General features: G+C 39.9%; 4 protein-coding genes across 7 annotated transcripts; 1 reads left to right on the top strand and 3 right to left on the bottom strand.

Annotated features, from left to right (window-relative positions):
• Window positions 1-26111: 26111 nt before the first annotated feature.
• LOC121975284 (CRIB domain-containing protein RIC4-like) lies at window positions 26112-26916 on the bottom strand. The gene has a single exon (XM_042526851.1). It carries the CDS (start codon window positions 26661-26663, stop codon window positions 26340-26342), a length of 324 nt encoding a protein of 107 aa, XP_042382785.1. The 5' UTR covers window positions 26664-26916; the 3' UTR covers window positions 26112-26339.
• Window positions 26917-28765: 1849 nt separating this feature from the next.
• Window positions 28766-33640, bottom strand: LOC121975287 (ethylene-responsive transcription factor-like protein At4g13040). 4 transcript variants are annotated; one of them, XM_042526858.1, is made up of 7 exons: window positions 33254-33640; window positions 32573-32621; window positions 31387-31517; window positions 30322-30406; window positions 29527-29707; window positions 29325-29446; window positions 28766-29237 (listed from the first exon to the last, which is right to left on the bottom strand). In XM_042526858.1, exons 2-7 carry the CDS (start codon window positions 32613-32615, stop codon window positions 29086-29088), a joined length of 714 nt encoding a protein of 237 aa, XP_042382792.1. In that variant the 5' UTR covers window positions 32616-32621; window positions 33254-33640; the 3' UTR covers window positions 28766-29085. The 4 variants fall into 4 exon arrangements, with proteins under 4 accessions (XP_042382792.1, XP_042382791.1, XP_042382790.1 ...); XM_042526857.1 differs by having other exon boundaries at window positions 32573-32624; XM_042526856.1 differs by lacking the exon at window positions 33254-33640 and adding an exon at window positions 32812-33230.
• Window positions 33641-34187: 547 nt separating this feature from the next.
• Window positions 34188-36989, bottom strand: LOC121975286 (serine hydroxymethyltransferase 4). The gene is made up of 4 exons (XM_042526854.1): window positions 36204-36989; window positions 35169-35559; window positions 34980-35081; window positions 34188-34619 (listed from the first exon to the last, which is right to left on the bottom strand). The coding sequence occupies exons 1-4, from the start codon at window positions 36891-36893 to the stop codon at window positions 34375-34377; spliced, it is 1428 nt and encodes a 475-aa protein (XP_042382788.1). The 5' UTR covers window positions 36894-36989; the 3' UTR covers window positions 34188-34374.
• Window positions 36990-38141: 1152 nt separating this feature from the next.
• Window positions 38142-40648, top strand: LOC121975285 (adenosylhomocysteinase-like). Its single transcript, XM_042526853.1, has 3 exons — window positions 38142-38913; window positions 39588-40124; window positions 40213-40648. Exons 1-3 carry the CDS (start codon window positions 38203-38205, stop codon window positions 40420-40422), a joined length of 1458 nt encoding a protein of 485 aa, XP_042382787.1. The 5' UTR covers window positions 38142-38202; the 3' UTR covers window positions 40423-40648.
• The last annotated feature ends 31186 nt before the right edge of the window (window positions 40649-71834 follow it).

Here is a 71834-nt window from a genome sequence, read left to right on the forward strand (position 1 = left end):
GTATAACTAGTAAATTTTATTTCCGCATCATGCTAGTTATTTATGGAAATAATACCAAATACAAGAGGTTTACGTTCTAGAATTTCGAATATGTTTTTTCGAAGTTGTGTTCTTTTGTTTCTTTCTTTTCCTTGTGATTTGATTGTTCTCTTTGGTTAACCTAAAGTTATTTTAGGAAATTAAATATTAGCTTTCTATTAAAGGTTTTGTCTAGTCGGTGGTGGTTGCTCCCATATCCAAGAAGGCCATGTGCCTCGCCACGTCAGTACTGGGAACCTTTTATGGAAATTAATATTTAATGGAATTAATAACTTAAGGAGACTTGGGTCGAACGTGTTAAGTTCCGCAGGAGATCCAAGTCAAAACCTAAAAGAACAAATAGATTAAGTTTTGGATCAAACGTGTTAAGTTCCGCAGGCGATCTAAAATTTAATTTAAAAGAACACATGGTAGCTAGGAAAAGGTTCAGACCTTTGTACAAAATTTTTGTACAGTGAAACCTATAGGTTTTCCGAGTAGCAACCAACAAAAAGATCTGGGAATTACCCGTTTGTTGTAGCTTTGCCTCATCCTCTTTCGGTACGCCATCAACCGGACGACAACCTTGGCTCGCATCTCATCCACCAGGTCCAGCTCCAAATGCCTCCGCTCAGCATTGTTCTCGTTGTAGACTTGGATCTGGTCGGATTCTACCCCGACTTCTACCGGGACAATGGCTTCTCCCCCGTACACCAAGTGAAAGGGGGTCGCTCCTGTTCCCTCCTTGGGCGTCGTTCAGAGCGCCCATAATACCCCGGGCAGCTCGTCCACCCAATTGCCACCTTCATGGTTGAGCCGAGCCCAAAGAACTCGTAAGATCTCCCGATTGGTGACTTCAGCTTGCCCGTTACTTTGGGGATATGCTACGGAGGTGAAGGCTTGCTGGATGCCGTACCCCTCGCACCATTCCCTGAGTTGCTGACTCGAGAACTACCTCCCATTATCGGAGATGAGCCGTCGCGGGATGCTGAACCGACAGATGATATGCTGCCATATAAATTTTTTGACCATCTCCTCGGTTATTTTAGCTAGCGGCTCGGCTTCAATTCATTTGGATAAATAGTCCACTGCTACTAGCAAGAACTTTCACTGTCCGGTCGCCATTTGAAATGGTCCCATAATGTCCATGCTGCCCCATTGATCGAATGGGCAGGACACCATGGAAGTCTTTAATTCTTCCACGGACGATGTGAGAAATTGTGGTACCTTTGGCAGGATAAGCACGTGGCGACTGCCTGGGCGGCGCCCTCCTATAAAGTTGGCCAAAAGTAGCTGGTCAAAAGAATCTTCCTCGCCAACGAGCGGCAGCCCGGATGCCCGCCGCATGAGCCTTGGTGTACCTTTTGCAGAATATAGTCCACATCCTCTGGGCCAACGCATTTAAGCAGAGGCCTGGAGAACGCTTTCTTGTAGAGCTGGTCGCCAATGAGGACGAACCGACCAGCTCTCCTTATGAGCAGATGCGCCTCCGAACGATCGGACGACGTTGCTCCTAACTTCAGAAACTCTGTTATAGCCGTCCGCCAGTCATTTGGAAATGTGAGTCCCTCCATCCGGTCAATGTGGGCGACCAGAGACACCTGCTCGACTGGCTTCTCGATGATGATCGGTGATATCAAACTTGCTAGCTTAGCCAGCTCATCTGCAGCCTGATTCTCCGCTTGAGGGATCTTCTGTATCACCACCTCTTGGAAACTGGCTTTCAGTTTGGCGAAGGCTTCCGCATAAAGCTTGAGCCTGACGTTGCTTATCTCAAATGCTCTCGAAAGTTGCTGAGCAGCCAACTGTGAATCTGAATGAATCAAAACATTGCTAGCTCCCACATGCCGAGCGGCCTGCAACCCTGCTATCAGCGCCTCATACTCTGCTTCATTGTTGGTTGCTCGATAGTCCAGCCGTACGGACAGGTGCATCTGTTCTTCGTGGGTGGAAACCAGCAGCACGACAACCCCACTTCCCTGCCGAGTGGACGATCCATCTACATACACCTTCCAGGTGGCTTCGGGCTCAGGATTTTGCACCTCAGTGACGAAGTCTGCCAATGACTGCGCCTTAATTGTCGTTCGAGGTTGGTACTATATATCGAATTCACTGAGCTCGGTTGTCCATTTGATAAGCCGTTCAGATGCCTTTGGGTTGAGGAGGACTCTCCCTAGAGGACTGTTCGTCATAACGATTATTGTGTGTGCCAAGAAGTAAGGCCGGAGCCTCCGAGCAGCGAGGACTAATGAGAAAGCAAGCTTCTTGAGACTAGTGTAGTGGGATTCAGCATCCTTCAGAATGTGACTTAGAAAATACATCGGTTGTTCTTCGCCGTCCGGTCGTACCAATGCCGAGCCAACAACATGCTCGGTCGATGATAAATAGACGTGGAGTGGCTCGCCGGTAATTGGCTTGGCTAATACAGGCAGAGAGTTCAGATCGACCTTCAAAGCTTCGAACGCCCGATCACATTCTTCATCCCACTGGAATTTAGTAGCTCGGCGAAGAATCTTGAAGAAGGGCAAAGCTTAGTCGGTCGTCCGGGAGATGAATCACGATAATGTTGTTATCAGACCGATAAGACGCTGAACTTCCTTAAGATTTCTGGGTGGTGGCATATCTTGCAATGCCTTCACCTTGCTAGGGTTCGCCTAGATGCCACGCTCGATGACGATGTATCTCAGGAAGCGTCCACTTTTGGCTCCGAACAGACACTTTTGGGGGTTCAGCTTGACTTCGTACGTTCTCAGCGTCTGGAAGGTTTCTTCTATATCTGCACACAGATCGACCGCTCGAAGTGATTTAATGAGTATGTCATCTACGTATACCTCCAAGTCCCGCCCGATCTGCTTTCGGAACACCTTGTTCATGAGCCGTTGGTACGTAGCTCCAATATTCTTTAGTCCAAATGGCATCACGTTGTAGCAGTAGGTGTCGTCCGCCGTAATGAAGCTGACTTTCTCTTGGTCTTCCCGGGCGAGCGGCACTTGGTGATAACCCTGATAAGCATCCAGCATGCATATCAGTTCGCACCCGGCAGTTGAGTCCACCATTTGGTCGATCCAGGGCAGTGGGTAAAAATCCTTCAGACACGCCTTGTTCAGGTCACGGAAGTTGATGCAGACTCTCCATTTGTTGCCGGGCTTGGAGACTAGCACCACATTTGTGAGCCAGCTTGGGAACTGTACCTCGTGTATGTGGCCGACCTCCAGGAGTTTCTTGACTTCCGTCCGTATGATTACGTTCTGCTCGGCACTATAGTCCTGCTTCCTTTGCTTGACGGGGTGAGCGTCCGGCCGGACGTGTAGCTCGTGCTGCGCGATGCTTGGCGAGATTCCTGGCAGCTCGTGCGTTGACCACGCGAAGACGTCGTGGTTTTGTTGGAGACATCTGGTCAGCTCCTCCTTCTAGCTTGCCTCTAGATCGAAGGCTATGAACGTCATGGCCTCCGATCGGGTCGGGTGGATCTCTACCTCCTCCTTTTCTTTATAAACGAAAGTAGGCGGTTTTTCGGTTATAGCGTTTACCTCAAGGCGTGGTGCTTTCCGAGTGGATTTTGCTTCGGCTTGGACCATCTCCACATAGCATCGCCGGGCCGCCAGCTGATCTCCCCGAACTTCTCCCACTTGATCTTCCATGGGGAATTTGATTTTTTGGCAAAAGGTTGAGACGACTGCCCGGAACTCATTGAGGGTCGGTCATCCTAATATTACATTATAGGCAGAGGGGGCATCGACCACGATGAAGTTAGTGGTCCGCGTCCTCTGCAACGGCTCTTCTCCTAGCGAGATAGCCAACCTGGTCTTCCCAATCGGGAGGACTTCATTGCCAGTGAACCCATATAACAGGGTCGTCATTGGCAATAGCTCGGCTCGGTCAATTTGAAGCTGGTCAAACGCCTTCTTGAAGATAATGTTGACTGAGCTGCCTGTATCAATAAATATGCGGTGAATAGTGTAGTTGGCTATTACCGCTCGGATGATGAGGGCGTCATCGTGGGGTATTTCAACTCCATCAAGGTCCCCAGGACCAAAGCTGATCTCAGGTCCGGCTGCCCGTTCTTGGCTGCAGCCAACCGCGTGGATCCTGCGTTGTCGGGTGTGTGACTTTCTGGCTCGATTTGAGTCACCGCCCGTCGGTCCCCCGGTGATGATGTTGATCTCACCCCGAGCGGCATTACTTCTATTTTCCTCCTTCCGAGCGAATGGTCTCACTCGCTCCAGTGAGGCTCGGGGGTTGGCCCTCGGCTGGTGATGATGCTGCTGCTGATGGTGATGCTGCTCGGGTGAACGCCTGGCCATTCGCCGTTCGGTGTTCTGATGATGAGCTCGCCTGTCTAGCGAAGGTGATCGGCGGCGATAGTTCCTTGGCTCAGGTTGGCTGACCAGGGGGAGACTCTGGCAGTCTCAAGTGTTATGAGTGGCTGATTGATGGATTCTGCAAAACATGGGCGTCCATACCTTGCCTTTTTGTCTCGGACGCTCGGCCACAATGTGCTGAACGGCGGGCGACCTAGAATCTTGATGTGGCCTCATCCCCTCGGCACGTGGTCCCCTCGACGGTTGCTGGTTGGTGTGTGCTCTCCGTTCGGTCTGGGCCGAGGGCTCGCCTGACGCTTCTTTCTTTCGGGCCGCTTGCGCTTCCTCCACGTTAATATACTCACTTGATTTTTTCAGCATGTGGTCGTAGTCGCGAGGCGGCTTCCTGATGAGCGACCGAAAGAAGTCCCCGTCGACTAAGCCTTGTGTAAAAGCATGCATCATTGTCTCAGATGAGACCGCGGGGATGTCCATAGCTGCTTGGTTGAAGCGTTGGATGTAGGCTCGGAGAGTTTCTCTTGGCCCTTACATCATGGAAAAGAGGCTGACGCTGGTCTTCTGGTAGCGTCGACTACTGGCAAAGTGATGAAGGAATGTCATTCGGAAGTCTCTGAAGCTCTGAATTGATCCGTCCGGCAACCTCCGGAACCAGCGTTGTGCCGATCCGAACAATGTAGTGAGGAAGACTCTGCATTTGACTCCGTCGATGTATTGATGAAGAGTAGCAGCAATATTGAACTTACCGAGATGGTCGTCCGGATCGGTTGTACCGCTATACTCTCCTATCGATATGGGAGCGTAATGCTTTGGGAGAGGGTCTTGTAAGATCGCCTCGGAGAACTGGCGATTGACCCGCTCAGGAGATGACTTAGCGTCGGTGCCTTCCCCTTTCTGGCGTCCCACATGGGCGCTTCATCGGACGATCCTTGGTTGGCTAGGGCCAGCTCCGACGGAGTCTGGAACAGTGCCCGATGGAACAGAATAGGGGCGGGCGGCGCGTCTCCTGGCGTGCCGATCTTCCCTTGTTCTGTGCCTAGGTAGAGTATTGTTCCGGTCGGTCCTCCATCGCCGCTCGGCCACCAGAAACTGAGGCGGCCTGCTGCGCTATCCGCTCGACTTGGGCCTTCTGTTGTTGCTTGACCATCTTCGCAGCTCGCGCTTGGATGAGTGCGTCGAGCTCCTCGTGAGAGAGCGTCACCATGAGTTGGCACCCAGCTTCTTCCATCTTCTCTGCTCGAATTCAGGTGCGTTCCCACAGACGGCGCCAATTTGATCCTGTCCGTGCGCTGAGTCGATGAAAACTGGGGGCATGGCGCTCTCTGCTGCCTTCGGGTGATCTCCGCGCTGACGTGGACCTCCGATGAACTTGCAACAAAGCCGGGCCAGGAAGGAGTTCCCGGCGACGACCCTCCGACGCTCAAGTCAGGCAATGGCGAGATGAAACGGAGGCAAAATAGTGAGACTGTGGCTACAGTAGATGAGAAAAGCATACCTTCGTTGAAGTCCGGAGGTCTTTATATAGGACCTCGGAGAGGCGCGTGACGCTTGCCGAGGTGTGCACGCTCCTCAAAGCATACCTCAGAATGGTTGTGTCAGAAAAGCATGCCTGACGCCATATCGTAATTCTCCGAGCATATCTCTGCCACGACAGTGGAAACTTCCACCGTATGATCCTCGATATGGCCCGGTTGCCGACCATGTTGTTTGTCGGCGGCAGGTGTCTCGAGAATGATATCACTAGCTGCCCCTTTTGTCCTCTTCTAAGTCTTTTGTCTCTTACTGGGCTGGATGGGTTGGACGCTTGGCCTCGAGGGCGCTCGGGTGCGTATGTGCATCGGACCGGGCGAGAAGGCCGCTCGGTCAAATACTCGGACGGGAGTATGAGCTGGTTGATCCGCGGTTTGGCCGAGTGGATTGGCCGCTCGGAATGGCGGTTCCTCTATAAGGGAGCTCGAGAGCGTCGGAAGCTTGACCCGAGGTCGAGCTATCTTAGCGTCAACCCGGGATTTACTCCGGTCGGTCGACCAGGTGACCTCCCCCCGCTCAGCCGGGACCTTGACTCCCCTGTGTCGTTGACTCCTTCCTATGTGGGCCCCCGATTCTTACCGCCGGATCAATTTTATTTTATTTTTAATTTTAGAATTTAGTTTTGCATATTTATTTTGGTTTGAATTTAATGTTTTAGTTGGATTTGGTTGTATGTAGTGGATCTCATTTTTAGGTACATAATATTGGTTGATTCCTACTTGCATGGTTAGGCATGTTTTTGGAACCCAAGCTTTAGTTTGAGTCTTATTTTAATTAACTAATGATATAAAGGATTGTACAGTAGGCATTGTCTGATGCTGATGTTGCAGCACATTTGATATAAAAGTCAAATGTAACTCCGCGTCATCTCATCTCCCTTGACCCATTTCCTATGATACTCAATCTCTTCTTCACTAGAATCACTATTAGGCACATTAGGGCAGACCTCTAATAGTACAAACTTATAGCCTTCAGCAGTTAGGACAATGCCCAGGTTTCTTTTCCAATCTATGTAGTTGGGACCAATAAGTTTGTTCTCTTTCAGAATAATAGCCAGTGGGTTGAAAGTCATCCTAAGAATCACAAAATAAACTTTGGTCAAGACTCTAAATTTAGAATAATATTGATTCCTCAAACAATACTATTTAAATTTACCAACACCTCAAAACACCGTGAATTTTGCATGCCACGTTAGTGCGGACGTATACAAATTCAAACATTTGTAAGAGGAGGTTTTACCGATTAATTTTATTTCTGTCATCCTTACTTTAAGACAAATAAAATTAATAGTTGATATGATCATTTGATCACACAAATAATAGCAGTGACTCTGTTAGGGAGGATACTATTAAATGTGCCTAAGTGTATACCATTACTTGATACTTAGTCCATTAAATAGGATTGTGCCCCTTCAGTTGGAGAAGATCACATGTTCCTAAATAATTTCCTATAACCATCTATAAAGGAAGTTTGATCTAGTGATCTGCAAACAAACTCATCCGTTGTGGAGGGAGGCACTCAGAGCCAACACACAAGTTTGTTGCATCACTTACAATTCAGTAATGGAGACCGTGGAATTTATTTACTAATCCCTCTCCCACTTAGTTATTTAAGGTGAAGAATTTTAACCATGCACACACACATCACAGAAAATAAAACAATAAATATGGAAAAATAATTTTCCAACTATTATGGCCTTTTCCATCACTGTCCTCCATGTGCTTCCAACCCTAGCTGCTGCCATCTTTAGCCACCGTAATCGGGTCTAGTCGTCACATCTATCTTGCTTCTTTTTTCGCTGTACCTCTAGTGCACAAATAGTACCACACCTCATAAGGATATGATCCACGACAAAAATAGGATTTTACATATATCGATCCTATATTCTACAAAAGAATATACATGCAATCTAGATCGAAACAAAAATGTAAAATCCTAAAACTAATACAGCTCCTGCTGTATTTAATACATACAATCATGCACACACATAAAATGCCCTCGACATGTCCGAGGGTCCAATCACACACAATCACATTAGGACCATAATAGTTGGATCTAGGATGCCTGCAACCACAGAGTTAAATCTATTTGCACATCCTACTATTATCCTACCTAAAATATGTATGACATGTGCATAATTAAACTGAAAACCAAACACACAGAGGCAAACACTAGCTTTGATACCAATTATTGGTTGCTACTCAGAATATCGTACTGGTTCCCCTATACAAAAATTTTGTATAAGTCTCGAACTATTCCTAACAACCTATTGTGTTATTTAGAAATTAAATTTGGAATCGTAAACAAAACTTAACATTATTGATTCCAAATTCAACTTATCTGTTCTTAGAGGTTTAGACTTGGATCGCAAACGATGCTTAGCATTATTAATCCAAATCCACCCATGTTACAAATTCGATTAAATATTTATTTCAGAGATTAGCTTCCAGGTTAAATATGACGAGGCATTAGGCCTTCTTGGGTATGAGATCATCCACCACTTCCTAGACAAAGGCTTTCAACGAAATTCAATATTTAATCTCCTTATAGTAACCCTAGGTTTAACCATTAAGAACAATTGAATCACAAGATCGAAAAACATAAGAAACACAAAATTGAATCATAAATTCAAAACCTAGAATCGTTAGCCTCTTGTGTTTGGTATTTCAAAATCCGTACAAAGAAAACTAGTATGATGCGGAACAAGACAACTAGTTATACCTTTCTTTGTAGCTAATAAACCTCACGATCTTCTATCGTATTCCTCTTCTTATCTCGGACGTCATGTGGGCGATGATCTACCAAGATGAGAATCCACCAAAGCCTCCTTCTCCTTGCAAGTTTCGGCCACCAACAATCTCCTAGAGATGAAGAATTTCGGCCACCAACCAAGCTCCAAGGGACGCTAAGAAACAATGCCTCCTATCTCTCCTTCTTCCTCTAACAAAATCCGGCCACCTTGAACTCCTTGGGATGAGATGCTGCCGGCCACCAAGGAAGAAGAATAGGAAGAAGAAGAGGGATGAGGGCCGACCACCACCAAGGAAGAAAAGAGAGGAATAATAGATGTGTTGTTGTGAGGTGAGGCACCTCTACCCTCTCTTTTATATTCCTTGGTCTTGGCAAATAATGAAAGTTTTAAACATAATTAAAACTTTCCTATTTTCCTTGCCAATAGCTAATAAGGAAAATTTAATTAAAATTTCCTCATAAACCTTTAATGTGGTCGGCCCCTACAAGTCCTCCAAACATGGAAAGTTTTAAACACAAATTAAAACTTCATAATTTGTTTCCGAAAATTTTTAAAATAAAAATTTCTCTTTTAAAAATTCCCTTCATGGTTGGTTATAAAAGGAAATTTTTATAAATTGAAATCTCTCTATTAAAACATGTGGATGATTAAAATAAGGAAAGTTTTCTCCAAAATTAAAATCTTTTTTTCAATCTATAAATAAGAAAAGATATCAAACATTTCTCTTAATCCTTTATGGAAACTATAAAAGGTAAAATTTAATTTTAAAACTCTCTTTTAAAATCATGTCTTCCACATTAGAAAAGATTTTAAAATAAAATCCTTTTTATTTTTATTGTAGTCGACCACCTAAGCTTGGGCTCCAAGCTAGGGCCGACCACCACTTGATCCATCCAAGGCTTATCTTGGTCGGCCCTTGCTTGGGCTCCAAGCTTGGCTTGGCCGACCACCTATGGATGGGTAAGAATGTGGGTTTAAGTGGATATAAGACTTTATAAATAAGAGGCTACGACAGGGACCGAGAGGAGGAATTGGTTTTGGTCTTCCGATGAACTTGAGCTTCCCCGTGTTCGCCCCGAACACCCAACTCGAGTTCATTAATAATAACTCATACCACTAAAGAGTTATTATTGAACTACCACACTAATCCCATATTACTATATGGGCTCCTTCTTATCATGAGTGTGTTAATCTCCCTGTGTTTAAGATATCGAATGCCCACTAATTAAATGAGTTACTGACAACTCACTTAATTAATATCTAGCTCCAAGAGTAGTACCACTCAACCTTATCGTCATGTTGGACTAAGTCCACCTGCAGGGTTTACATGACAATCCTTATGAGCTCCTCTTAGGGACATCATCAACCTAGATTCCTAGGACACAATTTCATTCTATAATCAACAACACACCATATAAATAATATCATTTCCCAACTTATCAGGCCTATTGATTTATCGAACTAAATCACACCCTTTGATAAATTAAAGAAATAAATATTAAGTATACGTGTGTGTTATTATATCATGATTAAGAGTACGCACTTCCATAATAACAGAGGAATTGTTCTTTTATATAGTTAGTATAAAAAAATACTACCTCAAATGGTCCTGCTCAATACACTCAGAGTGTACTAGTGTAACTTTGTAGTTAAGATAAACTAATACCAAATTACACTACGACTATTCCAATGATTTGTTTCTTTCCATCTTAGTCATGAGCTACTTTTTATAACTTATAAGGAATTGATAACATGATCTTCTGTGTGTGACACCACACACAATGTTATCTATAATATAAATTAACTGAACAACTACACTTAGCATATAAATGTAGACATTTGACCAATGTGATTCTTTATTTCAAAATAAATGTTTACAAAAAGCTAGGCTTTTAGTATACACTCTAACAATCATGTGGTTTTCAAAAAATCATTTTGTTTATTTTTAAAATTACGAGTACGTAGCGGAAAAAGAAATAAGAAAATAAAAATAAAGAACACAAGAAAACACGAGCGATTTTACTTGGTTCGGAGCCTTCGACGACTCCTACTCCAAGACTTAGGTCCTGCGGACCTATCGATGGGTAATCCGCTAAAAACCTCTTCCGATACCTTTGGAAGAGGAAATCGAGTACAGAGAAAGATCGAAAAAGTGTAATAGACTACACTTTCCGTTTACAGAATTTAAGTACAATAATAAAATTTGTTACCGACACGTAAGGATCGAAATGACTTGTTTGTGTGTTGATGTCGGTTTGCCGGTCGTGATCTAAGGTCCTCGTAATTGTTGTCAGATGCAACAGCTTCGCAGTAGAGTCGTAGCAGGAGCTTGGAGCAGTCGAAAAGCCGTTTGGATGCGTAGAAGCTCGTATCTTCGTGTTGTTCCAATGCCTTCTCGAGACAGCCTTATAAAAGGCATGGAAGGCGCCTCCAATGAGGCAAATTCGATCCTGAACATTTCGACACTTATCCACAACTTCGATCAAAATTTATCCTACGAAAGGCGCCTTCTATGAACTATACTGAGGCGCCTTCACTGCTTGAGGGCACCTTCGGCACTGTTCATTCGAAGGTAATTTTTCTCCTTTTTTCCTATAAATAATGTTAGTCCAAATAACTTACAACACAAGTATTAGGACAAACAACAATTAATAATAAAGGCTAGTAATTAGTTCCCGTCCTCCCAGGACAAGGAATTAGTCAAGGTGTCAGCTTAGGAATCTCAAATGGACCTAAACTGGACCGACGCCTACCGTCCCTTCAATCGGGATGCGTCCTCACTTGGTCTATCTCCTCCAGTGATTTACCTTAACTTACCAGTTTGCCAGACATCTGATGAGCCCGTTGACCTATCTAGACTTCATGCCAGCTATCCGGTTGACACATTAACCTAGTTGGACTTCTTGCCAGATATCCGGTCAGTCCGTTGACCTATCTGGACTTCGTATCAGCTATCCGGTCGGTCCGTTGACCTAGCTAAATTTCTTACCAGATACCCAGTCAGCTCGTCGACCTATCTAGACTTCGTACCAGCTATCTAGTTGGCCTATTGACCTAGCTGGATTTCCTGCCAGATATCTGGTCGGCTCATCGACCTATCTGGACTTCTCCTGCACACTTAATCAAGTGGTTAGATCACACCAACACCTAACTTAACTTGCTTATCATTCATCAAAACCTGAGTTAGACCGTTAGTGCAAACTACACCAACACTATCCAAGACTGAAGAAGAAGGACAACAAAAAAGGACCTAAGCACAACAAAGTTCAACACTATGAAGGTGACTTGGGATGAGTCATCATCAGAATCTGATTTGGATGAGTACATTGGACTTGCACTAATGGTAAGTCACCAGGAGAAGAGTATGCATAGATGAAGGGGGAGGCTCCTCAGAAGAAACCTGCAGCGAGGAGGAAGAAACAAACTTCAGAGCAAATCTGGTAAGTAAGGTATGCCTACTACCTCCTTACGCATTATATTCAGGTATTAAATTTATGACTAGATTATTATATAAACTTAAGTCTAAAAATACTAATTTGAAAAAGGAATTTTTATAATTGAAAATAATCTTAGCGAATACATGTCCTTTAGAAATGTATAATAAACTAAAGAATGAAAATGAAAATTTGAAGAACCAAATTAAAAAATTCTGTATGTATTAATCCTAATACTTCAAGAAATTATAGAAGTTTAAATTGGTATCTTAAATATCATAAGAGACAAATTAGAAAAGAGTCGTAAAAATATGTAACCAAGAAATTTCTTATTAACCCAGTAGGTAAAAATTTATTTTGGATCATCAAATTTTGCTTAGTATAAATAAATAATTATGCATGTTTTAAATTTAGGAATGTTAATTTTATTTGCAAAATTAAGCTGAATACATACTGTTCATATTTATTGTTAAAACTTTTTTCCTTATGCTAGAATGAATAAACTCTTAATATAATTTTTTTTTGAAAATTTTCATCGATTAAATAATTTGTTATGGATTTTTCATTTTTGATTGAAAAATTATAATTTAAAATTTTTTCAGAGATGCATTTTAAAAATCTTAATTTTTTAGAGAATTACTGTTATATTTTGAACACTTAAAAAAATTAGTCTGATTTTTTAAGTTAGTAAAACTATTTTTAAAATATTCATTTTTGAAAATAATACTATCCGTTTAAAATGTTTCTTTTTATTTTTTTGTTTTAAATTATTATCAAAATTCTTTTATAGTGATAACACCGTTGAATTTTTGTTTAGAAATATTTTTTTAATTTTTTTGATAAATAATGAAATATTTATGGATTATTTATTGAAAAACTTATTCTTAAAATTAAAAAGTCTCAAAAACTTATTTTAAAAAAAATTTAATTTTTCATTAGTTATGGATTCTTTCCTCAATATTTATAAAAATTTGGAAGATTTGCTTGGATAAAAATCTATTTTTAAATTTTATCTTGCAAAAATTATGTTTCTATATAAAATAATTTATTTATACTAAAATACTTTTTAAAAATCTATGAAGATTTTTTGCATATTCATATACTACTATTGAACATTAAGGAAAATTTTCAAAATGTTTCGAAGTGTTAAATATATTTTCAAATTAAATTTAACAAGTGTGATTATTAAATCTTGAAAATTCAGATTTTTTTTTTGAAAAAATATTTTGTAAATTTTTTTTACTTTGCCTTCAGTTTCGTTAACCCTTAGAAAAAGTTTCAAATTTTTATCTACTTGTAATTTTTTTCCGGACCTTATTTTGATATGATCAAAGGGAGAGAATGAGAGATGAGAGCTTAAGTCTATGGAGAGGTTATATTTGTAATTTTATAGTTTGCAAAATTTTAATTTTAATTGTTATTTTATTAATTCTATGTTTATACTCTAACTCTAACTTAGGTTGATGCATATAAAAAATGGAGAGATTGTAAGTACCCTAAGGTAGTTTTGATGTGGTCAACTGAGTTAAGTTAGGTTCTGTTATGTTTAATCTTTGTGTCTAAATGTGCAGGAACTTAGGAGTATACGAAGTCGAGTGAAAGAAGCAGCTAGCGAGAAGGATGACACGAGAAAGAGTCGACAGGCTCGGTGCGCCCGAGGGACAAGGTGTTGTGGAATAGTACACTAGCGGATGAAAAGGAATCATGCGACATTTCCGAGGGACGAGAAGTTGGAACGAAAGATTGCTCAAAGATGAAGATCAGTTCCTGATCTACTGCAGGGAAGGCGCCTTCAATAACTTGGAAGGTGTCTTCCATGAACAGTACCAAAGGCGTCATCTAGCCTGTTGAAGGTACCTTCTAGCCTGTTCAATGCGCCTTCTAACTTGTTGAAGGTGCCTTCCAATGACCGTTAGCCGAAGATAAAGTTTTATTTTTGGCCATAAAGCTTCGCTGATGGAAGGCGCCTTGAATCCTATTGAAGGTGCCTTCCAGCTTCGGATAGAATTTTCCAGGAGCTATAAAATGGAGCTAGGGAAATAGAACACAACTTCTACATTCAATTCCTAGCAACTTTCTGAGTTATCAAAGAGTGTAAGAGGCTTCTCCTCCTTCAACAAAGGAGATTTTTAGTGGAGCTTTGCAACTGCCTTTGATTAACAACCACCTATGTTGTAACCAAGTAAAAATCCTAATCTCTTATTTATTTCCATTTTAAGTTGTCATTTTAATGTTATATTTGGTTTAAATAAATTGTGTCCTTGCTAAAACTAGTTTGAGATTATTCTAACTTATTTTCAGATCAATTCACCCCCTCTTGTCGGCCTATCTATTTCAACACGGCGAGTCATTACTACGAGGATGGAGATGAAGTCCACATCATTAACACTCCAGGCGCCCAAATAGGTCTAGGTGCTTGGGTGGGGATAAAATTTTATCTTGAAACCATTGAAGAGTCATTGCGAGAAAGATAGAATGCACTGCTAGGGGTGCCTGGATCCACTCTAGGTGCCCGGAGTTGCCATGTCAGCTAACGAACATATTTGACCAGTAAACTATAAATAGAACCCTGATCCTCTTCATTAGGGATGCCACTCATCCTTTAACTTCGATATTTTATATTTCTTTTTGTCTGTGCTTAAACATTATAAGAGTTTTCTCCGCCTTTAACGAAGGAGAATTTTAATGAACTTCTACTACTTTGGATTAACAATCTCCCCGATTGCTAACCAAGTAAAATATTCTTGTCTCTTACTTTCTATTTATGTTTGTTTTAATTAACTAATGTGTGTTTGTTTTTACTAAGAACGATAGTTAAAGAAAGTTTGAATTTAACTTGCAGGCAATTTACCTCCTCTTGCCAGCCGCACTAGGACCAATAATTGGTATCAGAGCAAGACTCGCTTTAGAAGGACTAATCGCTAGCTAAAGTAAAAGAAAGATGATTGGATCTAGCATCTATCCACCAACGTTCGAGAGGAGTTCACATTTTGGAAGAAAAGTATGGAGGTATTTTTCAAAACCGACTTCAATATTTTTTTAACAATTAAATTTGGTTTTGAAGTGCTCAAAAGTAAAAATGGAAAAGAACCTGAGGAACATTATTGGACTAACAAGCAACGGGAAGAATTTATGGCAAATGGTAAGGCCGTGATATTTACTCAAGAACTCAAAAAAAATTGGCACCTACAAATGTGCAAAAGAACTTTGAAAAAAGTTCTTGGAACTCCATGAAGAATCAAGAAAAGAAGAATCCAACTCTTCGATGGACATCGCTTCATCATCCGACTCTTCGATGGACATCACTTCGTCATCAGAGGAATCCGAGACCAAGGAGATCACCGACACAACACTAATAGCTGAATACCTACCCAAAGATGAAGCCACTTCTGAGGGGGGGGGGGCGTCTACCGATGAGTGAGTAAGTAAGGTAAGTAAGCTTCCTCTAGATCAACTGTACGAGTGTATTAAAATGCTAAGTAGATCTTTATGTAAAATTAGATCTAAATATCTAAAATCAAAGAAAGATTATACATCTCAGCTAGAAAGTTTTGAAAAATTGAAAATGAAAAATTCAATGTTAAAAGAACAAATATAATTACCGAAAAAAATGATACATATTTGAATTTTTGGCCAATCTCAAATTTTAGAAATAATGGGAGGTTTAATTGATATTTTATATATCACAAAGGTTAGATTAGAAAAGTTACATGAAAAATTATTCCAAAAAATTATCTTGTAAATCTAGTTGGTAGGAAATATTTTGGATTTCAAAATCATGTTTAGTTTAAATAATTTTTTATGTATGCTTTAATTTTAATTTACTTTAATTTTGTTTACAAAATTAATTAGTTTGTATACCTGCTGTTCATATTTTTTTATTAAAATTTTTTCTTCTGTTGCACAAATGAATATTCTATTAGTATAAAAAGTTTTGGGATTTTTCAACGATTATATATATATATATTTGAATTTTTGATTGAAAAATATAATTTAAATTTTAAAATTCCTTTTGAGATTAATTTTAATTTTTTGATTTTTCAAGGGATTACTGTTGTATTTTGAATATTGAGAAAAATCAGTCATATTTTTAGACATGAAAAACTATTTTAAAAATTTTATTTTTGAAAATGACTATATCTGATTTAATTTTTGTTAAGATTAAAATAAAAATATTTTATACTTGAAATTTTTATCATATTATTAAATTATTATGATTATTTTTGACAAAAATTTTCAAGATTTTTTGACAGGTTAAAATAATTTTTAAATTATTTTGACAAATTTGATTTTTAAATTTTAGAAATTCAGATATTTGAAAAATAATTCTTGAAAAATCTTCTCAAACTTGCTCACTATTTCAATCACTCTTAGATTTTTTTTAGATTTTTTCTCGATATATACTCCTATTTTTTGATGTGATCAAAGGAGGAGATATTAGGAATTAAGTTTAGGGGGAGGTACATATTTTTTTTCATTTTTGATTTATCTGTTATAATTGCCAAATTATTGTACTTACTTACAAAAATTACTTATTTTATTATTTGTTGTTCCTCTAACTTAACTTGGGTAGATGTATATCAAAAAGTGAAAGATTGTAAGTATCCAAGTGAGTTTTGATGTGATCAACTGGGTTAATTTAGGCTCTGTATTTTTGATATCTTACGTCTAAGTGTGCAAGACTTAGAAACACAAGAAGTCGAGCAGAAGATGCATCGAAAAAGAAGGATGACATGTGAAGCGAGTCGACGAGTTCGGTGTATTCGAGGGATGAGAAGTTGCAGAAGAGTACACCGGCAGACGGAAGAACACGCACGACGCTTTTCTAGGGACGAGATGCCAGGAAGGAAGACTGCTTGAGGAGAAGGCTAGAGTTAGGTTCCGATGAATCCAACTCTGGATGCCTAGAGAATCACCCAAGTGATTGGAGCAGAAGCCGAATAAGTCAACTCTGTGTTGACTTGTCCAGACACTTGGACCAAGTTCAGGTGCTCGGACAGGGTCCGGGCGCTCGGACAACCCTGGTACAGCAGGGGCACCTCAATGAGCCGTTGTTGTGAGGATGACGATGAAGTTCATGTCCGCAACATTCCAGGCGCTCAAACTGGTCCAGGCGCCCGAGCGAGGATAAAATTTTATCCTAAAGTCATTGAAGAGTCATTGCGAAGAAGATAGAATGCACCGTTGGGAGCGCCCGAACCCACTCCAAGTTCCCAGAGCTCAGCCAACGGACATTTTTAACCAGTAGACTATGAATAGAGCCTTGGTCCTCTTCATTTAGGACAACACTTATGTTTTAACTTCGATATTCTGTATTTCTTTTTGTCTGTGCTTAAACGCTATAAGAGGCTTCTCCGCCTTTAATGAAGGAGAATTTTAGTGAGTTTCTACTACCTTGAATTAGCAACCTCCTTGATTATAAATTAAGTAAAATATTATTGTCTCTTACTTTCTGTTTATGTTTATTTTAATTAACTAATGTGTGTTTGTCTTTCCTAAGAACAATAGTAAAAGAAGGTTTGAATTTAACTTGCAGGCAATTCATCTCCTCTTACCAGTCGCATTGGGACCAACAACTTGTACGTACTAGGTAGTTGTCTGGGAATTATTTTACCAAGGAAAAGTTTGCTACGATCTTTATTTAGATTCCCTAAGACTTCTTTGATATCAGTTACTTGTGAATTCTTATGGAGGTGACTTTCTATTGTTACTAATTGATTTTCTAATACTGTAAACTGATAGTGTAATGGAGTAAGCAAAGCTAATATATTATTGTTTTGTTGAATTAATACTTGGTCTCCAAGGTCAATGAACTCATGGTTGCAATATCCGTTTTCTTTTATTTTAGCAAATTGTTTGGAGAATTCAAGAGCTTCTTTGTAATGGATATTTTTATATTGCAGTATGTTCATTTAAATTTTATTTCTTCTAGGATTTTATGTATAAGTTTGAATTCCTGGTTAATTTGGTTCTTATAAGTAATATTTCTTGTAGTTGGCTGGATAAGGTTTCACTAAATTGAGAAGGAGGTTTAGTAATTTTGTTGATTAAGGTGTCTTGTGAGGTTTTTAGAAAATCAAGGTTTTGTCTTAGGGTAGTTAGGAGTTAATTCTGATGTTTCTGAGTTAAGACTATTTGGTCTAGGAGTTGATTTAGATGTTGCTGTTGTAGTTCAAGAACGTTCTCTAAATTGACCAGTAGGCTAGTGATTGTATTTAATTGAGGATGATTATTGTTAAAATGGTGTTGATAAGTGGAACTAAAATAATACTTTTGCTTACAATGATCGGTAGTATGAATTTGTTGGCTATAAGGTTAGAGACAAGTACTCAAGTCTAAAAAGATTAGATGTAGTTGTCATTCATTGTGGTCTAAAGTAATCTTTAGGCTCTCATACCAATTTTTTATTTTTTAAAAAAAATTTATAAGGGTGTATGCTCCTTAAGGAGTTATGATGGAAGGGTGTTTTCAGGCTCATTGTTTTTGAGTGGCTTTACTAAAACTAGTATCTGTTTTGATTGTTTTGAGACTTGTGGATGGGTTGAGGTGCTCAGGAGGTTGGTCTGAGGTAATTAGGGATTATTTTGGGTAGTTGAAAAAGAGAGATCAAGAGATAGGTTATTCTATTTTTTTTTTTCTAAATTTTAATCAGTTTTCTTCCAATGAGTCTTACTTATAAAGGACCTCATAAGGAATTAATGTCCTGACTATTGTTCAAAAATCCGGATAGTATTGATATAAATTTTTTATAATTTTAAAAATCTATAAGATCTCTCTAAATTAATCATTATATTTTACTGATTGGTGTAGAGAATTCTGATTATATTAATTCTAGGTTATATGATTTTTTTTTATGTCTTAAGAAGTTTAAATATATTTATGAGAGCGTGAGAGGGAGGTAGTGGAGGGAGGAGGAAAGAGATATTGATTAGAATGAGAATATCAAATAAATTAGTATGTCCTTGATAATTACTAAAGTACAAGTACGCTGTTGGGTAAATTCAGATGGGTCTATGGTAAATTGCCGTTGATTATTTGAAAATGTTTATATTTACCGTCTCCGTAGCACATCCCGTCCCTGGTATCAATAAAAGGACGGCGAAGTGATTCCACTCGCCGTCGTCCTCTCTTTTCTCGGTCCATATTCTTCGCTCTCGCTTCAGCTTTTCTTCCTCCCTCGCTTTAGGGTTTGATCTCATCTTCGGCGATGGATGCCTCGTGGTTCCAGGCTTTGGAAGTGGATTTGGAGGTCAAGTATTGTTGATAGTAATGCCATCATCCGCTCTAGGCTAACTTAGGTTTTTTTTTTTCGATGTCCTTTTTTTCGGTGTTTGATCTTAGTACTGATATGACGATTTCTGCGGACTGCAATAATGGATCGTGCGTTTTCTGCTGTTGGCAGATATGCTTATTTGACAACGAGAGAGAGCACGCCGGTCCATGATCATGCCCGCGGCCATGCCTGTGTGTACCAGCGTGCTCTTTCTCGTTGTCAACTGGGCGTCTTGCCTTCTGGCGTGATCTACCATCTTCTTGGCCCAGGCTCCAGGTTTGTCTCTTTGTCGCTTGGCTTCGACTTTTGATGCTTGGCTTCTCCTTAGAGGTTTTTTTTTGGATCGCGTGTCGATATTCTTTATCATTGGGGTTGGTTTGCGTAAACCCGGAGCATGATTATAACCTAGACCAAGCTGAGAGCTCGCTGCTTCGTTGGTTTGTTCTTTAGAAATGTTATGCAAACGCATGTAATATTTGTTTCCAATTTGACTGTTTAAGCTTTCAATTACTTTGTTTAGCACAATGCTTGTCAAATGGTGTTATAGTTAAGTAATTTTCTCCATAGAATTGCCTATTTATTTCCCCGAGAACCTATGAATTTGTGAATTTATACTTAGATAACTTAGCTTCCTGAAGTTCAATTTCTTAATGCAGTTCGCTAGTGATTCTTCACAGAATTTCAATTTTTTTTATTAACAACTGTCTTGCCTTATATATTTCTCTTATATGAAGAAAACAAACAAATATAATGATTTTGTATACAAGTTTAATCTTTGCTCCGAAGCGTCCAAGGTGGATAAACTATCAGTACTATTGTTATGATGTTATGTACTCTAGACATGTGGTAAATAATCCGGATGCATTAAGTGCTGCATTTTGTAATGTTTGTACGAGTTCTGCAGTATTTATGGAGTCAAATAGTTTGTATTAGCAACAGTAAGGTCCCCACTTGTGAATTTTAAGGAAGCATGTTTAATTTGCTTGATCTTGCATTCTTGATTCAAGCATAAATTATCTAATATTTTCCTACCTAATAAAGCAATTATGAACTTTTTACATTTATTTGTCTTTTAGCAGTGATTTAAGTTGGAAGGCAGTTGTATGCAGTTGGTTCTTCTTATTGTTATACAGTCCAGGGATTGAAGTGCCTGATCAGCGCATTAAGTAGTTGACAAAAACAATTATGCTTTGGAAAGAAAATCAGTTGATTTGGAAAGTATGAATTCGCAGTTGGTTTGCTGTGTTTTGGAAAGAAAATCATGGTACATTCATTGTTGCTGATTTATCTTAAGGCAGAAGCGAAACGGTCAAGGAACTTGAGGAAATTAGGTATATTCTGACAGTTTATTAAGCTTAAGAAACTTATTGTGGACCATCTAGTTCGTGTTACTTTTTCCAGATCTAGGAGGTTTTTTAATTTTCCTTTTATATTAGACATTCTAGACTGATAAGAGCTCTTCCTTGTGTTATATGCTAACCTTTTGGTTCTACCATGTTAATGATTCAATTTTACAGCAGGAAATAGAACAGATATATGTCTCTGTTTGTTTTATACTGACATATATTTTTGGGCGTATTGTGGCATCAATCTTTCTTATTTCCTATGTGATAAAGTTTTAAGTTGTAAAATGTGGAGATAAGTAGATAACCAATCTGGTTTGTTAAAACTATGACTTTATTCATGACCAGATAAAAGATGGCTTTATTTCTGGTTTGAACCAGTGCTAAATTTAATTTATTTTTTCCAAGAGTAACAAACTAGACTAAGTGTACTTATACCGTGCTCACTTAAGCAACAAGTTTTTTTCTTCAACATTTGCCCTATTAGTTGACACTAAGTATCCAAGCCTTCAGCCCGACTAATCCTGGGTGACCGGCTTGGTCCTATGGAAGTTTTCTACCGGCCACTAGGTAAATCGGAAAGTGCTCGTGGAGGCTCATCTTAATAGCCAGCGTTCTCGAGCTCGCTATCCATTCGAGGGAAAAATCCCCCAAAATGCGCCGCAGCTGAGTCTCAAACTCCAAATGCTTGGTCTATTATTGGAGGGTATGACCACGCCACTATTTCTCCGGGGGCTTTGTCCTTTATTATTTTAATTTTATATATAGATTGTCAAAATCGGATCATTATCGGGATCTAATGGTCAAACATCTAAATATCATTTATATTTGATTGGCAATGTTGATGAAATTGGAATGGTTAAGAAAAAGATAAAAATTAATAAATAAAATAGTTTCTTATACCAGAGAAACAATGATTTTCAATGGATGTACCTTATATTTAATCAAATATCATAAATTTTAGAGCATATATTATAAATAATATAACTAATAAAGTTAGATAGTAATACATAATATAGTATCACAATATTAGTAATTGCATATTATTATCATTGTAAGGTTAATAATATCATATTGTTATTATTTGAGAAATTCCTATTTTAGAATGTTAGATTGTTAATAAATAATAATCATATCTATTAATATGGAAGATTAAATTAAAATGCATTATAATAAATAATAAAATCAAGATGTGAATAATAAAATCATATATCAATGATATATATGTGGTTAAATATTATTTAGTAAAATTAAATTGTTATTTAATATTTCATATTATGGGGGTTTAGGTGTTATCTAAGTTGCATCCAAATTGTGGTTATTGGATTTCTATCACAATCTGATAGTAAATTTTCTCATTTACACTAAGCAAGAGAGATAGGTTAGGTGCTTGGTCTAGTAGGTGGCTATTCATGCAGTCCTGGTCTTATGAAAATCTTGAGTGGTTGCTAGGTTGAAATATTTAAGTTAGATTTGTCTCTCTCCCTCTCGGACAGTTGGGATTGGCGAAAGTTCAGTAGATCTCCGAGCCAAATCCATCTATTTTAGTCGACGTTCAATCAATTTTGGCTGTTTTCACTTTCATCTTGGTTTAATTTTGTTTATCTCCACCTATTTCGTTCCAGAATGTAACTCATTTTCAGTTAATTTATCGATATTGATTAACTTGATTCAACTTAGGTGATCCATATTGCTATAGGTTAATCTTGACAACTATGGTTTTATGCGCTTTATCCTTCTCACATAAGATGAGACCACCTCAAATCCTCAGATGCATACTTCCTACTCTTCCATTCATAAGAAAAAGAATGAGTCAACTGTTAAAGTAATCAACCTTTTGAGATAGAATATTTTCTTTTATTGTACTAGTCTTCTTCGAATTTACATGATAAAGACTGAATAATGCAAGTGATCTAGTAGCAAAGAAAATTGGAACATGGTCTGTGGACAGTAAATTCAGAAATTAATACTTATCATTGATAAAATAATACCAACTTATTGTGCTTCTTCTTGTAAGTAAATAGTGTAAACATGATTAGTTTTGGCGAAACCTTTTTTATTTTTTAGCAAAGTCATGAGGTGTTCTTTTAACTTTTGCAGATTGAACTATTAGCGAGGTTTACTGATGGGCCCCCAAGGTATCCTGTATCTCAATAGTGCTAAGCTTCATTACGAAGGAAACATACTAATTGTCATTGTTCTATCAACACTGTAATAACCATGATAGATGGAAAGACTAACCCAAATTATGTCACCTTGCCGCAACCCGATGGATGTTTCCACCAAGATGATTGTTGTTACTTAGAGACAAACTCTGAAGCAACAGAAAGGAGGAGCTGAGGAGCAGGTTTGATCAGTAGGTAGCTGTGAGAACTATGCATGTATAATCTATCAAATCAAGATCTGAATTCTCAGAGATAGCTTAAGCATGAACATCTATGTAGAGAGACATAATGATTAAGCAGTCATGAGGAGTCCACATGAGCAACTTCAAGCAGCTTGGGACAAAACAGAAAAGATGGATGTGCTACTTAGCAGGAAACAACCAGAAATGATGGACAAACCTGATATTTCTAAAATGCACGACCTATTACTGAAGCTCAAATCCATGATATTTCATTATGATTTTCTGGGTTTACAATCTAAATAGGACAGGCCAAAGACGTCTGCCAATTTCTATTATGCTTTTGGGGGCTTAACTACAAGCTTGACAAGGGAAAAATAAGGTTAGAAATCTCATTACCTATTCATTGCTTTTGTTCACTTATGAATATTTTCATATGGATTTGATCACTTTTGACATCTCGTCCAGCAAAAAAGTATTGAATCATAAGTTGTTTGGTCTAACAATTGATCCAAAATGTTGTTTAAAGTGTGATTTTAAATGTTGAGCTATGCACAAATGAAATTTATTAGTCTTGTTCTACCTGCTTACCAGAATATGAAACTGTTTGGCAATCTATCTGCCGGAGATTTTGGGAATTAGCATAATTTAAATACATCGAATTAAATTCACTTATTTGTCAAGATGACCTGAGCAGATAATCTCAGGCTACCAACAGGGGCTGGTTTTTGCCAAGTGCTGACTGCGGAGTGGCTGAGCAAGGAGGGCGTCCGAGCAGCAAAGTTCGAGCGACTGAGTCCGTAAGGACGAGAAGCCGTGCGCGCGAGTCCAAGCGGATGAGTGTCGAGCAGGCAAGTGGATAAATATACCGAGTGGCCTATGTCCTGAGCAGCTGACAAGTCGAGACTGTGGAACACCAAGTCTCTAGATGAGTGGAGCAGAGCGACCGGGCAGACTAAAGGGTTGGGTGGACAAACAGTAGAGTGGCTGACCGGAAGAGTGGCTGACTGGGTAGATCGGCCGAGCGGCAGGGCTGTGGTCGAGTCACCAATCAGATCGAGTGACCGACCAAGCATAGCAACCGAATAAAGAATGGCCGAGCGGGCGTAGCGACCGAGCGAGTGAAGAGGCCGAGCGAGTATTTGGTCGGTCGGGTAGAATAGTAGAGCAACCGAATGGGCGAGCAGAGAGGCCGAATGACCGAGCAGGCGGCCGAACGACCGAGCAGGCAGCCAAGCGAGTAGAGTACGCTAGTTGAGCAGGATAAGCGACCGACCGGGCAGATCGGCTAACCGAGAAGAGCAATTCGTCAATAGTGCAGCCCGAGCGATAGAACAAGCCGAGCGAGCGAATGGACCGAGGCCCGCAAGGGTCGTAGTTTCCTTGAAATAGATTCACCCCACCTCCGGTTGTGCTTCGAGGTTTACTCGGGTCGTCTATTTCCCATGATACAACGGTTAACCGTGATCCCCACCAAGCACTGGTGGTCACGGTGAACAGAGTCGTACTCAATTGCTATCACGGGCACTTCGCCGAACAGGAGTTGCACTACAGAGGAGGAGGGAAACAGAAGTGGAGAGCTACTGCTTCATTCTGTGTGTTGCTCAAGACCACAGTCTCCCTTTATATAGGAGCACCATCCCCTTACCGGCATTGAATGGCGAGTAATGGCCATTCAATACCCAGGGAATAACGATAGCTGACGACTATCAATGGCCGACCATTACTATCCGGGATGTTACGAAATTGCCATTAATAATGGTTAATGCTTCTGTTACTTTCTTGAGTAGTAAAAAGAATCCACATGGCAAAATGGTTGGTTGTTCCACTTGGACAAATTTTGTCCCAACCGGTCCGACATTTGGCGTGCACAAGTTATGCCCACACACAAGTCAACTTGGTTCAGTGCAAATTCGGGCCATGGATTTGCACCCCATGCGTACCCACGCGTGAGAGAGAGTCTCTCCCTATGTATTTGTTGGCATCATCAATGCATATGAATCAATATAAACCAACTAATATGTTTTGAAACTGCCAATGTGGGAATGAAGCTTCATGCCTCTTCCACTTCTTTTCCATTTGCATATATCCAAGAGAAACAACTTTGAAATTGAAGGTTGTTGATATTGGTTAGATTCAACTTAATTTGCCGTATGGTTTTTTTACAAAAATTGAAAATGTAAAAATTTTAATAGGAAACTACATACCTAGGATTAAAGATTAATGCATCATTTCACATACCTGGGTTTAAAGTCTTAAAGCATGATTTTATGTCATGCTTTGACATGTATCAAAAGTGAATATCAATTCACAGTTCAGATGAGTTTTGTTTCTTTAATGCTCTTTCAATTTGTTTATTTACTTATACAAATATAAGGTCATGGAAATTAGAAAGTCCATTAGAATTAAATTTAATTGTAATATAAAATAGAGTTTCGTTTCTTTATTTCTCTTTCAATTGGTTTATTTACTCATAATAGAAATAGATAGTCCATTCAAATTAAATTTAATTGTAATATAATATTGACACTCAATACTTTTTCACATGTACTAAAGAATGCTAGTATAGATTCAAATTGGATAAGAAATTAAGGCGTCAAGCATGATGATAAAATACACACTTGCCATATAACAATTGTATTAAAACAAAATTTATTTATTAGATAAATTTAGGATTTAGATTTGTAATATTTTTTTTCGTAAAATATAATAGAAAAATATGGGATAAAATATAAATCCACTCTGAATTTTCTTTATTTAATCCTTTCTAATTTAGATTTTGATGAGAAAAATAGTTTTGTTCATTTTTATTCCAATTTAGGTGAAGATGATTTTCTTCTGCTTAATCTATTTACTTATAAAATAATACTATTGCCATTAATAATCCATTGAATTAGAAGTTTAGAAAAAAATAAAAAAATAATGCGCATTGAGGAGCCTTGAGTGTTAGACATGCCATTATACTCAATGGCACAATCAACACAGGCAACATAAAATTTTATACAATCACATAGAATCCTTTTCTTTACATGTTTTTGTTGTCGAACAAACAATACTATAATTTGAATTTTATTGCAGAGTGCTCTACCTTATTGATGTCGTGAAAAGGCTAAATAAAATGAGACTATCAATGGTAAAATAACTTTTGGACAAGCCATAGTTTCTCCAAAAGTTTAGTCTTTCAACAAAAACATAAATAGAAAAAAAAAACGAAAGCATTGAAACTTCCCCATTGTTGCATTTCATGAACATGGACATGAATATCTCAAATATTGACCAAACATTTCTTGGATGCAATTATGTAACATGAAAGTTATACAGATGCCTCAAGACCAGTTACCAAGTGATCCATTACCGACAATTGCATCAGATGTTTGGGCCAGCACACGGTCGTTCTCCTCAACAGTCAGAGCTGGGACTGAGAGGGACAGCAACTCAGAATCTCCAACCCAATTGTTCAATGTGCCAATCCCTTTAACATCCATGCCAATGTGACTTACATGCTGCACATCCGTCGGGAGCCCAATCTCCATCTCCACCTCGTCCTCCCTCTCCAGAGCAAACAGCTGAGCAAAGCTCCTGATCAGCCTCTGAAGGGCTGCAGATATGTTGTGTCTCGGCATAGGAGGAAACCCAAGTGAGTTCTTCATCCTTGATCCTTTCTATGATATATTCGTCTTTCCCTTGTAGGAGAAAAATTCCATTAATCAAACTCTGATGGTTGATGCAATGTAAGGCATGAGAAGTTCCTGTGCGATGGTTGAAAGGTAAACTTCTTCTGCTTCTTTAATTGAAATAGTATTGGCGTTGCCTTTAAATGGAGTAGAGTATGACAGAAGTAATAAAACCCTTTTTGAGAGAAACTGTGTGTTGATTGACTTGGTTAGCAAGTCTTCCCATCTCCATTTTGTATTGCAGGAATTAGATCTGTGGTTGGTTGCTACCTACTTGTTACTGATAGCAGGGGCATTTGTGAGCTCAGTTGTGTTTCTGGTAAGCATCATGGTGCAGTAGATGTGTCAATGCCAGATAATATACCTAGGTCTGTACTGCTATTTTAGAGCCTTCATCAGATACATTGTGAGAGGCTTCTTGATAGTTTTATCCTTTAAATTTTGCGTTGTTCTTGTATTCATGAATCATTAAGTCACCATATCATCTGTAGGGGGTACTCTAATCCTTTTGCTGGCCTTAGAAGCAAATGGAGATTTTGAAGACTTCAAATCGTTTAGGTGCTATTCAACTGATCTTTTTTCTCACGTTAGGATTTTTTTTTTTTAAAAATGAAGATCACACAAAGGATGTATAACATGACAAAAGATATGCATATGTAATTTTATTATTCTCTTCTCTCCCTCCTTTTTCTCTTTCCAAGTAGATGGAGTTTAAATGTATTGCCCTTGAATATCCACATGAAGATGCCAAGTATTCATGAACCATTAACCATAGTTTGGTTGGGGTGTGATGGGAAGATGGAGAATGTTTTTTTGAAGCTAAAAGAATAAATACAGATGCTATATACATATATTAAGTCGATGCTATAAAATTTGCTGACCGATTTAAATCAACATTTCAGTTTCAATTAGATTTATATTATAATATGATTTTATCATGTTGCGAAAACCTAATTAGTTAAAATCAAAAGGGTGTTCTTTTAAAAAGGGTTGTTATATTTTGACTTTTTATTAAAAGGTCGTCCCACTTCATTGTTTAATTGTGTATAATTATGCCCGGGGCTATGATTCAGCGGTGAGTGTTTGAGATAAGGTTGTGCTGATCAGAGATGAAAATTCACTAGAGGGTTTCACTGCCTCTGTAGATCTTTACTTAGGAATTTACCATTTGGGCTTCATCCTTTTACCTTCCTCTCAATGGTAATGGGTGATCGTTAATGTGGCCTTCCTCTCAATGGTAATGGGTGGTCGTTAATGTGGTGACTCTTTTTTAAAATTGTGTATAGTTATCTTCTAATACTATTTATTATTGTTTATATTATTATCTTTTGTTTAATTTTTTTTGTCTAAATTTTAAATAGGCTGGATATATTATAGTAATTATAAAATTATAGTTGTTATAACGTGAATGTTAAATGAAGTTGAAGTTGTATTGTAATATTTATAATTTCATAATTGTTGTAACGTGAATGGTAAATGACCAAGTTGAATCTATGTTATAATAGTTGTGAAATCATAGTTGTTATAGTATGAATATTTTTGAATAGATTAAATATGTATTATAACAGTTACGAAATTATAGTTACTACATTATATTATATAATGGGTATGATCATTTTTAGGATTTAGATGGGAGACAATAATGCAACTAGTACTAAATACTATTTGAGTGTAATTATATACTTGTACATGGTTGAACACTGAGTTAAGGTGTTTTTTAAAGAAAAAATTAAAGTAGGGTGCCACCCCGTTTGACAATTTGACATATATAAAAAAAGCCTTTTGATTTTGCTCATATAGTTTAGTTTTGTTCAACTTATTGGACATTTTTCATAAAAAGATCATTATTTTTATATTGTAATTTGAGCTTGGACAAGCCTTTCTGTTTTTCTTATCACACGATCTACTCAACTTTTGATCTCAATCAAATGATCTATTGTTCGTGTCTTGATTCAAATTGAGCAATTCAATTCACCCAGTCCAAAGAATCCTCCACAAATTCTACAGAGAATGAATACTTCCGTAAGATATGCATTTCAATTTGAAGGCGGTTAGACCAAACCATTCGACCACTCTAATGAACAAGTATCTTCCAAGTCTTTCAAAGAATGGAAAGAGAGAGTATTACGATAGTCTTAAACATCCCAGAAGAGCAACATTGCAGCAGCAATCAAGATGAATATTTATGCTGCAACTTGAAAATGCTAAGTGAATGAGGAAAGCATGAGTAAGAGCCTTTTTATCCAATTCTAACTCGCCCTACTTATTTAGGACTTTACATGGATCAAATTAATCAGAGACAAATCTAAGAGATGATGGAACTATGCACATGTCTAAATTAGCCTCAATAAATAAATGTATGAGAGCCGTATACCCTAAACTCCATGCTTCTCTAGGGTCACAAGACAGATACATTGGCATCAATATCTTCATTATCGTCCGACATTGATGAATCGTGACTGCCTCCTTCCTGTTCCCAGTTGCTGCTGCTGGAAATCTGAGCCTCCGACGGCTTCTTTCGCTTTCCTGGACTAAGCCTCCTCTGGTTCTCTATTGGAAAAAAAAAACAATAGAATGGGCATGGAAGATTCTCGTTGGCATGACATGGTATTGAGAGAAAAACGGGAGCTTCATTACTCTTGTTATTGATTGCACTGCGCGTCATTGTCAAGAACTCTTCCCAGTTGTATTGCCTCAGTTCTTGTTTCTCCTCCGCCAACAGCTCAAAATTGGGTTCTCTCCCACACATAAAGGCTGCTCTGTGGGGAGGGATGAATGCATTAACAAAACAATGTCGATAATGTGTCAACAGGCAGGCATGCATCCAATAACACAATACCTGTCGTATAGTCGGGCAGCTTCTTCTTGAGATCCAACAGTCCCCAAGTGTATTTGTTTCTTATCGACCTTTATTGCTGCCTGCCATTTCATATTTTTGAAATAAACCCCCCTCATCATGCACGGTTCCTGATTGTCATTGTGTTTCCTCCTATGTCGCTTTCCATGTTTTATATCTTTACCTGCAAACAGAAGCAAAAGCAAGGGATTTAAAATCGATCATCGCCAAGCTATGCTTACCACATTCATTTGTATTTGGCTACATGACTTTTATCCCTTTGCTTTTCTCTATACAGGACAATACCACTAGCCATATTCAAATATATTAAATCAAATTTACTACAGTCACTAAACTTTTTTTTCCCTATTCCTCTACCTGTTATAACTTTCACTCTAATAAATTTAACACTTCTAACTATATAACTTACTCATTGCATTTGAATATGCACATCTCAATATATTCTCTCTCATTCAATCATGTATTAGAGCTACACCTAATTATTCATGAATATTAGTATTTTTTTTTAATCTTTTGTGGTAATTCCAGAAGACAAAGCAAACTCACACAATCTCAAAGACAAAACGAATGATTCCTTTTAGATGTTTAGTTTTTTGTACATAATTATTTGCTTTGCATCGACGTATTGCACACGCCAGATTATGTTTAGTTTCACAATCAAAGTCAGTTCTTTTTTTAGCAACTAAACCTTAACGCAGTTTCACGTTATTCATAAGTTCTCATGTTTAAAAGGTTTAGAAGCATTCAGGTGTAAAGATGCACTTGGAAACTACAAACCTGGGTAATATGGATTTGGCTCTTCTTTTGACATAATCATGGAAGATTCATCCATCGATCGAGTATATATTTCAGACTTGCTTACCTGAGGAACACCACAATTTTTTAATATAAATCATTCAAAAAATTATTTATAGTTAATAATGTTATAATAAGTCTCTAACAAGTGGCAAGAATAAGCTACTGGAATAATTGAAATAAGTACTGTGCCAGAAGGGAACCTATTGATCCAAACTCATAGATAACAAAGGAAAAAGTCATTAATTCACTAGTAGAGTTACTGTCTTCTGAATCCAATGTCCTAAAAAGTACAAAATGGTGTGCTGAAGGTTTATGCTTAAAAAAATAATTAAAATCAGAAACTTTGCTTGACCAAAAGATATGCAATGCCAAATAGAAGAAACATCAATGTGCAATAATATATTGGTCTCTATAAGTGTTATCACATTTTATATGAATTTGGTCATATCAAGCCATCAAGCCCCATTGCAATAGGGAAGTGTGAACTACTGTCAATAAGAACCAACTGAATAAAGGCTAAGCATACTAACCACCATTACCATTATAAGCTAAGTTTAAAAACTCTTTGTTTTAAGAGTTTACAAAAACATTCTTGATATAATTTTCTTATTTGTAAATCTTTGAAATAGTTTCATTGGACAGCATGATTAACACCAATGTGTACACATCTCCCAAAGTTTATTGCCTGAATATGTCTAGTTAACATATGTGATAAAGTTGTCTTCCAAAAGGACTGCAAAATTCAGTAAGCTAACAATGTATTTAGGTATGCTTAATGGCCATCAGTATCAGAAATCATTACTTGCTCCCGTTATTAACAAACAGAGTATCAATCAATAACTTCAAACTGATGGAATGAAATACGAAGATGTTGAAACGGACAAACACAAAATGCTTCTGATTGCTTAACTGAAATCACAGATCACAAACAGAGTCTGTTTCTTTGGTAGATGCCTAAATAACAACTCATAGATCTTTCATTCAGGAAACACAAAGTTAACAAATTAGATACTCATAAAATGGGATCGTGGAATAAATTTATACCAGATTTTGAAGACTTGTCTCCACTGAAGGCACCGAATGTACAGCCATTGTCTTAACATGTTGACTGGAATTTTCATCAGCAGTCGGTATCTCAATGTGTTTAGGAACTACCACAGGCGAGGAACCTTTTCCTGAAAATTCACATTAGAATACTATAAGCCATATAGTTACAAGCTCAAACACAGAGACCAAAACTATATATATATAGACACAGACGAAAATATTAGCCTGCACACCCTTAGGTGAGAGATTGTGGGTGATCTGATGTGGCTTCCTCTCTCATCTACATGAGTACTTTCCTCTTAAATTAAAATAAAATTCTCTCTTCACTTTCTTTTGATTGCATGCAACAATCAATGTGGTGCTGGTTTTCACCACAACTTAAATACACTAGCCACCGTTGTGGTGCTGATTTTTAAGGTGTTGGTCTTTAAAGACAAGGTGGTGCTGATTTTTAACCTGGTGCTCACCTTTGGTGCTGGTCTGTAACATCTTGGCACCAAAATCACCTGGTGCTGATTTTTAACCTCGTACTAGTTTTTAAAGACCAACACCACCTTGGTGTTGCAGCACTAGCACCACCTTGGTGTTGGTCAGCATAGCACCAGCACTAGCACCAGGTGGTGTTGGTTTTTAATTTGCTGATGATTTTTAAAGACCAGCACCACTAACAAACACCTTGGTGTTGGTCTTTGAGACCAGCACCTAACACCCACATGGTGTTAGTTTTTAATGACCAACACCACCTTGGTGGTCTTGGTGCTAGTCTTTATAACGGTGGCTAGTGTATTTAAGCTGTGGTGTGGGTCTTTAAAAACCAACACCATAGTGATTGTTGCATGCAATCCAATGAGAGAGAAGAGAAAATTTTATTTTAATTTAAGAGGAAAGAAAAAAGCTGTTTCATGCAAATGGAAAAGAGATTAAAAAAATTGGGCTTTGGCCGCGTGGCCAGGTCGAGTGTGCAAGATATCATATCTCTCTCTTTCTCTCTCTCTCTCTCTCTCTCTCTCTCTATATATATATATATATATATCACACTACTGCTGGAAAACAATACTCTAAATTAAAAGTAATTGAATTAGAAAATTATCTCTCACGTCATATTCCCAAATAAGAAAAAACAAAAAAAATAGTTATGAAGTAAAAACCTCAGAGAGTTGGAGCAAAGACTAAAGAGAAGTACCAGAACAGATCCCTAAATATCTTCTTCGCCTGATGCTAACCATGACTTGCTGCTGCATGACACAGAAGAAGAACATTATTACGAATTAACAATGCCAGAAAAGTATGTAGTTCCGGCAAATCTTGATCCAGTAAAAAGGAATAGTAATGATGAAGCAATCCGAAACAAACTAAGCCACGCCCACTTGAAAAGAGACTCGCGTGCCTTCTTCGGCAACCATGCAAAACGAACATTCGAACCTTTTCGATTTGTGAAGGATCACCAGCCCCCAATGCCCCAATCTCCATCAGCACCACGAAATCAACAAGCAAGCCTCCAAAACTCATCAAATTCCTATCTTTATCACCCCGTGGAATCTCAAACAGTATGTATTCCCCTTTAATTCTAAACAAACAGTTAAAAGTAACAATAGGAGCTCACCAACCAATCACCCGAATAACCAAACCAGCAAGAACTTTCGAAGATAATATTCCCCAAACCCTTGATCCACCCACCCACTCACCGGCCACCCCCGAATTCCGGAGGCAGAAAACAACCCAAAAAGGTCCAAAATCGCGTCCAAATATCTCCGCGAAATACCACGCGCGAGCACAAAATTAATCATCCGGAAACATCGAAAACAACCAAATAATGGAAAAAAAAAAAAGATAATTCTAGAAAGAGGCTGAAGGAGTTCAAAACCCGCGGCGATGCCGGCGCCTGAGAAGGTCGTAAGTCGCGACCGTGCGGCTGCTACTTCAAGGAGGCCCGGATGAGACGAAGACGAAGCTTGGGGGGGGGGGGGGGCACAATTCCACCACCTTTCTTTTCTTCGACTCCTTCGATCCTCCTATCGACGTCGCCTTCTTCAAGTCTGTGGGGGGCGTGAGCATTGAAGGGATGGCGGAACGGATACCTTATGCGCCACCACCCTTTCTATGCCCAAATGACCTAATCACCCTCAGGCTTTGCGTGTAAATCCGACAAGGAAAGGATGAAAGACGGGATCCCGTAGGGGCAGTTTGGAAATTTCGAAAGAACTTAGGTTTGGTTGACGGAGGGAAGGGGCAACAAGAGTAGGCGGCAGCCAGTCAGCCACCGACGAGGTAGCGGTGGTTGGATTTATTATAGCGAGAGAAAAATAAATTAAAAAATCATTTTAATGTATTTTTTTTTAAAAAATAAAATAAAATAATCGGTAGAGACTGGACGAGCGCGAGGATAACGTCCGGCCTGCCCAACCATTTCTTCTCTGTCCGCCTGCACATCCTAACGTTATCCTGCTCCGCAATGTGGCCCTAACCGTGAGTCACCGATTCAAGACTCCGTCATCGGATCGGATCGGTTCAATCAAGCGTTGGACTTGGAGCGTCCGGAAGGGCAGAAGCGAAGAAAAGTAAAAGGAGCGCAGAGACGCATGAGATTGAGAACCAAATTAGGAAATTTTATAATCCAGATTTTTCGATTCTGACAAATCAGATTATTCGGTTTAACTGACTTTCGACTTTAAAAATTAACCGACCGATTAAACCATCAGTAGAGTAGTGACTTGGGAGCTATGCGAAGAGTTTCATCCCATCTCCGATGACCTTCAGACTCTTGAGTTGGAAACAAGACAAGATATCATAGACCTGGATTGTTGAACAAAGCAGGATGATGGATTTGAAGAAGCAAGAGCAGGAACATAACAAGAAGCAAGAGCATTGGTTTAACAGCAAGAAAATAAAATTCGATCAGCGTTAAAAGCCAAATCAAGCACAACTTTTTCAAAACAAATGGAACGGTAAAGCATGAGCCGAGGGATCAGCGCGAACTAAGCCATCCTAATCCTTGTACTTCATTGCGGACATTTGAAAGCCAGGCATGTCAAATGATGCCGAAAATTTTTCGACGGCTGCCTTCAGCTCCTTGATATCCTTATTGTTCACCAAGCCTTTGTTGAAGTCCTTCAGCAACTTGCCATGTTCTTTTTGGATGGTAAGGCAAAGAGTGACGGCTTGGTGAAGGAACTCTGCGATCTGCTCGAAATCCTTTTCCACCAAGCCCCTTGATGTCATTGCAGGAGCGCCTAAGAAATTAACCACAGGATGTATGATTACAAGGATAGCAGGGATAAACTGTGTATAGTCCACAATGGACGAATAGCAAGGGTAAATTGTAGTTTGAAGTAGAGAGTTTACGGGTATTGTGTAGGGGAAAACAAGATAGATGCATATCATTAATAGTATAAAACATTAGAATTCAAGAGATCTCCAGTGTATGAAACATCTTTAAGAAGAAATGTTGCTTAGTCATATGGGTGGCGGTCTCAATCTCACCAAACTCAAAGTTTCAACAGATGTTTTATGAAAAATGAACATAAAGATTATATTAACAAGCATTTCAAAACATATGATCGAGTAATCAGCTAGTGAAACAAAGTTCTTACCAATCCGGACACCACCAGGGGCCAACGCACTGCTGTCTCCAAAAACAGCATTCTTGTTAACAGTAATATTGCAGAGATCACAAAGTTTCTCCACCTTGTTTCCTGGGAAAATGGAGTTTGAAGGTTCTTATTTCAACCTTGAACAGATGACAAATAGATATTTTCATAATATAATCAAATGTTTGGTACCAGTTAAGCCCAGGGGTCGAAGATCCCAGAGAACAAGGTGATTCTCGGTTCCATCTGTCACGAGCTTGTAGCCCTTGCTGATCAGATAATTCCCCAGAGCAACAGCATTTGCCCTGACCTGCTTGGCATATGCCTTGAAACTTGGCGACATGGCCTGCTTCAATGCGACAGCCAATGCAGCAATCTGGTGATTGTGAGGGCCACCTTGTAGAGCCGGAAACACAGCAAAATTGACTTTGTCTTCAAAATCATAAACTGCATCTTCTGGCTGTCCCTTTTTTGGAGGCTTAGGGCCTTTCCTGTAAAAGATCATGCCAGACCTAGGACCTCTGAGACTCTTATGAGTTGTGGTGGTAACCACATCACAGAACTCAAAGGGGTTTGCAGCTTCCTACATAGACCACAGTTTGCAAGGTAAGCCACTGTAGAAAAGGCAACAAATCAACTACTTTGTCATAGACCTAGATTCTGCTAGCAAAGGATTGCTTCAAATAATCAATACAATTCTGTGCACTATCAATTTGAAAGGTTAATTAGTCAAGGTATAATTTCCCAAAAGGTAAGAATTGGAGGAGAAAAGGCAGCAACTCTCACAAACTCGAAAGATCCAGGTTTATGTGCATCCTTATTCTAGAACCATTTAAGACCTGACAAATACACACGAAGAAATATCTCTATCCTCCAGTACTACTTGGCAACTCCAAGTCTCCAGATCCATTTGCCAAAAGACACTCCAAGTCTCCAGATCCATTTGCCAAAAGACGCAAATATATGCCAACAACACACGTATGGAACACCAAGGTTAAAACAGATTGGAGCAGTAGTAATGCATCATCTATTCAGATCAGATCTGGACGAATATCCAAAAACAAAAAAAAACAAAAAACACAAGACACAATAAATCCCAAAACCATATATTCAGATCTACCAGATCCGTCAATTACCGAAGCTGATTTTAAATGGAAAAAAAGATATACAAACGATAAAATAAACCAAAAGAGAAGAATGAAGATATTAGACATCATCTATGATTACCTGAGCGGCCACCAGGCCACTGATGTGAGCCATATCGCACAATAACAAGGCCCCGCACTTGTCGGCGATGGATCTGAATCTCGCATAATCCCAATCCCTAGGGTATGCGCTTCCACCGCAGATAATGAGCTTGGGGCGGAAGTCGAGGGCCTTCTCCTCGAGCTTATCGTAGTCGATGTAGCCGGTCGCAGGGCTGACCTTGTAGGGGAGACTCTCAAAATAGATGGAGGTTGCGGAGATCTTCTTACCTCCGGATGTGTAGTATCCGTGGGTGAGGTGGCCGCCGGATGGGAGATCGAGACCCATGATGCGATCGTGAGGGTTGAGCAAGGCGGTGTAGGCAGCGAAGTTCGCGGGGCTTCCGGAGTAGGGCTGGACGTTGACGCCCCAGTTGGAAGGATCGAGTCGGTAGGCAGCGAGGGCGCGGGAGCGGCAGAGGTTCTCAATGGCGTCGATGTGCTCGTTCCCGCCGTAGTAGCGGTTTCCGGGCATACCCTCGGAGTACTTGTTGGTGAGGGCGCTTCCGAGGGCTTCAATGACGGCGAAGGAGGTGAAATTCTCGGAGGCGATGAGCTCGATGCCATGAGACTGCCGATGCTTCTCGTGCTCGATCAGATCATGGATCTCGGGGTCGACGATGGACAGAGGCGAAAGGCCCCACTCGCTGATGGACTCCATAGTGGCGGCCATGGCAGTGGCAGAGAAAGCCTCGAAGGAAGAAGAGGATGCGGAGATTGTGGAGATCGGGCCGAGAGAATTTATAGGAAAATGAGAGGGTTTGCGCTGTTCCCAATCTCACCGGTCACCACTTGGATATTTATTGAGATTGATATTTTTAATCCCAAAGACATTTTTTTCTTCTAATTTTTCTATAGAATAAATTTAAAGGCCAAAAATGAAAGGAACGTCCCTTTTGTTGTAACGAGTAATCCACCCAGTTATTTTTAAACATATTATTTAATATTATTATCTTCTATAAAAATATGCTATATTGTAGCTATATTATAATAAATATGAAAATTGTAATTATTATAGTTACGATAACAATTATAATTTTTAGTTGCTCTATTTAGATAATTGATTGAGCGATTAAGAATTTAATATATATAATTAGAGATAATAATATTAAATAATATATTTAAGGATAAAGTGAGATGTACTTTTTTTTGATAGATATAAAAGAGGAACGTTAACATTCAGAAGAAGAAAAAAAAATTCTTTTGATTTTTGATAGAGGGAGGTCGTGAGCTCACAATGGCTTAGTCATGGTGAGCTCGCGATGGCTTAGTCATGAGCTCGGGATCACACTTTTAAGTTTACGACAAATAATAAGAGCACACCCAGAGATTTACTATAAATAAATAAAGAAAAACATTTTAACTCGTGTTCCATTTATTCACCAATATGTCATTGAAAATATGAATCCTCTCACCTAACTACAATCTACCTTTGATTAAATCCATTGTATCTAAATTCCCCTTCGCCCTAAAGAAACCTTATAAAGTAGGTGAGTTGGAAAACTTCCATGAGTGATGCGTCACTCTCTTGCACCTACTTCATTGCTATCATCAACGTGACATCACACTACGTAAATCATAAGAATATTCTTAACGTCTAAGGGATTATTATTATTATTATTATAAAATTTCATTAATTTGAAACTGAAAATGGTTAACTCTCCGAAGTCAATGGATCTCAAATCTCACTACGTGAGAGTAATTGTTCTTGAGTAATTTTTGGGTCAATATTCATTAAGGACCATAAATATAAATAGAGAGAAAATTCAAACCGGACCGGAAATGGACCGCTTGATTGGTGAAGCCGAATCGGACGTGGCGTGTTTCGCCACCCCCAACTCCGCCTCATCTCCACCGTCCATTCCTCCCGGGGCTCTCCTATATAATGTGGTCCATAATCCACCGTCTCTCTTTCAATCCTGCCGTTCGCCTCTTTTCGAAGTGAGAAGTGAGAAGTGAGAAGTGAGAAGTGAGAAGTGAGAATGGCTTTGATCGTGGAGAAGACGTCGTCGGGGCGCGAGTACAAGGTGAAGGATCTGTCCCAGGCCGACTTCGGCCGCCTTGAGATCGAGCTCGCCGAGGTGGAGATGCCCGGGCTCATGGCCTGCCGCGCCGAGTACGGCGCCGCCAAGCCCTTCGCCGGCGCCTGCATCTCCGGATCCCTCCACATGACCATTCAGACCGCCGTCCTCATCGAGACGCTCACCGCCCTCGGCGCCAAGGTGCGCTGGTGCTCCTGCAACATCTTCTCCACGCAGGACCACGCCGCCGCCGCCATCGCCCGCGATTCGGCCGCGGTGTTTGCCTGGAAAGGAGAGACCCTCGCTGAGTACTGGTGGTGCACCGAGCGATGCCTCGATTGGGGCGCCGACGGCGGCCCTGATCTCATCGTCGACGACGGCGGCGACACTACGCTCCTCATCCACGAGGGCGTCAAGGCCGAGGAGGAGTACGAGAAGTCGGGTAAGCTGCCAGATCCGGCATCCACGGATAACGCCGAGTTCCAGATCGTGCTCGGGATCATCCGCGATGGACTCAAGACCGACCCTAAAAAGTACCAGCGGATGAAGGAGCGGATCGTGGGCGTCTCCGAGGAAACCACAACCGGTGTCAAGCGGCTCTACCAAATGCAGGCTAGCGGCACTCTCCTGTTTCCTGCTATCAACGTCAACGATTCCGTCACCAAGAGCAAGGTGATTTTTCTTGCCCTAAATAATTTTATTGTTCTTTTCCTATTTAAATTCTTTGAGCTTCAGATCTAAATCTCGCTATGGTTTGCCGTAGTTTCTTATTGTGTATATATATATATATATATTGTTTTTGGTCTAATTTAACTGCTATAATTTGGCCTATTGTAGTTGCCTTTTGTTTGCTTAGATACATTCTCCATTGGTGATTTCCACATTCTACTTGAAACCCGAGTCACCGACATTGATTGCCCCCTCGTTTTATTCAATATTTGTATCTGGATCTAGATCCAGATTTAAAGTTTCACCACCAGGTTTTACTGCAATAGAAATTAATCCACAGCAAATTTTTGTAACATTAAACAGATAGATAAATTTAAATATGTTCAGCGAGGTTGAGCAAACTCAGCTTCTTGCTCCAAATTTCCATGATCTAATGTAAATTTAGACTCCTGATGTGACCTTAATCTTGACAAATGCAACGCAAATATGGCTCTCTAGATTGAAAAACCTGAGATCTTAGCCAATACTTTTGATCTAGTTCTCTTTCTTTCTTTTTCTTTCTTTCTTTCTTTCTTTCTTTCTTTCTTTCTTTCTTTCTTTCTTTCTTTATGTTTAAGGAAATTTGACCATAGATTCTTCCTTGGCTTGTATTGGACTTGCTTGTGCTTTGATAACAGTTTGACAATCTATATGGATGCCGCCACTCTCTCCCTGATGGCCTGATGAGGGCTACTGATGTTATGATTGCCGGCAAGGTCGCCGTGGTCTGCGGCTACGGTGATGTGGGGAAGGGCTGTGCTGCTGCCCTCAAACAAGCTGGTGCTCGTGTGATCGTTACTGAGATCGATCCCATCTGTGCACTTCAGGCCCTGATGGAGGGCCTCCCTGTCCTCACACTAGAAGATGTGCTTTCTGAAGCTGATATCTTCGTGACCACCACTGGAAACAAGGACATCATCATGGTCGACCACATGAAGAAGATGAAGAACAATGCCATCGTCTGTAACATTGGCCACTTTGACAATGAGATCGACATGCACGGGCTGGAGACCTACTCGGGCGTCAAGCGCATCACCATCAAGCCCCAGACCGATCGTTGGGTGTTCCCCGAGACCAACACCAGTATCATAGTTCTTGCTGAGGGCCGTCTCATGAACCTCGGTTGTGCCACAGGCCACCCCAGCTTTGTGATGTCTTGCTCCTTCACCAATCAGGTACCGATATTGAAAGATCCAATCTTATCATATTTTGGGTAGTTCCTTTCCAACTATGAAATACAATCCAAAAAAAAAAACATGGCAGGTGATAGCACAACTGGAGTTGTGGAAGGAGAAGTCGACTCGAAAATACGAGAAGAAAGTGTACGTGTTACCTAAGCATCTCGACGAGAAAGTGGCTGCTCTTCATCTCGGCAAGTTGGGAGCTAAGCTCACCAAACTTACTCCTGCACAAGCCGAGTACATCAGTGTCCCAGTTGAGGGGCCATACAAGCCTGCTCACTACAGGTATTAGGAATCATATGTGAGCGGCAAAGACAAAAGGCGAAGATAGGAAGTATCAAAGGCGTGAAGATTTGTTGTTTCTTTTCCTAAGGATATCGATCCATTTCGAGTTCAACGAGGAATAATTAGGCTCGAGAAGTGATGTAATGGTTAGGGAAGTAATTGTCCTTGGTAGTAATTTCAACTGAAACATAAACTGAGCATCCTCGAATGGTTGACGCCTAAATTTGATAGGATTCCACTAACCCATCAGCTCTCCCACACTAGCCGGTGTGAGATGATACGCAGGCCAACAGCCTACCGGTACCAAATTGATTCTCGATGCGGGGATGGAGTTTCTCACCCCGCTGCCTCTTTTCCAGCTTCCTTAGTACATGGCTGCTCTTCTTAACTTCTGCGGTAGCTTATCCTTCTTGCCCCTGACAGACACGACTGTACGATCTTCAACAACTTATACGCATGGTAAGTATTATAGTAGATTTGAAGGTGGAATCCAGCACAAATTATATAAGAAGATGAAGAAGTTCAAGATGCATATATAAAAATTTTCTCAAGCAAAAACATGTATTCACTACATAGAGTTGATTCGTTCAGGTTCGAAGTTGAAAGAATAAATGTATTTATGTATTCAGGAAAACAATGGATGAGTATAGAAAAAGGATCGATATCGACCAAACATTTTACGATGCTTTCATAGCTGGAGAAAATATTAATCAATACATCGTAAAATAAGCACAGAGACAACAACTTGAATGCAAAAAATTATCTAGACAATTGTCGCAGAGGAAGTTAACTTTGAATTAAGAATCATCAAATCTTATCCCACTATGAATCTTGATCTCTATTATCTATTATATCATCATTTATATATTATTTCCATAAGTGTCCAGTTGGCTAAAAGATGATAGATTTATTATAATGGGATAAGGATTAATTCCCGACGGGTACATATCCTCAAAAAAATAAAAAATTCCTCCCATCTTCTAGCCATTTGGTGGTCGATTATAAATTGACTCTGTGATTTACTTCCCTTCACATAATCTAAGAACGAACTATGAAGAGTATATGAGGTGAGCGTAATCACCTCAGCTACATACTCTCTACTGGATCAAGTCGTTACTTGATGGAGATGCAGGGTACGATTTTTGGGAAACTGTATTTTTCCATATTCTTTTACATGGCTTGCCAATAGAGAAATCTTGAGCCTTGGGTTAGGCGATCGTTTGGTAGTGGAGTATAATTTAGGGTTTGATAGACTTGTAGAGTTTTGCCCCCATCTTGTAGCTCCAGATTGTGATAGAATGTTTTAGTTCACCCAGGACTTAGTGGTGTACATTCAGATTACAATGTTTGGACTCTCCCTCAACTCCTACTGGGAGACACTAGATCAAGCCATATTATAGAGATGACCCAACAGTAAGTGTCTTAGGAGAAGGAGATTGATAAGTCGATCTCGCAAATTAAACCTTGGAACCAGAACCATTCGAAATATTGGATAGCAATGGTAAGATTGAAGTCATGGCTCACGAGCTATCATTGGAGAGTCTTTTGACCATAGAAGACTTGCTGCTCATCGTCAAGACCTTATCATGTTCATCAGCAAATCGAAAGAGTGATATTGACATAATTAGGTATTTCTAGTGTGGATCACGGAGGCATGTGAAGCCAGATTGTCCCTTAGATCAGTCCATTTGTTCTACTGTAAGCTTCTGAGACATATGAGTAAAGAGTGTACATCGAAGGCTCTGTTAGAGACCATTGATATTACCCTTTTAGGAGGACGGTCTATGCAGGCACGATAGCAGAAAGCATGATAGAAGGTTTGGTCGTCGCACCAGCAGTGACCTCTACCTCTCCACTTGCAATTGACATTGATTCCTCCATGCCAGCCTATTGCACTTATAGAAATGCAGTTGTCAACTCAGAGGTTGGATGTGTCTACACCATTATTTGAGAGGAGGCAAAGCAGGCCGAAGACTCGGTCATTCGGGATATGATTTCAGTTTATTCCGCTGAGGTAGGTATATTAATAGATATTGGTAATTCACATTTATTTATATCTAGAGCATCTCTAGGTATGATTAGGAGGTTTCCTATATTGAGATCACATAGATTAAGGGACGTGCTGATCATCAATTAGGAAGTCAAGGGATGCTCTTGGACTTTGGTAGTTATACACTCATAGTGGATCTTCAAGTGCTTGAAATGAGAGAATTTGACATCATCCTAGGCATGGATTGGTTGGCCACGTACCATGCTACATTCAATTGTAGAGCGAGAATAATCACCTTCCGACCTTGGACCAACCCTCTTGGGAATTCGTTGGGACCAAGGACGATGGGATTTCACTTATTTCAACATTACAAGTGTAACGACCCACCTTCTACTGGCTAGGCTGTAAGGCCGGACGGTCACATTATGCTGTGCTAAGCTATCTCCATGATCATTACTAAGTCTAGATGCGGAAAACTGTACCAATTTGAAACCTTGCTAAACTAATACAAGTTCTTGGTACTACATGTGCTAAGGGATGCAATCTAAAGTATACATGGCCTATCCTACATCCCCTATGGTCAAGAAGCCGAATTACAAGGTCTCTTGGTTGAAACCCAACTTCCCAATTGATCCAGACTGAACTCGATTGATTGCAAGCTGTTGGATCGATCCATGGATCGATTCAGATCGTTACTGTGCTCGGGGTAATAACCTGGATCGATCGGCTGATCGATCCAGACTGGCCAATCGATCCAGCGATCGATTCCAGCGCTCTTTGTTCGTGGGAGCGATTTCCCGATCGATCGAACGATCGATCCCGGAACCCTCTATTTGCGACAGAATGTGTCTGGATCGATCGGCTGATCGATCCAGAAGCTTACTGTTCGCGGAACTAGGCTCCCAATCGATCCATTGATCGATTGAGGGCCCCCAATCGATCCACTGATCGATTGGGGTTTCTGATTTCGCAGCAAAACTCTGATTTCAGCACTGCTTCGTGCCAAACTTACCTACAAGAGTTCTATATTAGCTGGAAACATACTAATAACACATAACTAAGATCCTAAACATGATCACTAACAATCTAAGCAGATTTTCTATAATTCCATGCACTTAGATAACTAAATAAGCAAAGAGTAATATGATAAGAAACACTAAGTTCTTAAATGTTCTAGTTCTTCCAAGGTCTTTATTCCAGGTTCATTCGACACACATCTTCATCGCATTGCCCTCTAGCCTCCGCTAGTCCATCTTTCCTTTACCTTTATATGCAGTATAAGGAAAGAGTATCTGTAAGCTTTCGCTTAGTAAGAAACCATCTACCTCACAAAACATGCATACGATGCAATTTATGATTTGAAAACATGCTATTTGAAAGATACGCTGAACAGGTGAGAGCATGGCATGGTATCATACAACATGGAAATCAAAAACTGATCATGGAACTATCACATGTATCAATGATGAAAACTAAGCTGAAGCATGAACTGAGCTAAAACTAAAACTAAGCTGGAACTGAGTTTAAACTGTATACACAACTGATTTGTGAGTTTTGAAAACTATTTATCATAGATAGATTAAAATACATAATCATGCTGCTGTTGAGCCCGACAACTATACTTGCTATGCGCGCATCCCTAACTAGACCCGTGTTTGCAAGTCCCAAATTTAGTAGGGTTTACTAGGTTATCTAAACCTAGGGACGACTGTGGGAGCCCAACCCAATGGATATCTAATCCAGTACAGTGCCACTGCTAAAATAAAATACTGATTATAGCTGAGTTCTTCTTATATTGCTATTTCTAGGTTATCTGAACCTAGAGCTAGGTTATCTGAACCTAGAGGCGACTGTGGGAGCCCACCCATTGGACTGTAGTCCCATAAAAGCTATAGCAAGACTAAATGTGCTATAAAATGCTTCTACTGCATTTATCTAAACTATTAAAATGCCTATGGTGACATTTTACTGAATTAAGCATTAAAGCAACCACTTGGTGTGCGCTAATTCACACCCTATATACTGAAAATTCTGCATATGACTAAACTAATGCATAAAACGTACGAAGAGCTACTTATACTACAAGTGAGGGGTTTCTTACATCCTGCGCTAGATTTCCTTACGATCTGATCGCTAGATTTCCGGTGGAGAAGATCCCTTCGTCGATCTCCTCGCGTCTACGTGTTCTTCTCGCGGAGAGGAGCGTCCTCGTGCCGAAGTTGTCGCCGGAAGGTGCTCTTGGAACCCTTGGGACGGAACCCTAGCCCTTGGGGCTTGGTGCGCCGAGAGAAAGAAGAGGAGAAGGGGGCGGCGTGTAAGGGTGAGGAGAAGAGGTAAGTCACGACAAAATTAAAGCTCCTCCCTTAATTCCCTATTTATATTAAGTGATAAATTCGGCCCAACTCTAATATAAATATAATTGATTCCCTTTCCTTTCAGCACGGCCCTGCTGGGTTCACTTGGTTACTAGAGTTCACCTTAAGTCATAGAACCCAATAAGTCTCGGGTTCAATTCCCGCTTAAGCTATTTTACGATTCTATTTATATTTACTACTTCTGCTACTCTAAAAATTCTGTAAAAATATTCTAAAATTCCAGAAAAATCATAGAATATTTTTAAAATAATTTTGAGAATTTTCGGGCGTTACAACAAGCTCGGAGGCTACTATCTCATGGTTATTAGGGATACTTGCTATCGTTGATCCAAATAGATGAGAATGGTGTTTAACAATTCTCAGATATTCCCATAGTTAGAGAATATTCAGATATATTCTAGAAGAACTCCCCAGTTTGCCTCTAAAAAGGCAAGTAGAATTTGCAATTGAGTTAATTTTGAGAACATCACTTGTATCAAAAGCCCCGTATCGAATGGCAGCAAAAGAACTGAAAGAATTGAAGATTCTGCTACAGGAGTTATTGGATAGAGGTTTTAATCCGTCCTAGTGTTTCCCCGTGAGGAGCTCCGATACTCTTTGTCAAAAAGAAGGATGGATCTCTAAGATTATGTATTGACTATCTATAACTAAGTGCAATATCCATCAAAAACAAGTACCCTCTGCCACGGATAGAGGATTTATTTGATCAACTCAAGAATACCATTGTATAATCTATGACTGATTTGTGCTCAGGCTATCATCAGCTTAGAGTGAGGGATATAGATATACAGAAGATAGTGTCTCATACATAGTATGGATATTAGGAGTTTTTGGTAATGTCATTTGGATTTACCAATGCTCCATCTATTTTCATGGACTTAATGAACAGGGTATTCCTCGAGTACTTGGATCAATTTGTCATTGTATTCATTAATGATAATCTAATATATTCTCGGACTGAGGAGCATGAGCAACATCTTTGCAAAGTTTTTGAGACTCTCCGACAAGAACATCTCTATGAAAAGTTTAGCAAGTGCGTATTTTGGCTATTTTTCTATTGGATTTCTCGGACATATTATTTCTAATAGAGGAATATCAGTGAAACCTTAGAAAATAGAGGTTGTTACCATCTGGGAGTAGCCGAAGACTGTTCAGGAGGTCCGTAGTTTTCTATGATTAGCTGGATACTACCGGAGATTTGTGGAGGGTTTCTCCAGCATAACTATGTCGTTGGGTCGACTGACCAAGAAAGAGTGAAATTTAGCTAGACAGAGCCTTGTGAGGAGAGTTTTTAGGAACTTAAGCAAAGACTAATTACTGCACCCATCTTAGTACTCCCCTCTGGTGATGATGGTTTCATACTCTTCACAGACGCATTGATCCTGTCCGAATCGCTGAGTCAACGGACGCTGGGCACGTGGTGCTCTCCTTGTCGATAACGTAGATCTTCGGCCGGTCGGACGACGCTCCGGCGAACCTGCAAAGAAGTCGGGCCGGGAAGGGGTTCCCGGCGATGACCCTCCGACGCTCAAGTCAGGCAAAGCTCGACAACAAGAAGGTGGCTCCCAATCTCCGAGAATGCGTACCTCCGGCGAAGGGTGAGGACCCTTTATATAGAGCTGTGAAGAGGCTCGGGCACACATACCGAGGTACATACGTGTCCTCTATCCATACCTCGGTATGGGCTTATCAGAAGAGCTTACCTGACACCATACTGCTACAGTCCGAGCACATCTATGATGGGACAGCGGGATCCTCTGTTGTAAGATTTTGCGTATGGCATGGTCGTTGAACATACCCGTTGTCAGGAGATGTTCCCCCGATGTTTCCTTTGTCCTTGTCTCTTCCATTCCCGCGCCGAGCGGCCAGCCGCTCGGCAGGCATAGGTCCGACCGAGCGTAGGTATTGGTTCGACCAGGTGCTCGGCTGAGAGTGTTCCACAGCAACGATGCTTTATGCTTCGGCCGAGCGGGCTATCCGCTCGGCCAGGTGACCCTTTTCACTATGAGCGTCGGAAACCCGCCCATGGTCGGGTTGTCTTCTGTCCGGCCCGGGAAGCTCCTGGCCGAATGTAAGGTCGGCTCGTCATCCTTCCGTTCGGCCCGGCATGCTTCCGTTCGGCCCGGCATGCTTCCGTTCGGCCCGGCATGCTTCCGTTCGGCCCAACATGCTTCCGTTCGGCGCGAACTTGGGGTTGACCTCCACGTGTCTTTGACTTCCCCAAAAAGGGGGTCCCCCGTTCTTACCACCGGATCACTTGCCTCCCCTTCAAGTCTAGTCGAAGGAGGCGATTAGTCCGACTGACTGGACCATCAGTTCGACCGAGTGGTGCCATGAAAATACCATCCGCTCGGACGAATATGTTCTGCTTCGACAGAAGAGGTTATTCACTGGATGTTGGTGAAGTATCTTTGGGTACTGGGCCGAGCGGAACATGTAGGTGGTCGAACGATATTGACGGCGAGTACGAGTCCCCTCTATCGCCTTTTTCCGCTCAGAGGGTTTATAGACGTCGGCTCGTCTCTCGACGGCTCGTCTCTCGATTTTTAGCGTCGGAGCTCGACGACCATTAAGGCTAATTTTGACACTGCCGTTCGGCGAAGCTATTTGCCATCCTTTAATTATTTCTGCTTCCTACATTACAAGGACATAGGCGACCAAAACATATATAAAATTACATCAGCGCACCTCTCACCCAGCTCGGTACGGCTGGAGATGATTTGCGCTTCATGGTTGATCCAAGTCCCAATCCATCTTCATCCGCTCGGCGGTGCTCCCCCTTGAATGCCGGTTGGATCATTGTCTCGGGGGAGGCGTCCGCTCGGGGATCATTACCTCCGCTCGGGGATAATTGCCTCCGCTTGGTCACCTGATGCTGACGTTGTTTGTTGCTTCAGCCGCTCGGATTGCGCATTCTCTCTCTGTTGCTCCACGAGCTTAGCTGCTCTTGCCTTGATTAGAGCGTCGAGTTCCTTCGTGGAGAGCATCACCGTGGGCGGTCGTCCAGCCTCATCCATTGCTTCCGCTCGGATGCAGGTGTGTTCCCATAGACGGCGCCAAATTGATCATGTCCGAATCGCTGAGTCAACGGACGCTGGGCACGTGGTGCTCTCCTTGTCGATAACGTAGATCTTCGGCCGGTCGGACGGCGCTCCGGTGAACCTACAAAGAAGTCGGGCCGGGAAGGGGTTCCCGGCGACGACCCTCCGACGCTCAAGTCAGGCAAAGCTTGACAACAAGAAGGTGGCTCCAAATCTCTGAGAATGCGTACCTCCGGCGAAGGGTGAGGACCCTTTATATAGAGCTGTGAAGAGGCTCATGCACACATACCGAGGTGCATACGTGTCCTTTGTCCATACCTCGGTATGGGCTTATCAGAAGAGCTTACCTGCTACCATACTGCTACAGTCCGAGCACATCTATGATGGGACAGCGGGATCCTTTGTTGTAAGATTTTACGTATGGCCTGGTCGTTGAACATACCCGCTGTCAGGAGATGTTCCCCCGATGTTTCCTTTGTCCTTGTCTCTTCCGTTCCCGCGCCGAGCGGCCAGCTGCTCGGCAGGCATAGGTCCGACCGGGCGTAGGTATTGGTCCGACCAGGTGCTTGGCTGAGAGTGTTCCACAGCAACGATGCTTTATGCTTCGGCCGAGCGGGCTATCCGCTCGGCCAGGTGACCCTTTTCACTATGAGCGTCGGAAACCCGCCCATGGTCGGGTTGTCTTCTGTCCGGCCTGGGAAGCTCCTGGCCGAATGTCAGGTCGGCTCGGCATCCTTCCGTTCGGCCCTGCATCCTTCCGTTCGGCCCGGCATGCTTCCGTTCGGCGCGAACTTGGGGTTGACCTCCACGTGTCTTTGACTTCCCCAAAAAGGGGGTCCCCCGTTCTTACCACCGGATCACGCATCATTAAGGAGTTAGGCACAATTCTATTATAACATGATCATGTGGTGTCTTATGTTTTTCGTCAGCTGAAGAATCATGAAAGAAATTATCCTATGCATGATTTGGAGTTGATAGCTATTATCTTCACATTAAAAATTTAGAGACATTATTTGTATGAGATCATTTTTGAGATTTTCTTTGATCACAAGAGCTTTAAGTACCAGTTTACTCACAAAGAATTGAATCTTAGATAGAGAATATGGATGAAATTATTGAAAGATTATGACGGCTCTATTAACTATCATCCGGGAAAAGTCAACGTGGTAGCACAAGGTTTGAGTAGGAAATCTCGAGGGGTTTTGACTTGTCACTGAGTTATAGTTACAGAGTTAGTGTAGTGTTTCTCCGAGTTGGGATTTGTAGAGTAGGGACAAACATAGTGAGTGATATTGGTGCCCATAATTGTTTAATTACCTATTGTTGAGCGGATTAAGGGTGCTAAAGCTAGTGATCAACATCTACAGTTCTTATATAGCAGAGTAGTTTCATGACAACAAACAGAGTTTTCATGTGATGAGAATGAGATTCTTTATTTCCATGGGAGATTGTGTGTTCCTAAGACACATCCCGTCTATAAGAACTTATTCCATGAGGCACATCAATCCAGATTTGTGATTCATCCAGGTGGTACCTAAATGTATAGGATCTTGAAGCTCTCCTATTGGTGAAATGACATGAAAAAGGATATTGTGGATTTCATAGCTCAATGTAGAGTATACCAGCAAATGAAGGTTGAACATCAGAGACTAGCCGATATACAACAGAAGATTCTAATACCATAATAGAAATGAGAGCATATTACCATGAATTTTATTTTGGGATTACCCAGAATGTTAGGATGTATACTAAAAGCCTAGCTTTTGGTATAAACATTTATCTAGAAATAAGAATCACATTGGTCAAATGTCTACATTTATGATAAATGTAGTTGTTCAATTAATTTATATTGTAGATAACATGGTGTGTGGTGTCACACACAGAAGATCATGTTATCAGTACCTTATAAATTATAAACAGTAGCTCACGACCAAAATGGAAAGGAACAAACCATTGTAAGGTCGTAGTGTAATTAGGAATTAGTTTATCTTAACTATATAATTACACTAGTACACTTAGAGTGTATTGAGTAGGACCATTAGAGGTCGTTTCTTTTATACTGACTTTATAAAGAAACAAAGACCTCAGTTATTATGGAAGTATGTGCTCTTAATCCTAATATAATAACAAGCACATATATTTGATATTTATTTCTTTAATTTATCAATGGGTGAGATTTAGTTCGATGAATCAATAAGCCCGATAAGTTGGGAAATGATATCACTTATAGTGTGTATTGTTGATTATAGAAGGAAACTGTGTCCTAGAGATACTAGGTTGATAATATCCCCAAGAGGAGCTCATAAGGATTGTCATGTTAAACCCTGCAGGTGGACTTAGTCCGACATGATGATAAGGTTGAGTGGTACTACTCTTGGATTAAGATATTAATTAAATGAGTTGTCAGTAACTCACTTAATTAGTGGACATTCGACATCTTAAACACAAGGAGACTAACACACTCATAATAAGGAGCCCAAAATGTAATTTGGGATTGGTGCGGTAGTTCAATAATAGTTCTTTAGTGGAATGAATTATTATTGATGAAATTAAGTTGCGTGTTCGGGGCGAACACGGGATGCTTAATTTCATCGGGAGACCAAAACCAATTCCTCCTCTCGGTCCCTATCGTAGCCTCTAGTATATAGAGATTTATATCCACCGCATACCCACCTTCTTACCCATCCAATGGGGTCGGCCAAGCTAGCTTGGAACCCAAGCTAGGGCCGGCCAAGATCAAGTGGATGAGTCATGTAGGTGGCCGGCCAAAGCTTGGGTCCCAAGCTTAGGTGGTCGACCACTAGAATATTAAAAAGGATTTTTTATTAAAATTATTTCTTATGTGGATATCATGGTTTTAAAAGAGAGTTTAAAAAATTAAAAATTTCCTTTTATAGCTTTCTACAAAAGATTAAGAGAAGAGATTAATCTCTTTCCTTATTTGTAGATTAAAAGGATGGTTTTAATTTTTGGTAAAAACTTTCCTTATTTGTAAATCATCTACATGTTTAAAAGAGAGTTTAAAATTTGAAATCTTTCCTTATTCGTTGATTAAAAGGTGGACTTTAAATTTTAAGAAAACTTTCCTTTTTAACCATGTTCATGATTTAAAAGAGAGTTTAAAAATTAAATATTCTCTTTTATAAGTTTCTACAAGAGATTAAGAAAAGATTTGATATCTTTCCTTATTTGTAGATTAAAAGAGATTTTAATTTTTAGAGATAACTTTCTTATTATCCACATGTTTAAAAGAAAGATTTTAATTTATAAAATTTCTTTTTTTATTAACCAATCATGAAGGGATGAAAATTATTGGAGAAATTTTTTATAAATTTCTAGAGACAAATTAGGAAGTTTTAATTAATTAAAACTCTCCTTGTTTGTAGCTTTAATATGGTCGGCCATATGAATTGATGAGAAGAAAATTATTTTTAATTAAATAAATTTTATTTTTCAATGGCAAAAGAATTAAGGAAGTTTTTATTAAATTTTCCTTATTTGCCAAGACCAAGGATTATAAAAGAGGGGGTAGAGGAGGCTTCATTGTGAACATCTCTATTCTATTTTTTCTTCTCTTTTCTCCTTGGGTGTGGTCGTCCCTTTCTTTCCTCTCCTCTCCTTTGTGTGGCCGAAACCTTCTCATGGTGGAGATAGCTTTGGTGTCCGGATCTAAGAAGGAGAAGAAGGAGAGAAAAGAAGCCTCTTTTCTAGCATCCCTTGGAGCATGGTGGTGGTGGCCGAACCTCTTCATCCTAGGAGAAGTTTTGATGGCCGAAACTTGTAAGGAAGAAGAAGGTGCTTGGTGGTTCTCATCTCGGAAGATCGTTGCCCACACAACATCCGAGGTTAGAAGAGGAATACGGTAGAAGATCAAGAGGTCTTTCTAAAAGGTATAACTAGTATTTTTCCTTTCCGCATCATACTAGTTATTTTTGAAAATAATACCAAATACAAGAGGCATGCGATTCTAGTATTTCGAATTTGTTTTCGATGTTGTGTTCTTTGTTTTTTTTCTTTTCCTTGTGATTTGATTGTTCCTTTTGGTTAACCTAAAGTTATTTTAGGAAATTAAATATTAGCTTTCCTTAAAAGGTTTTGTCTAGTCGGTGGTGGTTGCTCCCATATCCAAGAAGGTCATGTGTCTCGCCACGTCAGTACTGGGAACCAATTATGGAAATTAATATTTAATGGAATTAATAACTTAGGTGATTTGGATCGAACGTGTTAAGTTCCGCAGGAGATCCAAGTCAAAACCTAAAAGAACAAATAGATTAAACTTTGGATCAAACGTGTTAAGTTCCGCAGGCGATCCAAGTTTAATTTAAAAGAACACATGGTAGCTAGGAAAAGGTTCAGACCTTTGTACAAAATTTTTGTACAGTGGAACCATTAGGTTTTCCGAGTAGCAACCAACACAGAATTCGGAAGGAACATGACACGATTTGGGTAATTATTGATTGATTAACCAAATCCACTTATTTTCTGTTGATCTGTTGGACATATTCATTGGATCACTTAGTAAAGTTATACTATAGAGATATTACCAAACTTCCTGGTATACCTATGAGTATCATATCAGATAGAGGTTCATATTTCACATCGATTCTGGCAAAGTATCCAACAAGTTATGAGTACAGAGCTCTGTTTTAGTACAATATTTCATCTGCAAATGGATGGACAGTTTGACTATACAGACATTAGAGGATCTGCTGAGAGCATGTGTTTTGGATTTCAAAGGTAGTTGGGAAGATCATCTACACCTCATAGAATTTGTAAGTACCCCGTGGTAGTTTTGATGTGATCAACTAAGTCAGAGTTAGGTCCTATTATCTTTTGATGCCTTGTGTCTAAGTGTGCAGAAACTTAGGAGCACAGGAAGTCGAGCGAAAGACGCAGCTACTAAGAAGGATGACACGGGAGAGAGTCGACGGGCTTGGTGCGTCCGAGGGACGAGGTATTGCGAAAGAGTACGTTGGGGACGAAAAAGAGGCGCGTGGTATTTTTGAGGGACGAGAAACCAGAGCGGAAGGTTACTCGAGAAGACAAAAAAATAGGTTCGGGTGAGCTCTATTCCGGATGGCCAAAATCACCCAAGCGAGTGGAACCGAAACGAAAGACTCGGATAAAAAGTCAACTGGAAGTTGACTCCGATCTAGGCGCCCAGATCACTCGGGGCAACTAGGGCATCTCGGGTGCGCGCCCTGGTCGAGGGTTGGTTTAGCCTGATCGGGGCGCTCGGATCTGGTCCAGGTGCCCAGACAATAAAACTTATGTTTTGCTGAGTTGTCGTAAATCTGTTACGTCGTGGATAAAATTTTATCCGCCCCAGACGCCTAGAACCCTTCGCTGGATCAACGATATAAATACAACCCTGATTTCAATAGTTGAAGAACAACACTTGTAAAAGACTTCTTTTTGTTCTACTATTTTTGTAAGATGTCAACATTGTAAAGAGACTACTCCGCCCAAAAGAGATTTGAGTGAACTTCATTTGTCTAGGATTAGCAATTCTCTGATTGCAAACCTAGTAAATTCTCTTGCCTCTGTTATTAGTTTATACTTTTACTTTTTGTTATTAAACAAGTGTTTTCTTAATTTAGCTTGAAATGTGAGAAATGTTTGAGTTTACTTGTGCAGGGCTATTCACCCTCCCCCCTCTAGCCGGCTGCCAGGGGACCTACAGAATTCACTTACAACAACAAATAGTAATATCATAGTAGACTTAGAGAAAGACTATTTAGAATATCACTCAAATGGAAGTTGATTGCTTTAATTAACCTAAGGTTTTAATTCATTAACCTATGTTATAAATACTAAACCTAACCTCTCATTCACCTCATTCCGGATTCCTCTTCCCCAATCTATCGCCGACACCCTCATTCTTCCCCAATCCCTCTTCTTCTCCTCTTCCGATCTCCGAAGTCTAATCCGCCGCCATCCTCTTCGAGCCACCCTCCCTTGCTCGAGTTTGTCTTCGACCAAGAGTAAGGAGTCGTCGTCGCCCTCTCCTATCGCCCCGACGCCATCATTGTTGGAGAGAGAGAGAGAGAGTTGTCTGTCTCCTCATCGTATCTTCGCTTGTGCCGAGCCTAGCCAACATTCGTTACTGTTCCAAAGCCTGTTGCTGTCCTTAAGGCAGTCACCGCCCTATTTCCTATTTTCAATCGAGAACAATTGCTCTGTGGAATTCCAACTCCGGCAACCACCGTTGTTGTTTTCCACCTACGGCCACCAAGCATACCTCTGTCACATGTGCCACTGTCGACTGCCGTGAGCCCTTATTGAAAGAGAAGTCGTAGGGTAACGAACTCCTCTACCCTATTAGTACTATTTGTTTCCGTTCTGATTACACTTAGATTAGGGGGAAATTTATGGAGAAGTTAGATCAGTAACAATAATGACCCCAACTTTGAATTAAACAAAATAAATTAACACGCAACTGAAATCCACAGCACAAAAGAATAACAGCTAGGATAATCCAATATCATGTGCTCGCTAAGAATTATAAATGAACATGAAAATGTTAAGATTTTACTATGTACACTAAGGAATTTGTTTAGATTGCGTTTGGTTAGAGATAATATAATTAAATTTGTAATATAATAAAATTTATAATATAATATAATGTAATTAATATTACATTATTATGTTTGGTGAAAAAATTATATATTATGTATGTAATCTTTTATTATAAGGATGATTATATTTTTTGTTTAGTGTCTATTATTTTTTATAAGGAATATAATTCATATTATTATAAAATAATAAAAATATTATGTAACCTTTGTTGGCGGTGGCTGACTGGCGACGAACAACGGTGACCGATTGTTGTAAGAAATGAACTAGAGGTATATTTGACATTAAATTTTGGATTGGAATGTAATCTAGATTACATGTTATTAGCCTTTTAATTCAGATTATAAAAGTTGATTATCTTTTGTAATCCAAATTAAATTACATTACATGTTTAAAATTGTACCAAATAAAATAATAAATCTAATAATGTAATCTTGATTACATTACAAGGTTAATTATTTTTCACCAAACACAACCTTAACTGAAGACAATGGTTGAACGTATAGATATATTCATAGAAAAATACCTTTGCAAGAATAACAATATAATACATTCCAAGAAGATGAATCATTTTCCAAAGTAATATTTAATTAACGATAAATCTAAAGGTTAGAATCTAATCAATTAAAAAATTAATCTGGTCAATTAGAAAATTAATTAGTTATTATTAATGATATTTACACATAACAATTTACTAATTAGTCCTTAATTAAACTACGGATTATTCTCAAGTATGGAAGTCAGAAAATTAGTTAGATATTATTAATAATATTTACACCTAACAAATTACTAATTAGTTCTTAATTAAACTACTTATTATTTCCAGACATGGAAATATGAGAATCATAATGCGCCTTAAGTTTTAAAAATTATCTCTCTATATTTAGTTTACCCTCCTTAATTACACACCCTCCCCACTCTTTTTTAACTTTAATCCCTAAAATTTTTAAAATATATTTTATACCCTCCTTAATTCAGCCCTTCTTCTTTTTAAGACCTAAACAATTTTGGAAAATGTCTTTTACCTAATTAATTATACCTACGGCCACCACGGATTAATATGGATCAGTCTATCAATTTAAGAGCAAAATTTAAAAATTGAAGTGATTTTTTTGTTTGAAAAATTCAAACATTTTTATTTTGAGCTTAAATAGAATAAAAAATTTCAGATCCATTTTAATTTAGTTAGATTTAATCTGATAAAATCTCTTAATGCCAATTTCAAAGACCCAAATTTTTCGATGAAAATTTTCAGATAAGACTGCAGAGTTGACGTGGGCAATTTAAAAAAATCCCACTTTGCGATATTATGCCATGGTAAAAATCACAATGGTATCCATATTTATCATTATCATTAAAGACCCATATTTGTATAATTTGTTTTTAACAAAAAAAAAAAAACAGGGGAATGAATCTGGCTATCTACCCACTATGTTTTTCTTTAAAAAAACTCTTTCCATAGAAAGTATTTAATCAATATATATAAAAATTAAATATGAAAATAAGTGAGAAATGATATAATTAACTCATAAAATATGATATTATTTAGACATCTTAAATAATGACTCTAAAAATTATTAGAAATCTATTTTAACTGGTCAAAATTTAACCATTTAGTGCTATCCTAACTTTAAATCACTAAAATTGCAGTCACAAAATTGTTTATGAACTCAAATGTAGCCGGCATTATTTATTCTAAACATTTGGGATGGGTGCATTTATACATATATGGGTAAATTTGGTGGGCCAGACAAATGAATTTATTTAGTTAAAAAATTAATTAAGTTGAGTTTAAAAATTAATTAAATATTATTAATAAAAATTAATTAGGTATTATTTTTAAAATTAAATATGAAAATAGGTGAGAAAGAATATAATTGATTCATAAAATATAATATTAATTGGACATCCTTAATAATGACCCTAAATATTAAAAAAAAACATATTTTAACCTGCCCCTAAAAATAAAAAAAAAACATATTTTAGCCTACCAAATTCTAATCATTTAATTATCTTAGAGATATTCAAACAAGCCAAAAGCTTTCAATTGAATTAGTCGTGGATATGGACATGAATCATAACCCTATTTGTGACCCATGAAAAAAAAGGGAAAACCTCAATCAAGCTCTGATTTTGTCCGAAAATGGAAAAGATGATTGACTAGAGATGTGGTTCCTCGATTGATCGCATGAAGACTCTGCTTCATTCTACAACACCAAGAACGTCAGTGCGAGGTCAAAGAAGGGGTCCTCAATGTTGACTCTCCAACGTTAAGTCAGTCACCAGAATAGTAGAAAGACGGCGGAGCAATGTAACAACGACAAGAGCACAAACACAAATAACATATATCACATACATTCGCCGGTGCATGGCCCCCCTTTATATAGTGCTCTAGTAGACGATGTGCATGCTTCTCAAGGCACAGACACGTTTTCCAAGCTATCCTATGAAAAAATATATCAGGAAAGTGTCTCTGACACCATATCTTAACAGGGCGTGCAAATCCCTAACATGACAGTAGAAGCTTCCGTCGTACGATTTGCCTATTGACTATGCCCTGTTGTCGGCGGTACTACCTCCCAGAAGGATATGACAAGATATGGGAGGGGTCCCACTATTTGGCCTAGCGGGTGAGCCGCTCGGTTGGGATTCCCGGCCCAATCGCTCAAGGCTGTTCTCGGTAGTCCCTCGGCTAAGTAGGTTGTTTCCTGCCCGATTGGACAGGCTGTCCGGTAGGCCTAGCATTCACTTGGTTAGTTATGAGCATCTGATGTTCTCTTTGTAGTGATTCTGGCCGAATGAGCGATCTACTCAGATGAGCCTCCTGGACAATCGGACCCTTCAAGCCCGATCAGAAGTTAGTGCCCGCTCGGCCAACTTTGGTGAGCCTGTTGGTTCCCTAGCGTTGACCACTTTGACTTTGACCACCTTGACTTTGACTTCCACGTCGGCTGCATTTCCTGTCTCTGACTTGCCTTTGGTATGCTCCTTTTACCACTGCATCATAAGTCTTCCCCTCGAGTCTAGTCGAAGGAAACTGTAAGTCCGATTGACTGGACGAGTAGGGTCTTCAGTGACCTTTCCGCCTTATTGGACATTCTCTGTTCTAGAGCTACCGATCGGCTCACATCTTCTTTATAGTCGTTGCTCGACTTTGAGTTTCTCCGATCAAGGTTTTATAGTCGTCGCTCGACTTTATCTTACCGACTTGAGTTTAGAGCTGCTGCTCGGCTGTTTTCCACTGACACGGGTTTAGAGCTGCCGCTCAGCTATGGTGAACGGTGAAGCTGCTTTCTCCCATGGGTTTAGAGCTGCCGCTTGGCTATATCTTACCGACATAGGTTTAAAGCTGGCGCTCAACTTCTCGCCGCTTCCTCGAATGAGTGTCTTTTAATGGTTGCTAACATCTGCCCAATTTCTTGAAGACTGTGCAAATCTATGATCCTTATTGTCGAGCATGCCGCTCATGCCTTTTAATTAAGCATCATTAATGCTTCCTTGTCGCCAGCCGCCACGTGTCCTGCTCTCTTCCGCCGCACGCTTGATGTGACAAGTGAATATCCATGGTTGATGTGACAAGCATCACTTTAAATTCAACGACCAGATCTCGGCTTTGTTTTGCGTAATCCTAGATCGGACGGTTCAGAGTAGCCGCCCCCACAGTTTTATAAACCCTTACTTGTCGTCGTTATTCTTCTTCACCGCATCTCCTCTTCCTCGCGCATGCTCTCTGCTACTTTTCTTCCTTGTCGCTCCTCACTGGCGATATTCCGCAGTAAGCTCTTTCTCCCCTTATTCGTCCGCTCCTTGATTTTTGTCGACCTTCCCATTTCTATTTTTCGCTCTTTTCCATGGTCGCCTCTTCTCCTCCCCCTCCGCCTATCATCGGATTGTCGTATACATCCACCAAGTCCGACTTTAACGACGATGAGATACTGTAGATGCAAATGTCCTACAGTATTCCCGATGACTACCAAACAATCATCCCTACTACATATGCCCGACCACATACGCCGTCAGACGATTGCCTTACTTTTTTTAAGGACAAGTTTTTGTCCAGTCTACGCTTCCCAATCTACCCCTTCTTCTCTCTTGTCTGTAGATACTTTCATATTCCTTTACCCCAGCTAGTGCCGAGCTCCTTTAGACTCTGTGTGGTGTGGTAATCTTATTCCACCTATACGGCATCCCGCTTGTCCCTCACATCTTCCATTATTTTTATTATCCTAAGTTTTCCAAGGCGGGGACCTTTCTGTTATAGGCTTGAGTGGGCTTTGTATTATTTGATAAGATGTGTAAGATTCGACAATTAAATAATAAGTGTTATTGGAGAAATAATCTTATGAAAATTTTTGGGAGTTTTTAGAATTTTTTTAGAATTTAAATAGAGTCTGTATGAGGTGTTTTAGGGGATGAATCGATTGGGCTTAGGGAAAGCCTGTTTAGATATTCCAATTAAGTTAGGAGTTGATTGATTAAATTAATCTAAAGTTGGTTAATTAAATCATAGGTATAAAAATCTAACCTAGGTTTCTTTTCCACCCAATCACGCCGACTTCCTCTATCCACTCCCGATCTCCGGCGCATCTCCTCTTCTCATCGCCACCTGACAACGCTGATCCACTGTCACCTCTCATTGTCATCATCGCCATGAGCACTAACGCTGAGCCACCTTTTGTTGGATCGAAAAGAATTAGATATCTCCACAATGGTATGATATTGTCCACTTTGGGCTTAAACCCTCATGGTTTTGCTCTTGGGCTTTACCCAAAAGGCCTCATACCAGTGGAGATATCTTTCTCTTATAAACCCATGATCTTTCCCATGTGTTTTCAATGTGGAACTATGTTTGCAACATTGCAACCCTAACACCTTTCCCCACTGGGACACCCTGCACATGGAGGTCGCCGGATCACCTCGGCGCATTACGATCGCGGAGTTGTTTCTACGTACGATGACTACTAGGTCAGCTCTATACACGACGGTCGCCAAGATGCATCCACGCGATGCTGGCCGCCCTTCGCCGAAGCAAACCAGTGGACAATGTCGATCTATCACTGGCATCCAGATTCCCTTCCTCCTCTGGCCACGTGAGCGCTACGGATGTCGATCTACTGCCGGCATGCCATGGGCCTACTGCTGACATTGTATGCCCTTCCCCTTATGCGGCGACATTGTTTTCATTCTAGATCTGGGGAGGAGAGCGCAAAATCCTCATAGTATCTCTGGGGTTTTCATCAGACGATGGCAGATCCAAGTGGAGAACTCTTTTCTCTACACTGATGGGTATTGATTAATATAGAATTGATTTACTTTTGTATTAGATTTGTTAGTTAATGTTGGTCGCTACTTGAAATTCCGTTCTGCTTCCCCTATATCAAAATTTGTACAAGCACAAAACTTTCCTAACAACCTATGTGTTCCTTATGAGTTAAACTTGAATAGGAAATAGAACTTAACATTTTTACTTCAAGTTCAACTCATGTATTCTTCAGTAGTTAAAACTTGAATTGCAAATGATACTTAACATTATTAATTCAAGTTCATCCCATGTTACAAAAGTTGATTAAATATCTATTTCAAGGATTGACTTCCAGGTTAAACATGGCGAGACACTCGACCTTCTTGGGTATTGGATCATCCACCACTTCCTAGACAAAGCCTTTCAAAGAAATTGGATATTTAAACTTCTTACAGTAACCATAGGTTTAACTACAGAGACCTCAATAGAAGCACAAGATCAAAACACTAAATCGAAACACAAAAAATGAAACACGAAATCGCTAGCCTTTTGTGTTGGTATTTCAGGATCCATACAAAGAAAAACTAGTTCCGCTGTGGAATTAAGAACTAGTTATACCTTTCTTTGTAAACAAAAATCTCTTGATCTTCTGCTGTATTCCTCTCCTCCTCTTGGACGTCGTGTGGGCGACGATCTACCAAGATGAAATCCATCCAAATCACTTCTTCTCCTCCAAGAAAACCCGGCCACCAAGGAATGCCAAAATAGGAAATTTTCTTCTCTTCTTCTTCCCCTCCAAGCAAACCGGCCACAAGAAGATGGAGCTTGATGTGCCACCGGCCTTAAGAGAAGAAAACAAAGGGAGAAGGGAAAGAGAGAAGGGCCGGCCACCAAGGAATCAAAGAACCACCGACCACCAAGGATATATAAGGTAGAGTCCCTCCTTCTCTTCTTCTTCTCCTTCAAACAACCGACCACCAATGGAATCAAAAGTGTGCCGCCGACCCTAAGCTTTAGAAGAAAAGAGAGGAGCCGACCACCAAGGATAGATAAGGTAGAGTCCCTCATTCTCTTCTTCTTCTCCTTTAAGCAACCAGCCACCAATGGAATCAAAAGTGTGCCGCCGGCCCTAAGCTTTAGAAGAAAAGAGAGGAGTCGACCACCAAGGATAGAACAAGAGAGGAATCATGTAGATCATTATTTTTCCTCTAAGGCACCATCTATCCTCTTTTATAATCCTTGGTAATGGCTAAAAAGGAAAGTTTTAAACATAATTAAAACTTCCTTTTAATTGCAATCATGGTAAAAAAAGGAAATTTTAATAATAATTAAAATCTCTCTCTTTTAAATTTCCTACTGTGAAGGCTACAAAAGAAAAGTTTTAAAATTAATCTCTTTCTTTTAATCAATGTAGAAGGTTAAAAAAAAAGAAAGATTAAAATTAAAACTTCTCTTTTAAATCATGGTTACAAAAAAGGAAAGTTTTGTCAAAATTAAAATCTTTCTTTTTAAACATTATAGATAACTACACAAAAGAAAAGATTAAAATCTCTCTTTAAAACCTTTGTAGATAGCTATAAAAGGAAAGATTTTAAAATTCTCTTTTAAAACCGTGTGGATGGCTATAAAAGGAAAGATTTATAATTAAAATATTTCTTTTAAATTCCTTTAAGGATGACTATAAAAGGAAAGATTTTTACAATTAAAATCTCTCTTTTAAATCCCTTTAAGGATGACTATAAAAGGAAAGATTTTAAAAACTAAAACTTCTATACAAGGGAGGGGATAGAAGTCCTTCAGGCAAGCTTTTTTTAAGTCACGAAAGTCGATGCAAACTCGCCACTTGTTGCCCGGCTTGGAGACTAATATAATGTTGGCTAGCCAACTCAGAAATTAAACCTCGTGGATGTGAGTGACCACCAACAACTTTTCTATCTCCGCTCGGATGATCTAATTCTGCTCTGAGCTGAAGTCTCTCTTCCTCTATTTCATCGGTCAAGCATCTGGTTGAACGTGAAGCTCATGCTAAGCCACACTCAATGAGATGCCTGGGAGCTCGTGAGCTTATCAGGCAAAAACGTCGTGGTTTTGCTTAAGGCAGGCGACCAGCTCTGCCTTCTTCTCGTTTGTCAGGTCGACAACAACAAATGTTGTGGCTTCTGATTGGCTAGGATGGATTTGAACATCCTCTTTTTCATCATAGACCAGCACTGGAGATTCCTCCATGATTGCATTCACCTCCAATCGTTGAGTCTTCCGAGCAGCCTTTGGCTCTGACTTAACCATCTCGATGTAGAACCACTGAGTGACCAATTGGTCGCCTTTGGCTTTGCCTACTGCATTGTCCACCAGAAACTTGATCTTCTGGCAGAAGGTGAACACTACAGCATAGAACTCATTCAAGGTCGGTCAGCTCAATATGATATTGTAGGCAGACGCTATATCCACCACAATAAAATTTGTGGTCCTGGTCCTCTTAAGAGGCTCCTCTCCGAGCGATATGGTCAGTCGAGCTTGGTCGATCGGCAATACCTCATTACTTGTGAACCCATACAGCGGTGTCATCATGGGATGCAATTGGCTCTGATCGATTTATAGCTGGTCAAATGCCTTTTTGAAGATAATATTCACCGAGCTGCCTATATCCACAAAAGTTTGGTGTATAGTATAATTAGCTATTACTGCTCGGATGATCAAGGCATCTTCGTGAGAGATCTCCACTCCCTTTAGGTCCCGAGAGCCAAAACTGATCTCTAGTCCATCAGCCTTTTCTTTGCTGCATCCTACAGCATGTATCTCCAGTCGTCGGGCGTGCAACTTCCTAGCTCTGTTGGAATCATCGTCGGTTGGTCCCCTAGCGATCATTCCAATTTTTCCCCGAGCTGCATTGCTTCGGTTTTCCTCCTCCCAAGCTAAAGGTCGAGCCCGCTCAACTAAAGCTCAGACGAGACTTGCATTTCCTCTTTGTTGAGGTTGTCGTTGATGCTGCTCGGTCGCCGGTCTCTCTTCTTCCCTTTACCCATCTAATCGGCGTCGATGACATTGATTGGGAGAGGGTGATCAATGATGATATCCTGGAGGGACCGGTCGGCTTAAAACTATCCTCAAGTCGTAGTAGTCACGTGTATTGTGCATGGTCGAGCGATGATAGTGTAGGACCCTTGGTGGTCGGCTAGAAGAGAGGTTGAATAGCCCTTGCACAAAATCAAACAAAAGAACCTTTCTTGGACAAATAGTTTAATTAAAGAACACTTGCATTAAATAATAAATAAACTGAAAAGTAAAGGCTCAGTGATTTTACTTGGTTACAATCGGGGAGGTTGTTAATCCAAGAAATAGAGTAGTACTAGTTTCTCCTTTAGGCGGAGAAGCCTCTTTACAGTAGTGAAAGCATAGAAAATAAGAAGCTAAACAAAAACTGAGATGTGTACAAGTGTTGTTGCAAGAATGCTTGTTGTTTTTAGCTTCTGAGGCCAAGGCTGTATTTATAGCCTTGGTCGGGGCTCCTGGAAGGGTTCCAGGTGCCTGGAGTGGGATAAAAACTTATCCCTGATGCAATAGTTAAAAACCATGTCGAAATGGATAAAACTTGGGTTCTAGACGCCCAGAATAGTTCTGGGCGCCCCGAAGGGGGAAAGTCAACATTTTGTTGACTTTCTCTCTGGGCCTCCATCTTCGGCTCCGCTTGCTTTGGTCTGAGTTTTTTCGCTCGCTTGGATGATTTCAACCATCTGGAATAGGGCTCACCCGAACCCAACTTTCAGTCTTCTCGAGCAACCTTCCGCTCCTGCGTCTCGTCCCTCGGAAACGCTGCGCACCTCCTTCTCGTTCGCCCGCATACTCTTCCGCAGCACCTCATCCCTCAGACGCACCGAGCCCGTTGGCTCTCTGTCGTGCGGTCCTTCTCGGTAGCTGCGTCTTTTGATAGACTTCCTGTGCTTCTAAGTTCCTGCATACTTAGACACAAGGTTAAACACAATAGGACCTAACTTAGTTTGTTTGATCACATCAAAACTATTTTGGGGTACCAACAATCTCTCTTTTTTTGTGTGAGCAACCCAAGTTAAGTTAGGGTAAACCAACATAAAGTTAAAGTAATAAATTTACAATTAAAGTGCAAAAATTTAAAATTTAAAATTTGAAATTTGAAATTTTGCCTACCTCACTCTAGACTTATCCCTTCTCCCCCTTTGATCACATAAAAAATGTGGTACTAAAAAAATCTAAGGGTAACTTTTCAAACAAAAGAGAAAGTCAAGTTTTTTTAAAAACAAAACTTTGATTTTTTAGCAATTTTGAAAAAGTTTTCAGAATAATTTGCAATGTAGATAATTTTAGAAACTTTAAGTTTTGCAAATACAATTTCTTAAGTTAAACAAATTTCAAAAAAAAAATATTTGAGTAGTTTTGGTGAAAAAGTTTTTGGTAGAGTAAGGTTGATACTTCCAAAAAAAACTTTGATAATTTTTTTAAGAAATTTGGTAAAAGCATAATATATTAAAAAAGCTTTAACTTTCTAATTTTTTTTTTAACTACAAAAAAATAAAATACTGACAATTATGTAAAGCATTATCTAATCATTATTCAATGCTTTATCAGCTAATCAATTAAACATTTTATTTCATTAATTGACTTCCAAGTTGTGGCGAGGCACTAGGCTTTCTTGGTTATTGGAGTAATAACCACTTTCTAGACAAAGTCTCATAAGGAAATCAAATATTTAATGTACCCTCTGAAAATCCTAAGTCCAATTAAACTTTAATTTAGATAAATCTTTGGAACCCAATATAGGTTCCTTCCAACTGGGTTAATTAGAAATTTCGTTAGAATATATTTCTGAGAAATTTTTCTAATTTATCCTTTGTGATAATTAAAATATCAATTTAGACCATTAAATTTTCTAATACCTGTATTATATGAGCATGCACGATTTTTCAAGTATGCTATTTCTTTTTGTAAATTATCATTCTCCAATTTTATTTTATCAAATTCTTTCAATGGACAAGATTTTGCTAGAATTAATTTTAACTCTTTAATCTCTTTCTAGCTTGCAAAAATTCTTTGATAAGTATTTTATAAACTTAAATGACTTATCAGGAGGAAGAGATCGTACCTGACTTACCTTGTCGATCCCGTTATTCGTAGCTCCCCCTGAAGTGTTGCTTTCTTCCAATGTTGCTCCCCCTTCATCGATGCTCTCGATGCTCATTTCGAACGAGCTTGCTTCATTTTTTTTCATCTTGATAGCTTCCCATTAGCGCAAGTTCGGAGAAAGCCTCAATCTCTTATTCGGATAACGTTTCATCCCACGTCGCCTTCAGGTTTTTGTGCTTGTTCATTTAGACGGGCTTCTTGTTCTTGCCTTTATCCTTGTTCTTCAATTTAGGATAGTTATCTTTAATGTGTCATTCTTCATTGCAGTGGTAGCATCTGATTTTTCTTCTCTTTCTACCCTACAAATGGTTAGATTTTCTATATTTAAATAATTTTTTAAATTGATTTATCATCATCGTCGTTTCCTCGTCATTGAAAGAAGATTCTGACTCTTGTTCATCCATCTTCGCCTTGAGGGCAATATTGTGCTTCGACTCCTTTAAATCTGCATATCTCGATTCATGGACTTCAAAAGTTGAAAATAACTCTTCTAAGGTAACCAATTCTAAATCCTTAGATATATAGTAGGCATCTACTAATGATGCTTATTTCGTATTTCTAGGGAAAGCATTAAGAGCGTACCTTAGAGAATCTCGGTTGCTTACCTTTTCTTCGAGATTTGAAAGTCCAGTGATGAGCTCCTTAATCCTTAAGTGAAGGTGTGCAATGGTTTCGTCTTCTTCAAATCAAAGGTTGGTGAGCTGGTTACGAAGTAAGTTCCGTCTTGCGAGCTTGTCTTCAGACGTCCCTTTGTGTAGCTCAAGGAACTTCTTCCAAAGCTCCTTTATTTTGTTGTAGACACCGATCCGGTTGACTTCTTGAGGCGGTAGGATGCTCAGCAGATAGAACTCTGCTTTTCCGTTTGCCACGTAGTCGGTCTGCTCCTTCTTCATCCACTGATATTCTTTCTTACCTTCGGGTACTACAAAACCAAACTTCATTATTAAAAGCAATTCAAAATCAGTTTTAAAGAATACCTGCATTCTTTTTTTCCAGCTCGCGAACTCCTCCTCGAACTTCGGTGGATATATGCTCGGTTCGGGCATCGATTCGGTGCTTCGATCGGCGATTAGTGTTAGGACCAAAAGTAGCTAGAGGGGGGGTGAATAGCTCATCGCGTGCCCGGTGTTCGGCGTTGCTTGTTTCTTCAAAGATATGGCAGCGGAAAATACATAAACAAATCACACAACGCTAACACGGTTGGTTTACTTGGTATCCACCTCACAAGAGGTGACTAGTCCAAGGATCCACACCAACACACACACCCTCCACTAATAAAACTCTCCTTTATGGTAACTACCAAAGGCGGAGAAGCCCAACAAGACTCAATACAAGAAGAGAGGAAAGAGATACAAGAAATACAAGCTTACAAGCTTACAATGAATGCAAAACCCTAACCCTAGTTTCTTTTCTTGCTTTGATCCGCCTCTTGACTTGGAAAACTTCCAAGATCCTTCAAGAACTGGCGATCTGAGCTTTGAGAGCGCTGTAGAGAAGCTTGTGAGAGATTGGAGATGAATCTGCGAAGAAGAAGACACATAAACTAGCCGTTGTGTCGCAACGGCTAGGGCCTGGACCGATCAGGCTCCAACCTGATCGGTCTGGGAGACTCCTGATCGGTCCCCAGACCGATCAACCAACTCTCTGTGAGAGTTGGCTTCGAAGCCTGATCGGTCTGTGGACCGATCAAACTGTAGGTGGATCGGTCCACAGACCGATCCCCTCCAACTGCCCTCTGAATTCCTTCGCTTCCTGATCGGTCTACAGACCGATCAGATAACCCACAGTAACCTTCTGTTTGGTTACTGATCGGTCACCAGACCGATCAGATAAACCAAAGTATCACTGGATCGGTCACCAGACCGATCCAGGTTTAGATCTCCTAGCCCTAAACCCTACCTGGTCCTGAGAACGAGCTACCGAGCCCTCTCTGACCTAGTCCGGAGAACGAGCTACCGAGCCCTCTCCGACTCCATCCGGTCCAGAGAACGAGCTACCGAGCCCTCTCTGACCACAGTTCGGAGAACGAGCTCTCAAGCCCTCTCCGACTTCCCATGCCAAGTTTTCATACTTGGACTTTTCCCGTGCCAAGCTCCCTGCTTAGACTTTTCTCGTGCCAAGCTCCCTGCTTGGACTTTTCCGTGCCAAGTTTCCATACTTGTACTTTTCTTGTGCCAAGCTCCCTGCTTGGACTTTTCACCAGATGTCTGGTCAACCTTAACCTATCTGGATTTCCCTTGCCTGGCTTCACTCACCAGAACTTTCCAACTGCCTGGCTTCACTCACCAGGACTTTCCCTTGCCTGGCTTCACTCACCAGGACTTTCACCTGGCTTCACTCACCAGGATTTTTCAACTGCCTGGCTTCACTCACCAGGACTTTCCAACTGCCTGGCTTCACTCACCAGGACTTTCCCTTGCCTGACTTCACTCACCAGGACTTTCACCTGGCTTCACTCACCAGGATTTCCCGAATCAGGTCGAATCACCTCGGGTCAACCAGGTCAACCTTGACCAAAGATTGCACCCACAATCTCCCAAGTTTGTATTATGTCGAACATCAGAATACAACTTTTCTACTCTCGTCAAACATCAAAATAGAACTTTTCTATTCTCGTCAAACATCAAAATACAACTCGAGTCAGGTCAATCAGGTCAACCTTGACCTAAGGTTGCACCAACAATCTCCCCCTTTTTGATGTTTGACAAAAACCATAATCAAGTTAGGTTAACCCGATAACCTAACTTAGGTTTTCCAATGTTCTTCCTTGAACATTCTCCCCATTCTCCCCCTTTTTGACACACATCAAAAAGAGTGAATCGAGGTCAAGAGTTTCTTCCTAATGAAAGTCCTATACCTTTCATTGAAACCCTTAAATTCCCCCTTGATACTAAAGTCAACAATCAACTTAGTGATAATCTCATATCACTCAAGTCTTTAGAGTAAAAACTCCCCCTAAAAGTCAACTCCCCCTTGACTAATAGGTAAAACTCCCCCTAAAGGTCAACTCCCCCTTGACTATTGCACCAACAATGTCTTGGAGAAACCTTTAGAAATCTAAAATACCACCTTCCAGCTGAAATTTCAGAAATTTCAGAAATTTCAGACAGAATTTGGCACGCCTGATCGGTCACCAGACCGATCAGGATCTCCCTGGATAGGTCCAGTGACTGATCCAGCATCCCCTGGACCGATCAGGGAACCTCCTGATCGGTCACACATGTCTGATTTCTGATTTCTGAATTTCTTCCTCCCGAAATTCAGAAACCCCTACAAAATCACAGAAAATTTCAAAATTTGTAAAATTTTGAGGATACATTCCTCATAACATATATTATCATGGAAAAATAGTTTTCTATGAAAATACTTCATATTTTCAAAGATTGACACAAACTTGAAAACTTGCTAAAACTTTAGTGTTTTCTTCAAGTTTATGTCTAACTATTCAATGGTGAGTACTATCAAAAGATAGCCTTCACCAAGGTTTTCCAAAATCATTTTGAAAACATTTTCAAAACCAATTTCCCACCATGTTCCTTGGGCTTAATGCACATGACTTGTACATTAGCTTTCCCAATGATGGGAAAACACATAACTATGTGTTTTGATGAACTTAAAACTCAAAAGAATGCACTAAATCAACATATTGAGTTTTGTTCATCATCCTAACATCTCACTTGTATCTAATGTGCACTAAAACACATACAAGTCATCTTATAGGTCTTTGTGAGATGTGAGATTTTGGTTTTGCCCTATTATAGGGATCATGCATATCTATCTAGGCATTTTGAGTGGTAAACATCCACCAAGGATGTTACTTGTTGATTCACTTGTTAAACAAATGTCACTTGTTTATTTCACTTGTTGTAAACAAATGCCACTTGTTGAACTAATGCCATTTGTCCTTAAATTTAGGAAATAAAACATAATGCATGATTGATTTTATGGCATACATCAAAATGCAATAGTTTTCAAAAGAAAGTTCCTATACTACATGATGTATGTATGACATGGCATAGTATTTTTATATTTTTCATGATAAGTCATGATGCAAAATACAAATAAAATATGATGTCATGGCATATTATGGGCAAACAATCATGGCAAGGTTTAGCATAAATAAAATATACCTAGATTACCTACCTAAGTATCCTTAACCACTTAGCTAAACTCTAAATATACTACTTGTTTTAACTTAAAAAAGTTAACCTAGATTGCCCTAAATGTTTCACAGAAATGCCAAAACCTAAATTGACATTTCTATTTCTCTTGATTTGTTTATGCCACTTAAAAATTAAGCATGTCCTCAAATGTTGGCATATTCCATTTTTCATCAAGAGTAATCACATAAGCCAAGGCCCGGATTGCCTTAAATTTCCAAGAGAATACCAAAATCCCAACTTGGTATTTCTCAAGGTTTTCCTAATTTGTGCCATTTTAGATAGAATCAATCTTTCCACCATTAGGCACATTTTACTCTTTCAAGGAGTAAATAATCATTTCATTTCATTTTCAAAGGTTAACAAAAACCTTGAAAATGCTCCTTGAGTGTCAATTTCCTCAAAGTTGGGTTAACTACCCTTCTAATCGGAGTTGACACTCTCTAACCCATCTATGGGGTAGAGAAGATGCTCCTAGGAACCCAACACCTATTGGTGCTCCTTGGATGCTCTAGGTACTCACTAGGGATTACTTCCCTAGATACCTTCCTAGTGACCTTGTTGGGCTTCTTAGAAACCTTGGTCACATTTTTTAGGTCAACTCTAGGGATAGCCTCCCTTGTGACCTTGTTAGTGACTTTCTTAGACTTCTTAGAAGTCTTAGTCACATTAATCGCAAAAATACTCTTAGGGATGAATTCCCTAGTATTCTTGGCTTGACCACTGGACCTAGGGTTTGTTCCATAACTATATGGAACTCTATGGTAAGAGGGCACATCCTTCTTAGCCTTTGGTTTGTATCCCAACCCTCTATGGTCATTGGATGGCTTTGATTTTCCTAGCCCTAGGTATTGCTCATTTTGCCCTTGTAGGATATTTTTCATCCTTTTTAGGGTCTTTTCCATTTTATCAAGTCTTGACCTCAAGACTTGATTTTCTATCATTAAATCCTTAGATTTTGGTCCATGAGCATTTTTGTTCTTGGGCATGTATCTATTATCCTTAGTGTTCCCGCCCAAGTGTCTATCTACCTTCCTAACCTTAGGTTGGGTAGTTTTGGCATGTAGGGCCACATGCTTTTCCTTAAAGCCCTCATGCTTTCTATTCTTATGGTAAATTGCATTAAAATGATAAAAATTAGAACTATCATGCTTTTTACCATAATGTAAAGGGTTAGGCTCAAGAAAAGATACCTTCTTCTTTACCTTGGAGGCTCCCCCTTGACTAGTGCCTCCTTGAGCCTTGACCATCTTCTTCCCCTTGGGGTATTGACTTTGGTAATGCCCCTTTTGATTGCAAGAGAAGCATATAATATGCTCCTTGCTCTTCTTTGTGTTGGGAATGGTCTCCTTGGGCTTCACCTTGCCCTTTTGTGCCACTTGGCCCTTCTTCTTGGCCAATTTAGGACACTTGCTCTTGTAGTGCCCATGTTCCCTACATTCAAAGCATATAATATGATTTTTATTATTAATTGAAATATTTATACCTTTGCTTGTAGGGGTGGGCATCTTTTCCTTTGGATCCGGAGGTGGAAGCTTCCTCTTGATCGGACCTTGATTCCCCTCCATTTGATTTTTCTTGACTTGTGGAGGTAGAATCTTCTTCCTCCTCTTCGTCTCTTGACCCGGATGTAGAGGCTTCTCCTTCTTCTTGATTCGGCGTCACCAAGGATCGCTCCCCCTCAATCCTAGAGGTGGAGGCTTCATCATCTTTAATATGAAACAAGGAGTATGCTCCCTCCTTGTTCCCTTCGATGCATTCCCTTGAGGATGAAGCTTCTTCTTGGACTTCTTCTTCGGAGGTTGAGCATCTCTCAACCTTGGAGTCCTCCTCTTGGTCTTGCTCCAAAGAGTCACCCTCTCTGGATACTTCTTGCTCTTGTACAGTGGAGGGGATCTCTTCATGAAGCTTGGCCAATTTGCTCCATAAATCCTTTGCATCTTCAAATTCTCCAATTTTGCAAAGGATGGTGCTTGACAATAAATTTACCAAAAGCTTGGTCACTTTGTCATTGGCCTCGCACCTTTGGACTTGCTCCGAGCTCCATTTACTTTTCTTGAGAAGCTTGCCCTTGGAGTTTGTTGGAGCTTTGAATCCTTCCATTAGAGCAAATCATTGCTCTATCTCCATCATAAGGAAATTTTCGATTCTTGATTTCCAAGAATCGAAGCTTTTAGATGAATATGATGGAGCCACCCTTGTGTCAAATCCAAGTCCATCTTGGAATTGCATCTTAAAGTTGAGCTTGATAAAATCTTAAACTTGAAGAATTTTCTACAACTTCTTCACCCTCTAGCTTTTCTTGTTATGCTTGACCCTTCCGGCGATGATTCCGGTGAAGAGCAACCTCGCTCTGATACCACTTGTTAGGACCAAAAGTAGCTAGAGGGGGGTGAATATCTCATCGCGTGCCCGGTGTTCGGCGTTGCTTGTTTCTTCAAAGATATGGCAGCGGAAAATACAGAAACAAATCACACAACGCTAACACGGTTGGTTTACTTGGTATCCACCTCATAAGAGGTGACTAGTCCAAGGATCCACACCAACACACACACCCTCCACTAATAAAACTCTCCTTTATGGTAACTACCAAAGGTGGAGAAGCCCTACAAGACTCAATACAAGAAGAGAGGAAAGGGATACAAAAAATACAAGCTTACAAGCTTACAATGAGTGCAAAACCCTAACCCTAGTTTCTTTTCTTGTTTTGATCCGCCTCTTGACTTGGAAAACTTCCAAGATCCTTCAAGAACTGGCGATCTAAGCTTTGAGAGCGTTGTAGAGAAGCTTTTGAGAGATTGGAGATGAATCTACGAAGAAGAAGACACATAAACTAGCCGTTGTGTCGCAACGGCTAGGGCCTGGACCGATCAGGCTCCAA

Source organism: Zingiber officinale, chromosome 4B (assembly GCF_018446385.1).
Source record: "Zingiber officinale cultivar Zhangliang chromosome 4B, Zo_v1.1, whole genome shotgun sequence".
NCBI lineage: Eukaryota > Viridiplantae > Streptophyta > Magnoliopsida > Zingiberales > Zingiberaceae > Zingiber > Zingiber officinale.

Excerpts from the sequence above, each read along its gene's own strand:
- LOC121975284 (XM_042526851.1), bottom strand. The coding sequence starts at position 26,663 with ATGAAGAACTCACTTGGGTTTCCTCCTATGCCGAGACACAACATATCT.
- LOC121975287 (XM_042526855.1), bottom strand. The coding sequence starts at position 32,898 with ATGAGTTTTGGAGGCTTGCTTGTTGATTTCGTGGTGCTGATGGAGATT. Across the intron at positions 29,708-30,321 it reads GCCAAATCCATATTACCCAG|GTAAAGATATAAAACATGGA; the intron begins GTTTGTAGTTTC and ends TTCTGTTTGCAG. Across the intron at positions 29,238-29,324 it reads CAGTGCAATCAATAACAAGA|AGAACCAGAGGAGGCTTAGT; the intron begins GTAATGAAGCTC and ends TTTTTCCAATAG.
- LOC121975286 (XM_042526854.1), bottom strand. The coding sequence starts at position 36,893 with ATGGCCGCCACTATGGAGTCCATCAGCGAGTGGGGCCTTTCGCCTCTG. Across the intron at positions 35,560-36,203 it reads GTGGCCTGGTGGCCGCTCAG|GAAGCTGCAAACCCCTTTGA; the intron begins GTAATCATAGAT and ends TGGTCTATGTAG. Across the intron at positions 34,620-34,979 it reads CCCTGGTGGTGTCCGGATTG|GCGCTCCTGCAATGACATCA; the intron begins GTAAGAACTTTG and ends TTAATTTCTTAG.
- LOC121975285 (XM_042526853.1), top strand. The coding sequence starts at position 38,203 with ATGGCTTTGATCGTGGAGAAGACGTCGTCGGGGCGCGAGTACAAGGTG. Across the intron at positions 38,914-39,587 it reads ATTCCGTCACCAAGAGCAAG|TTTGACAATCTATATGGATG; the intron begins GTGATTTTTCTT and ends CTTTGATAACAG. Across the intron at positions 40,125-40,212 it reads CTTGCTCCTTCACCAATCAG|GTGATAGCACAACTGGAGTT; the intron begins GTACCGATATTG and ends AAAACATGGCAG.